At 39.1% G+C, this 71,048-nt stretch overlaps 4 protein-coding genes across 6 annotated transcripts in view; 2 read left to right on the plus strand and 2 right to left on the minus strand.

Annotated features, from left to right (window-relative positions):
- The first annotated feature begins 7,355 nt into the window (after window positions 1-7,355).
- On the plus strand, window positions 7,356-26,963 carry si:zfos-943e10.1 (GRAM domain-containing protein 2B). 3 transcript variants are annotated; one of them, XM_036586386.1, is made up of 12 exons: window positions 7,356-7,529; window positions 21,606-21,755; window positions 21,946-22,006; window positions 22,099-22,171; window positions 22,531-22,634; window positions 22,939-23,037; window positions 23,942-24,082; window positions 24,488-24,584; window positions 24,925-25,005; window positions 25,101-25,200; window positions 25,550-25,657; window positions 26,114-26,963. In XM_036586386.1, the coding sequence occupies exons 1-12, from the start codon at window positions 7,438-7,440 to the stop codon at window positions 26,127-26,129; spliced, it is 1,122 nt and encodes a 373-aa protein (XP_036442279.1). In that variant the 5' UTR covers window positions 7,356-7,437; the 3' UTR covers window positions 26,130-26,963. The 3 variants fall into 3 exon arrangements, with proteins under 3 accessions (XP_036442279.1, XP_036442280.1, XP_036442281.1); XM_036586387.1 differs by lacking the exon at window positions 7,356-7,529 and adding an exon at window positions 14,850-15,010; XM_036586388.1 differs by lacking the exon at window positions 7,356-7,529 and adding an exon at window positions 19,853-20,457.
- Window positions 26,964-31,780: 4,817 nt separating this feature from the next.
- On the minus strand, window positions 31,781-42,391 carry lim2.2 (lens intrinsic membrane protein 2.2). Its single transcript, XM_036586705.1, has 5 exons — window positions 42,117-42,391; window positions 37,438-37,672; window positions 36,822-36,962; window positions 33,831-33,965; window positions 31,781-32,083 (listed from the first exon to the last, which is right to left on the minus strand). Exons 2-5 carry the CDS (start codon window positions 37,613-37,615, stop codon window positions 32,013-32,015), a joined length of 525 nt encoding a protein of 174 aa, XP_036442598.1. The 5' UTR covers window positions 37,616-37,672; window positions 42,117-42,391; the 3' UTR covers window positions 31,781-32,012.
- Window positions 42,392-44,972: 2,581 nt separating this feature from the next.
- ftsj3 (FtsJ RNA 2'-O-methyltransferase 3) lies at window positions 44,973-60,620 on the minus strand. Its single transcript, XM_036586941.1, has 21 exons — window positions 60,470-60,620; window positions 59,505-59,610; window positions 57,978-58,024; window positions 57,786-57,865; window positions 57,595-57,694; window positions 55,699-55,893; window positions 55,505-55,620; window positions 55,288-55,392; window positions 54,364-54,464; window positions 54,183-54,269; window positions 53,924-54,103; window positions 52,407-52,542; window positions 50,547-50,725; window positions 50,259-50,376; window positions 49,951-50,041; window positions 49,719-49,866; window positions 48,195-48,289; window positions 47,910-48,012; window positions 47,641-47,824; window positions 47,429-47,523; window positions 44,973-46,149 (listed from the first exon to the last, which is right to left on the minus strand). Exons 1-21 carry the CDS (start codon window positions 60,534-60,536, stop codon window positions 45,843-45,845), a joined length of 2,640 nt encoding a protein of 879 aa, XP_036442834.1. The 5' UTR covers window positions 60,537-60,620; the 3' UTR covers window positions 44,973-45,842.
- A 1,602-nt stretch (window positions 60,621-62,222) lies between these two features.
- The window catches only part of lonp1 (lon peptidase 1, mitochondrial), a 17,625-nt gene continuing 8,799 nt past the window's right edge, over window positions 62,223-71,048 (plus strand). The window contains exons 1-6 of the mRNA XM_036586392.1: window positions 62,223-62,966; window positions 66,278-66,366; window positions 66,466-66,585; window positions 68,824-69,076; window positions 69,176-69,237; window positions 70,956-71,048. The exon at window positions 70,956-71,048 is cut by the window's right edge and continues 37 nt beyond it. Coding sequence (XP_036442285.1) covers window positions 62,448-62,966; window positions 66,278-66,366; window positions 66,466-66,585; window positions 68,824-69,076; window positions 69,176-69,237; window positions 70,956-71,048 — 1,136 coding nt within the window. The 5' untranslated portion in view covers window positions 62,223-62,447. The remainder of the gene's footprint in view (window positions 62,967-66,277; window positions 66,367-66,465; window positions 66,586-68,823; window positions 69,077-69,175; window positions 69,238-70,955) is intronic.

The following is a 71,048-nucleotide window of genomic DNA, read 5'->3' on the forward strand; positions in this document are numbered from 1 at the left end:
ATAGAACAAAGAACAACAGTTTACGGGTCATTCTATGGAAACGCTCATTTTTGTGTCCCTAGCGTTTGCAGATATATTACACTTGAACATGTTAGGGTTATAATTTATTTATATTTTAAAATAGAACAATAAGTTATTTTAACAATTACACCTTCTTGAGCCTCAATTTAGCAATGTTGGTTTTTAAATCAATTATCTAGAATTCCAAGCACCACAGAAGAGCTCGTCCCCACAGTCATGTGTAAAGGCTGAGGCCATATTTTGAGGTAAAACACATGTTGTCCCCAGGAGTCGTGTCACTGGTGTTACCGCATAACAAAAAATCTCTTATTTTGAAATAAAAGTCACACTGATGACATCACTTGACTTCCTTTTACCTGTTTTCTGAGGATCTATGAAGAAAAGCACATGGTGAGTCCACTGTGTCTTTCAGTTATCAGAGATTTTCTCATTTAGCTCATGATTTCATATGAAGCTTTTAGCTGAAGTCACTGGTGTGACCGACTCTATTCTGAGGTAATTGTGAAAAAATACAATACAAATGTATTAAATTCCATATTTTAGTGGATGTTCCATGATTGACAACATGTGGTTTGATGCTCTGTAGCAGTTATTTTGTAAAATGCATTTTTCATTAAAATGTCTCTGGTGTTCCCTTTATTATGTGTAACACCGATGACGATCAGTAACACCAGTGACTCCTATGGACAGATAAAAAGTGGACGTTTCTGCAGAATGACCCATACACATTTATGTGGTTGGAAATGGTACAGAATGAGAATGAAGACTAACCATGAACATCCACATGAGAAGCCAACCTGTCGTTTATAAGGCACACTAACCTGTAGTGAGTGATCGCTTTCATCTACATATATTTACTTTATAATATCTCGCCGATTTCTCACACAGGAGCCGCCCGATCTAATGACGGTCATGGGATCAGCGTCAGAGGGCCGATTCATAGAAATACATATTAGAGACTTTGATTACGACATTATGTACAGAGTCAGGCCACCGCATTCTCACACTCCTCTCATCAAAGTTAATGGCTGTCTATAAATACAGTGTAAACATATTTCCAAAAGCACACAGAACAAATGTCTGATTCATTGTTTTATTGACTAAGTGATCTTGTAAATGATGCTGGACTGTGCAAAAGTCATGGGCATCTGAGAAAACTGTATTTATAACACTATTTAATTAGGCAGTATGCATTTATTTTCACAGAAGCTCTAATATTACAATGATTACAGATAACACTAATATAATAAGGGTGTGTCAAGGTGCTTATTTAACCATTTCCACACCTCTCCTCAAGAAAGCCAAGTAGCTGTAGATGTCCCCTCCAAAATCTCATTTGATTAATCAATACTTCATCAAATTAAATCAAGTGCGCTGGTGATGGAACAATCCATGTGTTGGCGAGAGGCTTCGAGGAGCTGTTTTTCACAAGGTATCATGTACTTTTTTAAAACACAAGAAAAAAAACATGCTCACTGCTGAGATGAGTGGTTTTAAATGATATGTTTATAGGTGCACAGTACTGTATACACACATAGACTCACATAGTGTGTTGAACAGTGTTGGAATTACAGGTCATCAGTGTGGGAGCACTGTTTTCAGTAAAATGAAAAAGCAAATGCACTGTTGAAATGATAGCATTGTGATTCTATTTCTCTACATCTTCATATTTTTGTGTTAGATGTGTCCAGAATGACAAACAAGCTGTAGATGATTTTGAAATGACTCAGAAAACTGTACAACACTTCAAATCCACAGTGCCTCATGTTTGAGAAGTGGAGATCAAAACTCAGGCAGAAAATTTATCAAGAAATTACTGTAAATAAATAATTACAGTACATGATTTATCCAATATATCAAAAAAAACAAACTTGAAATAACATTTTGATTCATAAGTGACCTTTTTGAGCACTAGTATGTGTGTGAGATATATATATATATATATATATATATATATGTATATATATATATATATATACATATATATATATGTCAAAAATTCATGATATATATGATACATATGTATATATATATATATATATATATATATATACATGTATATATGTCAAAAATTCATGATATATATGATACATATGTATATATATATATATACATATATATATATATATATACACATATAGCTGTTGTCAGAGCTAAGCCTCATATCTCCAAAATGGTAACTTTACAGGAGAAGGAAAAACATACTTTACTTTTAGTCAATGGAACCAGAATTTTGGGTCATATGTATATATGTAACTTTTGTTACCCATTTTAGCACTTTTGTGTCATATTGTGTCACATTCTGTGTTAAAAGTAACCCAAAACATGTTATCCACTATCAGCCTACATTGTGTTGTTGTTGTATATATACACACAAACACACAAACGAGCCAAACAAACCAGGCCACAGTATATTATAGACTTTGATTGTTCTTTTAAAAGAAAAAAAAAAAACATTATATAGAGACAATCAGGTGTTGTTCTCTGAAGAAAACAAAAATAGCTTTGATTCTGTCACACTGTCACACATCCTAAAGAAAAACAGGCAAAGGCAAAGGAGAGAAAATCAATGCAAGTCAATGGGAGATGCTACCGTTCAGGCAGTATCATTACTGGAGTTGTTCAGTAGAGCGCCCTCTGTTGGCCGTCTAAGTCTAATCTATTAGTCTGTATTTTGAGGAGAACTGGGCATGCACAGCACTGTTTGGCTCCCCTACTGATCTAGAACCCAAGTCCCCTGCTATTTATGATATAAGCTGTTGAACTGGCCCTCTGAGCCACAAGAGACCCCCTGAGTATTATATTAATAATATTACCTGTCAGTCATGATACTGGCATAACACTAAACATTCTCATGATTATAATTTACAAACATTGTAATTTTTTATTAGCATTTATTTACTGTTTATATATAAGTTGTTTTTCATTTCTATTTTATGTATATATTGCTCATTATTGATTATTGTGATTGATATTGTATGTAGATAATGTTTTTGCATACATAAATATGACCTAGTGGTCCACTAGGAAGGTAGTTATGGCCCCCAAATGTTCAGAAGTGGCTTTACCAGTATGTATATATATGGGTCAATTCCAGTTCCCTTCAACCCCTTCAGCGCTTTTTTAACCATTTCAGCTGATTACCTGGAATCCGACTCATGATTGATATTCATGATACACGATTTGTGAACCTTGTGAACTGAATTTATCACTTGGTTTGACCCTGAGTTGATGGAATGGACTCCAACCCTAATGGGCTTTTCCATGAACATTGCTTGGTCTTTTGTTGTCCACTGATAATTGATTGATAACCCTCACGGTGGGGCTGTCAATCAACTGGCAGACACTTTACCATTTACAAAATTTTTTAATGCCTCCAAAAATGAAGTACTGATGCAGTTTTGTTATTTACCTTTAGTTTTCAACATGGATCATTAAATATGTAACATATATATATATATATATATGTATTTTGGCCAATGATCAACCAGTTGTGATGAGAATATTACTGTAATAACAGGTCAATATATACTGTAATAGCATGTTAATATTGCAGATGATATCCTCTTTAGCATGTATTAGTTTAAATCAAATACACAGTTAAACGAATTCTTGTTTTAAATTCTTGCTTTTTCACCTCTTCCCTTTTTTATCAAACAGTCTCAGATACTGTTGGATTATCTCAACGAATTCCCAGCTCAAGGTATGTTTGTGTAAAGCTATCAGTAACGCGAGGCTGATAATGAGAAAGAAATCCTTGAATCAGACACTTTATCGTGTGTAAAGCCTTGAACACGCCTGTAAAGGACATCCTGTTGCAATAAAGGACAGTTCTTACTGTAATGTATAACTCGGCTATTATCTTCCACTGAAGTCCAGCCTCACCTGCACTGTTAAACACGCTGCACTGATCTGAACTACAGCTCATGAGGCTTTTACTCTACATTTCAACACTGTAAACAGCAGACCTGTAAACAAAGTAAACAAATTCTAAGTGTGAAGAACCCTTTTAAAGAACCTCCACATAATGTAAAGGCTTTATGAAGAACCATGAAATTGGCTTGATGTAATGTGAGAGTTCTTTAAGCCTTTAAAAGGTTTTCACACCCTTAAATCTCTTTTTCAAACATTTTTAGGGACCCAAAAATGGTTCTTCTGTTGCATTGCTCAGAGAACCTTATGTGACTGTCAATAAAATTATAAATAGAAATTAAATTAAATAAAAAATAATAAAATAAAATAAAATAAAGTAAAATAAAATGAACATTAATAAATAAAATAAAAATTATAAAAAGAACAAATAATAATATTAAATTAAATAAAATAAATTCAAACAAAATAAAATAAATGAAAATTAATTAATTAATAACATAAAATGAAAAATTACAAAATAAAATTAAAGTAAAAAAAATCAATTTAATTACATAAATTAATAACAAGCAAATACATTTAAAAAATCAATTAAATTAAATTAAATTACAATAATAAAATAAAATAAAATAAAAGGAAATAAAAAATGAAATAGGTCTTGCTCTGAATAGTAGCTTGTAATATGTGAGACAAGCTGCCTTCCCTCTTCTAAATAAATAAATAAATAAATAAATAAAAGCCCCAGTAAAAATATACTACACTGTTCAAAGGTTTGGAATCACTTGTCATTTTAATAATTGCTGTTATTTTATTCAGTAATAACATATATACTAAACATTGGATAGCAGAATATTTTAGAATAAATTGAATTGTTTTATTCAATATTTCAAGTTTTTTGGAAACACCAAGTTGTTGAATGGTAAAGAATATACTTTATTTATGTTTTATTTATTTTAAGTATTTTCTTGATGAACGCTCCACCTGAGATTTGGTTCTGTGTGTCACTTTCTGGGTGTTAATTTTAGTAGAACTTCATTCTCTGTGTTTTACAGCTTTCTCAGCTGTTTTAGAATCACCCACTGCTCAATTCATCATCCTGAACACGTTTAACATTGCTTAACTTTGTATTTACAGCTTCTTACTCATTAGCTGAAATGTGTGGAGCTGTAGAGTCACAACAGAATCATTTCACACATTTATCTGCACCATTTTTAAAAACTGTATATTTTACTGAAAACAGTGATCCAGAACATCTGAACTGGGATTCCAGGCTTTTGAATGCTAATGTCCTTCAGATGTTTGTGAACAATCTGCAAACAAACTGCAGCTTCAGGCCATCTCAGGTGTTAAATGCTGAACATTCTCATCATTCACTGCAAAAGCTGAAGCTCACTGGACGAGTGGTTGGGCAAATCCAGTTGCTTGCACTTGCTGGGCAGTTCAGCAACCTTGATTGAAACCCTTCAGGTAAACTACACTGTAGCATTATCTGAGACACTAAACAGCCCAAAAATGCACCGTTCCTCACACTTTGGGCAGTTTTGAGGCAGAGAGAGTCAGTGGTGACCATGCGGCCTGGGTTGGTTTTGGAAAAGGCAGCTTTATGAGCTCAGGAGAGCGATGGAAACCCTGGGCCTGGCTGCACTGCGGCGCCGACAGTGCCTCCTCTGTTTGTCCTGAACCCACTGCGCTGTAAGCCGAGACGTTCCTTCAATTCAGCCTCTCCAGTATCCTCACCCGGCACACAGCACGTGTTGGACTGGCCTCAGCTGGTAGTTGCACAAGATTTGTCTGCAAGTAAAAGAAGGATTGCATCTTTTAGATGGTTCTTCAAGGGTTCTTTAGTAAAGACAGTCATTTGGTATAGAACCATGAACACTCAAAGAACAATTTGCATGCTTAAATGGTTCTTTTCATGGTGAAACAGCTCTTCAGATAGATGGAGAATGTGTTGGATATGGTTCTATACAGCACCAAAGCATATATTTTAGTGCTATATAGAACCATTTTTCAACAAAAGGTTCTATATGGAACCATACACAAAACACTCTCCATCAAACTGTAGAACCATTTCATCATGCCAAGAACCATTTAAGCATGCAAACGGTTGTATACACTCTCAAAAAAAGATGGTTCTTTAGTAAAAATGGTTCTATATAGGACCATGGATACTCCGAGAACCCTTTTGCATGATTAAAAGGTTCTCTGCATCATGAAAGGTTCTTCAGATTGATGGAGAATGTGTTGTATACGGTTCTATATAGAACCTTTTTGAAAAGAGTTTTATGTAGCCCCAAAGGGTTCTACTCTTGTTGCGATGTAAAGTTTGTAACAACAGAAGAACCTTTTTGGTGCTATATAGGACCCTTTTCAAAAAGGTTCTATATAGAACCATATACAAAACATTTTTCATCAATCTGTAGAACCATTTCACCATGCAAAGAACCATTTAAGCATGCAAACGGTTATAAACACTCTCAAAAAAGATGGTTCTTTAGTAAAAATGGTTCTATATAGGACCATGGATACTCCGAGAACCCTTTTGCATGATTAAAAGGTTCTCTGCATCATGAAAGTGTTCTTTACGTTGATGGAGAATGTGTTGTATATGGTTCTATATAGAACCTTTTGAAAAGGGTTCTATGTAGCCCCAAAAGGGTTCTGCTATTGCAACAATTGGTGCTATATAGGACACTTTTTAAAAAGGTTCTATATGGAACCATCTGCAGCACATTCTCCATCATTCTGAAGAACCATTTTACCCTGCAAAGAACCATTTGAGCACGCTTTTCATTAAATGTTTTTTTGATTAAATGGTTCTTTGCATCATGAAGGGGTTCTTCAGATTGATGGAGAATGTGCTGTAGATGGTTCTGTATAGAACCTTTTTGAAAAGTGTTCTATGTAGCCCCCAAAAGGTTCTGCTATTGTTATGATGTCAAGCTTGTAACAACAGAAGAACGCTTTGTGGTGCTGGTGTGGAGAGGAGCTTTACAGCAAGTAAAACCACTGAACGAGTCTCTTTGTCTCATATTTGAGATTAGATTATTAAAGACACTATTTATGAAAGTCATATTTGATATCACAACTATTTTCAGATAGGCTGGAGTCCCCATCTCACACCTAGAGTGACAAAATAATAAAATACACCACGTGAACCACAAGACTTGTAGATAAGAAAGCATGTGAGTGAAGAAAAAACACAAATACACCATTATTAGTCAGCAGAACTGCAATTCAGTCTTCAGTATGCAGCCTATACTGTGTTTCCCCACCCAATGCGATTTTAGCACAGCCACATGTGCCTCTTCCATAATAGGCAATGGGCGGTCCCGAATTTGAGCGCCTGCGCGCTGATTGGAGGGCGCTACTGACATGACGGTTTTTTTTAAACGTGGACGTCCTCTGATTGGTCCGAACGACTTGGTCCGATTTTGTCTCATTTTAATCAGCATACGGGGAGGAGGGGAGGAAAAGCGGTCAGATAAACCGGCAGGTTGGAAAAGGAAAAGGTGGTATTTTGAGGAGACACCGGCTGGAGGAAGAATGATTGAAAACAAGAGAGAGAGATTAAAGACGTTTTTGAGGAAAATCGACGAAAAAGCCATCTTCAGAATCAAGCATCTCATGAAAGAGAGGTGAGTGAGTTATGCTAGCCCGCTAGCTAATCGCGGCAAATCCTGCTTTCTTGTTTGGTTTCCTCGTTTATTCTGATTTAAATCGGATTAATTGTGAAGAAAAACGGTTGAAAAAGTGTCCGAATGTGTTTTAAGGCGTCCAGGTTTTTACACAAGAGGAATTAACGGTTATTAGTGTCTCCCGTTATCCGCTAACCAACGTTACATCCACCCCATCACACAGAGCCGTAGCGTTAATCTAGCTAGGTTAGCTAGTTGAAAGGGGAACTCCACCGATTTTGCAAAAATTCTGCATAAGTCAGTAGTTGAGATGTAAGCAAAGTCGTTCAGAATGTTTTTTTTTTAATGTTAAATGTGAAGATATGAAAATATAAGTTTTCTCTAGGGACTGTTGTGCCTTAGAACACCTTTTTTGTATCCCTCCACCATGAATGGATTAACATTAAATTGATTAAATACCTTTTAGACAAAAAATGAAATCACAAAACTGCTGTAAAAGTGTCTCAGACATCAGGTAGTGTATGTATAACAATTTCATGTAATAACTTTATGCGAGGGACTTTTTAGAGGCCTTAAACTTCTCAGATTTCTGGCCACTGTGAACAATTCTTAGTATTTTACAATAAACCACTCTGAATATCTTTGTTTACATGTTAACCATTTATTTATGCAGAAATTTTGTAAAAAATGTTGAAATTCCCCTTTTTTCCTGTTTGTTTTAATGGATGCATGGCTATTCATATGTCAGGATCTTCTATTATCTTTATAAAGGGACCTGAGATGATGGTTATAGATATCATGCTGGGAAATTCATCATCTGTTTCTGCTTATAGTGTTGTAGTTCTTGTGGTTGTGATTATTATGGTTCATTTGTTTCATGCTTGGCCCTCGTTGCGGATGTAATCTGGTCATGTGGGGGTTTAAGGGACTACTTTAAGCCTTGGCACGTTTCCTCTTCCTTATTTCATGCTGGAGCTTTCGGTTGGTTAAATAAATGGTGGGAAATGCTTGATTTACTAGGGCAGGTTGGAAAAGGCATCAGCTGCCCAGTCTTGCCAGTGATGACCCGTCAGTTTGAAGCATCTCAGAGATACAGAGAGTGTTTATACATATAAAAGTATTCATCAGGTTCAGTAAAATGGTATAGTGAACTCAGTTGTTGTGGGAAATCTGGCCAAAGCAGGCCATATGGTTTGACCAGAGTAATCTAAAGTCACATTAAAGGTGTGAATTCCCGAGCGTAATCAGGTGTGATCACGCATTCCTTTCCAATTGCACTTCCACTTGGTGTGAAAATGGAGATTGACATGATTGTTTACGTGCAAATTGGCCGTCTACTTAGCTGTGTTGACCAAATAGTTTTTGTTGTGCCAGTTTTACGCGTCCACGTCCCCAATCAGCGGCTGTAATCTAATTACATCACGCACTGGATTCCATTGCATAATTAATACCTTGTAAGTGGGTCGGATTGACAAGTATTCTTCCTGTTAAGGAGATGAGCCCCCGGGACAGTCAGTGCAGTTGGGTTCTGCAACGTTTGTTGTGGTTAAAGCTCTATTTTTGCCCACTCTCTGTGGGTCCAGCTGCAGCTGGTGTACCAGGTGCTGGTGTCTACACTGTCTGGGCTGAGGCTGTTTCCAAATGGAGTCACGTTACAATCCACAGTGCATGGAAAATCAGCTGACTCCACAATGGCTCCTTAATTAAAGATTTTAATGCAGTATTGCAAAAATAAAAACTTCAGAAACGGTGTATCGAAGTTCTACGACTCCTTAATCTCTTCTAAGGGTCTCTCGTTAGTGTCTTTCGTGGAAAAAAAGAACAGAAAGTTATAGGTAATTGTTAGTATCAGACTTGATATTTCAGTTTTGAGGGGTTGGAAATAAAGATAGACTAAGTAATGCTTTAGATGAGGCAGTTCGGTTAAATTCTTTGGTTTTACAGTAACATTAATGACCTGTATAAGAAATAAAACTATTAAAATGTGAAGCAAATTCAACCTCAGAATTGAAAATGATGTTGAACATGAACATATTTAGTTATTAAACTCAGAAGTTACTCACTAACTACTATGAATTATGTGGTAGCTACTATGAAATTAACATGTAAGTTATGTAGGTAATTTCAGTGGTTAAGCCAGTGGGAGTATGTGCCATTAAGTGGGTACTGATCATTAAAACGGCTCTAATTTTAAACCCAAGTCAATTTTAGGTGTGGTCGCACTGGTTCAGTCCAGAGATACCTCTAAGAAGAAAATCACAGACTTTATGCTATGCATTATATGCATTATACCAAAATTAGAGACTCGTAGGCCTGTGGGTAACTCTTGTAGTGTAGTAGTTCTCAGAAACATGCTAACGATTTCTACCCAAGCTGTGGATCTCAGAGTTGAGCAAAAGTTCACGAAGGTTTCTCTTGTTTAGTACCTTTGCTGAAGGCGATATACAGAGATGGGTGTGCTAAATTCTTCACGAGTCACTTGAAAAGCTCGTCAGTGTCGCTGACACTTTCATTTTCTCTAAAGTCATTGTGCTGGTTTTCCTGGAACTGTAAAACCTCATAGCAGAGAATCATATCCTCGTTAATGTGACCTAGTGTATCATCTGTATGGGTGATGGTGTCACACAACATTATTGATGTTCAGTTTTAGCAATATTGATAGATAACAGGAACTTAGTAGGGATCTAACAGTGCAACAGGTGTTGTATTGAAGCTTATGGCTAGAGGATTAGATTGGGACACTGTAAAGCAGAGCTTTTGTTTCAGACATACTTTATAACATTGAATACTGCATATCACTCTGCATTGACTTGAGACACCGCTGTATCATATCGAACCAAATAATGTAGTTAAATACAGATAATGCCATTTACTCTGTACTTCAGACTGTTTTGAAAGAGTTTGAAGTGCATAAAAACTAAGTTTTCTTCTAGAAATTGTTTCTGTATGATAAATATCTACAATAATACGCAAAGTATAATTTTAAAAGAAGCAGAACCAGTCAAAACAAGCTATGCCAGGCTTTAAAGACATTTCTTTAGCATAGCAGCTCTCAGGAAGAATGGACTCATTTATATTTATTAATGCAAGCTTACATAATTCAGTCATTGAGGTGTAAGAAAAGTCATTCAGAGTGGTTTGATGTTTGGAGAAACTTATCTACTCATACATTTTTACAGTGTTGGTGATCAGAACCAAGAGACGCAGTGTCTACAGCACAGTTATAGCCATTTTATTTATTATCCAGAACCGCCAGTGAACCTACACGTGTCTTCTGAGTTTTTATATGTAAGGGTGAAGATGGTAAAATAGTGGTAAATCTGGAAAAATGAATTTTCTTTTGGGACCACTTTTTGGCATGTACCTCTCCACCATGAATAAGGTTTAAAAATACGTTTTTAATCAAAATCTTCTCTTCGCTTCACACGTTTGGTTCCTGTCAGCACCACTGTGGACAATTCTGACTTGGCAAATTTCTCTAGAACAGAGAGCATTTCACATTAAACCACTCTGAATGATTTTTTACATGATAATCTTTAAAGCAAGAGAAAATGTTGAAATATTTCCTTTGAAGGTCATATGATGATCAGATTTTACCAGTACTGCCCAGGGTTTCCACCTCATGATTAAGCTCATCAGCTGTTATGGAGTGACATATAGTTCCCAATAGCTGTTTTTGTGTGAAAACAGGCTCCCAGCAGGATCATGTGAGGCTCAGGTGGGAATTCCAGGCAGCGCAGTGTTGGCCCTGTTAGCCAGTAGGAAGAAAGGCCCCCTCTGTGCAGACAGTCAGTTGGAGGAAGTCGGTGTGATGCATTGTGCCACATGACTCACACAAACGTCCCCTCTGCTGAGGGGCTGGACCCCGGCCACAAGTGGTACATTGTTGTTTGGCCTCCGCGATTGGTTTCTGGCCTGAACTGACCACTTTGCTGCTTTAAAGCACAGTCCATTACGTCCGCCCTGTTCTTTGCTCGTGGCTCCACAGTTCAGCCGAGCGGCGGTGAAGGGCGGGAGGCCTTTTTTCATGCATGACTACCATGCAAATTCAGAGCGTTCTCCTTTGGATGCCCCTTTTGCTTGCTTTCAGATTGAGGCTTTTGACCATTTGACCACTTTTGAAGATAAGCTACAACAAACAATTATGTGGTTTTGTAGATTTTAGGAATGCAGCAATTTGGGAATCTTCTTATCCAGTAATTTTTTATGTACGAATCTGCCAGTGCCAATACATAAACATTTCTAAAAAGTAAAAATTAGGACACTTAGTTTAGCATGACAGAGAAATAAGGCATAAATATTTGTAGGATTACAAATCATCACTGTCGGAACAAAATTATTGTCCGTTTTTCTCATTTTTAAATTTTTTTTGCATGATTTAAAAAAGGCCAGCTGCCTTTTATATTGTTTCATTTCTTGAATAGTGGACCAACAGAAATGGTCCAAGAGGTAGTTGGGGTAAAAATCTCATTACAATAACTTATATTAAATGTTAGACATGTGGAGATGCAAGGTTTTCTTCTGAAACTGATAAATTGCAGTAGATAAAATGCAATAAAACGCAGATATTTTAGTGCATTCTGTTCTTCCGGGAATACAATAAATATGTCGTCAAATATTGCTTTGAAATGTCGTTTTTTAAGCAATTATCTGCCAAAATTGAAATGATCCTGATATCACCGTGTATTCGCACAGAGGCACCTTTTTTTAGCTTTCTTTCAGGGTTATAAGATATAATAGAGCATCTGTTGTATCCCGTATGGTCAAAAACCAAACAAATACTTCTTTTTCCAGCATACGTCCAGCTTTCTATGCTTTTTTCTTCCTCAGTTTGCTTTTATGGCTTTCGCTGGCCTTCGTTAGCTACAGACTCTCCTTCTGTTCGACAGTCCAAGCTGTGCTTTCCTTCTGTAAACAGTCTAAACTCAAACTAAACACCAGTAGAAATTTAAACAAGCACTGCACTATACTATTTTAAAACTATGCCCACAGTGGTGAATATTGCACCGCTTTATGTTGTGTTTTGCCTGTGCTTGCACTCCTTTCAGCCCCTGCTGTAGTCGCACCTCATTCCACGTCCATGTATTTTGCTAAGGAGGAGCTTGCTCAACTTCTATAATGTGCCACCTCATCAGGAAAGGATCCTGAGAAGGATCAGTCGCTTCCTGGACCGGCCTAAGCAGAGCTGTACCTGTTACATATTCCATCCCAGCTGCTGTAGGTGTATCTAAAATTACACTCCAGTTCAAAACAAAATACTGCTACACCGATGTCCTCAGCGGCCCGTCCGGGGGTCCCAGCGGTGATGCCGTTCTATTTCAGGGGTGTAAATCTTCCAAGACTGTCCTTTGATTATGTAAAGCTGGAAATAGATCGGACATTGCTGATATCAACTTTGTGCCAGTCTAGCTTCATTAGAGTACATGCTGTCTCGGTGCAGGCTGGTAGGTTTGTAAGGTTATACGATAGAGGAGCGGCAGTAAAATCAGCAGCACATCAAACTTAAAAATAAATGTTCCCAAAAGGTTCTTGGCTTGGAGGCGCAGTCCTAGGAAAGACTTTTAATTGCTGTGGAAACTTTACATTGTCTGCATGGTCTTTAACCTTTGAAAAGGCTCTTCACACTTGCACATCACATTTAAAAAATGGTTATTTAGAGAACCTTTAGCAAAGGTTGGTTCTGCAGTGGTGTTGCACCACGGAGCACTGCTTGGCACCTGATAGGCACACCTTGAAAAGGGTACACAATAGAATGGCATTTAAAATAAGCAGCACTGCACTCTTTAAAATGAAGGGGTTCTAAAACGTTCTTTGCCTGAAGGTTCAGTTCTAGGAGAACCATTTACATTTTATGGCCATAAAAAGGTTCTTCATACTCTCATTTACAGAAATGGTTCTTTTAAAGAACCATCTATTGAAATACACATTCATATAGGCTGTAATTGCAGCCCCCATGTATATGGCCACCCAAGTATATTTGGATGGATGGATGGATAGATAAATATAATTGCACATAAATTTACATTTCATCTCCAAAATAGTAACTTCACAGGAGAGGGCAAAAATGTTATTTACTTTCAATGTAAGTTAATGGAAAGACATTTTATTCGAAGCAATTTTGAAACATTTCTATTGGTCCAATCATCATGAAATTTAGTAAATTTCATGAAAAGTAAAAATCACAAAAAATGGAGATGTATGTTTTTCATTGGACAGCAACGATAAAATAGGCAAAAATAAAAATAGACGTAAATTAGGCAGAAATAAAAAAAATACACAAGTTAAGGCACGAGAGAGTTGGAATAAAAGTGTATCTATTCGCATTAACTTTCAGAATGAACTTTTGCCTAAACTTCAGTGCAAAAACAATTGTTCATTCAGGCCTAACAGCCACAGAATTATGGTAATACCTGTTGGTATTGGCTAGATTGGATATATCAGTGGTTCACTGCAGTTTATGATGGATTAGGCAATCTGTTAACCTCCCATGGCCTACATTTTCACCATTCCACCAAATCCCCAACTCACGTCTGCTGATGTGTAAGCCCGATGGCCCACAGCCCTATTACCTGACTGGGACAGTCATGAGCTGACGTGGTTCCATTGAGGAAACAGCAAGTTAAAAGCAGCTTGAAGAGTCACGTCATCAGAGATGAGCGGTGAGGTAAGTGTTGTTAACTGGATGACTCAATCCGCCTGTTAGAGTGTCAGCTGGACATTAAGGGTCACACTGATAAGAAGGCTCAGGATCAATGGAGCGGTGACGGCCACTATGGCCCACATACAAACCTCACGAGACGGTATTGTAAGCGCGCACACCCACAGAGCGCTGCAATCAAGCGATGTGGGATCGATGGAGCAGCTGTAGTCGTAGCTCACAGCAAATCAACACTATCATTTATTTCAGGGCCTCCAATCCAGCCTAATGTCTTGTTTCAGATCCTGAGCCTATTGTAGGTCCCTCCTGCTTTCTTTCGATATTACTATGAACTCTGAGGCTTTGTTCAATATGCTTCAACAAAAGATGGACTGACATTACAAAGCCCTTTGTGAGGGCTCCTTTTGTTCCACTCTTGTATGCTTTGCATTCCTCCTCTTTGCTTTGATGGCATTTAAATAAGAAAGAGGGATGCTATTGCTTTCCTTTCCACCACCCACAGATCCTTCCACAGTGCCCTTGTTTCCAAGGAAACCCCAGCCGAGCAGTGCGAGATGGTTAAATCTTCTCGTTCACTCTTCTCTCCTTGGCTCACTCTGTTGGTTCAGCTCCGTTGGTGAGAGCAGCCGCTGTAAAAAGAGACCTTTAGACCCAGCTGCGTTCCTCCTAACTAGACGGTGAGGTAGAAGGTCGAGGGCCATTGCTTGAGTCTAGACCGCACCGGAGAGGGAGAAGCTTCGCGAGCTCCGTCCGTCATGGAGAACGAAAAGAGCCCGAGCCATTTGGAGACAGCAGATGCTGTGGAGGGTGAGGAGGTGGAGAGGTAGGGGTGTTTTCACGTCGTGGTGGTGGTGGTGGAATTTCTCAGGGACTGGGGGAGGAACAGCTGTTACGCGCCAGTGTTAGCAAGCCTCGCGTGTCGTGACTTGATGTTGGAAATGTTTGGGTGCGTTTCGCGCATCAAGGATGAACACAGCCTGCCACTCTGAATAAAATCTGAAAAATTTGAAGGTGCGTCAGATGTTAAGTAAGACTGTGTTTTTTCTGTGTGCGGCTGCTACACTTACAACGTGCCCTTTCATTGGTGCATAGACGTTGTTTGATGGGCATCTCTTGCAGATCCTTTGCATTTAGATCAGTATTTCTAGAGCTGTGGGCGACGCTGCTCACATCAGATGGAAAGTCTTGGCTCTTCTTTTTCCAGGACATTGGAAGTGTGATGAAAGTTCAAGGCCTTTGGCTGATTAACAGATAACGAAGCATTAAGCAGACTTCCCTGTTTGTGTGAGTGCCTGTTGCAGTTGTGATACCCGAGCTGCATACAGTGGTTCCAGAAGGTTTGGACACACTACATATACGGTATTAAGTTCATTGTGTTCGGAAACCAAGTGACATTCATTTTAAACAGACCATTTCAAGACTGTTTTCTTCTGCAAAGTTTTTTTTGGCTGTTGCGTTTCAGATCCATTTGAGCAGTTTCTTTGCAGTCGTCTGTACGTTTGCATCCAAAATCCCTTCGTGCACTTCTGAGTTCACGATCTCGCTGGTTGGAATTGGGGGTGGGCGAAGAAAAATGGCAAAAATATATAATCGTGATACATTTCAACGATACGTATCACAGTGTTTTCACTCACAGACACAAAACACTGGTAGTGCCACATTTAGAAACGGACATCAAATGATTTTTATTTAATATTTTACATACTGAACTGCACTAAATCTAATCAGCACCAGTGCGCTCTCTGTTTTTTCAGACATATGTAGGTGGTCAGTGTACTTCAGGTATTGACGATATCCATGATATGCTCAGAAAAGCATGTTGTTTATCATAATAACAAGATTTTTAACGATTAAGATAAAATTTCATCATATTGGCCGCCTCTAGTTGGAACTGTTCTCTACACTCTTAAAAAAGATGGTGCTTCAAAGGTTTTTTAGTAAAGAAAATGGTTCTATATGGAACCGTGAACACTCAAAGAACACTTTGCATAACTAGGATTCTTTGCATCATGAAAGGGTTCTTCAGATTGATGGAAAATGTGCTGTAGATGATTCTGTATAGTACCTTTTTTTTTTAAATGGTTCCATATCGCACTCAAAAGAGTTCTTCTATTGTTACGATGTCAAGCTTGAGAACCGTCTATAGCACATTCAATCTGGAGAACCCTTTAATGAGGTATTGGACCCTTTAATCATGCACAGGGTTCTTTGAGTGTTCATGGTTCTATATAGAACCATTTTCTTTGCTAAAAAACTGTTTAAAAACCATCTTGTTTTTCTCTGAAATAAGTCTCATTTTATTAAACCTTTTATTTGTGAACTTCATTTAAAGTTTACCAAAAGTTCAAGTATCCTTAATTAGTGATTCAGATTCGTTTACTTATTGATAAGTTTAAATTAATCATATTAATCATATTTGCTGTACTCTTTGGTTGTTTCGCTACCTTTAACCTCTAAAAAAACCTTTCCTGAACCAGCAGCAACCAGTTAGATTAATAATCCACATGTTTTCGTGTTGCCAGCTTGTTGGACTGTAATCTTGATTATGAAACGAGGGCAGTTATGAACGTTCTTTGATTTTAAAATGGCTGACTGTTCACCAGCAAAGCCCACAGGAGGAGGAAGCCGACAGTTCAAGGCGAGGTTTTTTTGTTTTCTAAGCTGACGTTTTGCTGCCTAGAACAGGATGTGGTGATGCACCTATTTCCTCATTAGCATTCCCTCAACAACATATGGCTTAATTGATTCCTGGTAATGACCTGGTTTATAAGAATGCCATTTTACAGTAGAACTGCACTGCGGTACTAGATCAGGCTAAAACTTCAGTACGTTTATTGCAGGCTTCCTTTATGCCAGCCTAGGTGCTGCTGACAAAGAGCTCAGCCTAGAGAACTCGGCCTGGCAGATTAACTCAGTTTTCATTAGACTCAAGAAGTGTTGCGGCTTCTTGTAGCCTAATGTGACGCATCGTATGACTTTAAGGAGCTTTAGGTTTTCATTACTATTGTTTTTTTCTTTTCAGAGGACAGGCTTTGTAGTTCGGACTCACTTTTAGCATGTACCCACACTCTGGGTTAACACGTCTGGTTAGCACTGTGCTATTGATGTGGTTAAGCTACAGAACTGCAAACAACCCACGGGAACTGGCTCATTTCTGATAAAGCGCACCAGCCGAGTTGTTCTCTATAAACACTTGCCAAGCTCGAACCACAACAATGCTAAGACTTGCTGAGTAGTGCAACACTAGCATCTTCTGCTGGGACATTTAGGTAATTTCCTCGATGTACATTGTGTGTCTGCATTTCTCCACTCAGCACATTGTTCAAGTTTACAGAAGTGTCCAGCATTATTCATGTTTAGTTAGTCACCACCTTTAACCTCTTTAACTCCTTGAGACCACCAGTGGTTCAAAAACACACTTCGTCATATTCTTCATAACTTTCATATTTCATAAGCTACATTCATAAGGTGGGGGTCATATGAGAGCTGTAACTGTCTTCTTTCCAGTCGAATAGATGGGTGATGTAATTTTAAACCCTTATAATAAAAGAAGCTGAACTCACTATTTTTTGTCTACTGAAAGTCGACCCATTTTTCCACAAATCTGGGCTATAAACTATAAACAGATGGCGTCTCTTCAGTGATCTGCTCTGTAAACATTATTTTTATAAAATAATACAAACAGTGTCTAAGATTTTTGGCTTTCAGCAGTAAATTGTAAGCATATAGTAATGTGTGTATGATCATAAAACATGTTCTGTTAATTTGAGGGGAGCTTTTGCAATGAATAAATAAAAAATAAATCAAAAAATAAAAGTTTACATTTATTTCATGCAGTTACTGAATAATGTGCCTCACGATTTGGTCGTGTGAATTCAGATGGACAAACCAAAATGTACCCCGGAGAATAAGAGGTTAAGTATTTCTTTGAGAGTAAACAGTCATGGCCTGATCTCACGCCCTTATGAATGCACCTATTGAAGTGGAGTGATCTGATCCCTGCTTCCCCATAAATGGCATGCGATTTGAATAAGGGATCACATTACAGCTGCAGAGAGCTTTTCATATGAGCTGTAGCTGCTCGCACTCAGAACTGGAGCTTTTTTCCTCTTTGTTAACTTTCTGGAGGTGTAGCATTTATCCTAATGAGCTAAGAGTTACTCAGACACTGTTTCAGCCCCCCGAGGCCAAAGACCTACTTTTTCTTGGGTCTCTTCATCAGTCATGACACAAGCTGTGGGGAACAGCCTGGTGCTAAAGCCAGAGACAAGCAAAGGCCTCACAGCCTTACACAAGGTCAGAAGTAGGACAGAGAGCGCACAAATTCATGAAATGATTCAGCGGATTCACACTTTATGATGACACTAGCCTTCCCCGTCTTCGCTGCCATGATTATCTGTATATAGAGCCGTAGAGCCAGCCCACGTCAGTGGAGGAGGGGTGACGCCAGCCTTTCAGTCTGCACATGCGCCCACACATTTAAATATGTGGCGTGCTGTGGGCATCGCCTGGGGAGGAGGGAAAAAAGCAATGCAGGAAGCTCTTAAAGGGAAAATTCCACTGATTTTATGTAGGAATAATAATTTGAAAATGCGCAGAAAGTTGCAGCTGTTCTGAGCAATAATGTAGTAATGTTATAACTGAAGTTTGGGGGGAGGAACATGCCTAGAACCCCTCCTTCTTCCAATCTGACAACCTAAAAAACTCACCTCCTCACCTTCTGTTCAATCTGGCTCAATCAGTCAATCAACCTTTATTTAACCTCGGAGAACATTGAGGGTGACCCTCAGTTACAATGTTGCCAGGTTGATATAGGAAAAAGGGATTGATAATGTGTAAAACGTATAAAATAATAAAAATAAATTTAATAATAAAAATGACTCAGATGAGGAAAGTATAAAAAATGAAATGTCGATAATAAAAAGACAAAATAATCGTAATTAAAAAAAATTAAAGCATAACTAAAATGTAAAAGTTAATGAAAGCAAAATAAGCTAAATAAAACAAGGAGGATAATATATATATATATATATATATATATATATATATATATATATATATATATATATATATATATATATATATATATAAGATATATAATCATAATTAAAACAAAAATTAGAATATGAGTAATAGTAAGTAAACAAACTCCCTCAATCCCTTCGTCTTCCCTCATACTACCACCACCATGTTGAAGGCATGGTCACAAATTGAGATCTACATGTGATTATTGTCTATAAATGCAGGACTTTCTTCTTCAGCAAAAAGACCAGCACGTCCATTTCTTTGAATAATGTAGGCTAGAAATTGCCGCTCTTGCGATTACCAAACTACTCTTTCGAATTGCAATTTCAATAGAAAACGCAGTAATTGTTCCGCTCTACTCAGGAAAGTGCACTTCCTCTTGGAGCTGAGTTAACAGAGCTTGTTACTGCCCCCTTCTGCTGACGCTCTTGCTCACGTCTAGTGAAGAACTTGCACCATTTTCATTCCACGACAGCGATTTCAGCCTCATATTTCAAAGAAAGAGCGATGACACTCTTTGAAGGAAAGAGATTGTGATCTGGATTGGGATTGCAGCACAAAACGGAAATCACATACTTTCAACAGTCCTCCACAGAAGTGGGGGCTTCCAAAGAGAGCAGGAAGCGAAGCACAGGAAGCTGACGTTTACTCCCACTCCCTGCTGTCTGTATCCCACTTTCTTCCTAGCTAATTCTGGGGGAGAGCGGGTCTGTCATTAGCCGTACTCCACCCAGGAGCGCCGGGTCTGTTTTCTTTTTTAAGGGCCTGTTACAGCATTCGGGTTCTTCAGGAAGTGCTGTCTGAAAATCCTGCTTTAAAAGTAAAGCATCCATTTTATCGGAAATAAAGCAGAACCAAGTGGGTGGGACTGAATTGAGCAAGTCCTCACCTGTGTGCTTGCACACGGGGCATTGTGTACATTTGTTAGAGGTGTTCCATTACATCGCGCCATGAGGTGTCACACCTTTTCGAGCCAGGCCCCACCTCTTTTAAGAATTTGCATTGTGTGGAATCCGCTTTCACTCTGCACACGCAGTACCAGGTTCACCGTCTTAGTTTTTGTTTATATTCTACCCAGAATTTTATATAATAAGGACTTATACCAAGTGGCTAGTTGGACGAATTAGCGGGAGATGGCGTGAGACCAGCTTCTTGTTTGTTTGTTTGCGACCTAAAAGGATTACGTGCTATGAATAGGTCTCTGAGTTTGAGATTATCCAGACGGTTGGAGAATCATGTGTACAGGTAAGGAGTAACACCTCCAGAAGTACTAGACCCAGTGATGCGCCTTGGGAGAGCAGCTTTTGATTTGAGATTGGACTGGGCCATCATTTTTAATTCTATTTTTTATTGTTTTAGAAGGTCTTCTTAAGCAGCCACTCTGCGGAGATTGGTAGGAAGATGATATGTGGCCTTGATGTTGAGATAAGTACGAGACCAAGGGGTTTACGGCATCGGTAAAGCAAAGTTAAACAGACAATAAAAGATGACTGGAAGTGGGTTAGTCAGCCTTTTCATAAAAAGGCATGTGACGTTGTTAGTCATTCCGGGCACACGCTCTGATTGTCCGTCACTGGAGGAAAAAATTGAACTTTTTTGAATGTCAGAGAGATAAGCAGTTCCCGGCACTCACTTCTGACTGATCTGCTTTGAAAGTGTGGGATTATGAAATGTTCTAAATAAGGCATGTAAGAATAGCGGTCATTGTCTGTGGTGGAAACTGTTATATCACCTAAATGGTCACTATTTCCAGACTGTTATTACTGTATTGATGTTAAGTAACTGGGTTTGTCACTTTTAGCCCTTAGTCTTTTTATTTGTTGTGGAAATGGAAGGGAAGACCATTGTTATTGCTTTTCTCACTGTAGATAGATAGATGGATATCTGCAGATAATTGTTAAAAATATGGATAATTTAAACCAGTATTTGATGCGTTCGTTGTGGTGGGGGAGAAAAGAATGTATCTAAGCTTAAACGCTGGGCTGTTGTACTGACATTTCTGCATTTTATTCACTTTACTGCATTTTAACTTCATACAAATCAATATTACATTAGTCTGTAATGCTAATCCGAGTATTTCTACATCTTATAAATGTAGCATCAACAGATATGTGCTTGAAAAATATCAGACATCAGAACTGAATTCCTGTATCTGTGCATACAAAATACGTAAACATGGAAAACATAAATACCTGCCTTGATAAATGTAGAACTACTAAATGATTTTAACATTCAAAACAAAGACATTTAATAGAAGAAATCATATTGGAAAACCCATCTGGAATAAAAGAGTCCCTAAAAATGTTCCTTGCAGCCTCGGATTGCCCATAGTGCCTCTCTGAAGGGAGCTTGACACATGAACTAAATGCTGATATGCCTCTTCTCTTCCGTAGCTACCAGCCAGAGACCGGCACGCTCCCTGCGAAGATGAAGAAGGGGAAGACGAAGAAGAAGCTGGAGCCCAGGAAGGCCCTCAGCCTGGAGGAAGCCCAGCTGGAGCTCCAGCACCAGAGCAAGAGCTTGAGCAGGCCGGCCCTGCCCAGGTACAGCACCTGTTATTGGAAGGCGTTTAGTCGTTTATTTTCTGTTTTGTTCTTAAACTCTCCAGGCCTGAGTCAGTGCTTAATCATCTGGAGCCACCGTAGCCAAGGTTTTAGAGGCTACGTGGCAGCTGTGAATAGAAAAGAATGTGAAGAGTCTGTTTGAAGTGTGCATTTTTTTCTTTGTCCTCAGGTCTCTGACCGTTGGAGGAGAAAGGCCTTTGGAGAGGAATGACAGCATCAACTCAAACAGTGTAAGTTTGCCTTATACTAAAGTATAACTATGGAGCTTGAAGCTGCTTTTACGGCCTAATTTTTCACGTTTGTTTCTGTTCTCTTCCTACAGAGCTTTGTCAAGCACAACAAAACGTTCCACAAACTCTTTCCCGATATCCCTGAGAGCGAAGACTTGCTACATGGTGAGAGATCATATCGATTAGATATCTATAGCACAGTTTACTTTTACCTTCAGTCCTTTCTGTCTTAATCACGTATGTAGATCTATAGCACTGATTCCCCACCTTCTAAATGCATAGCCTCTGTTTTGCTATGGTAACTAATGCTAGAAGAACTCAAAGCAGGAGGCAGTTTGTTCGGACTGACCTTTCACTTAATTGCCTCGAGCTTTTAAACAATAGTGCAGGTTAAGCAAAGGCTGAGTGGAGGTGGGGCAGCTGCAGCTGACAGAAAGGCTGTAATCGCACTGCGACGTCACACCAGCCTCAGAGTCGCTGCATCAGGCTTTTGTAACCTTGTATGTGTGCGCGTGTCTTTCCAGCCTACATCTGCGCCCTGCAGAGAGAGGTGCCTTACCACGGTCGTCTCTACATCACGGACAGTAACGTGTGCTTTCACTCCTCTGTGCTCCTCAAGGCCACCAAGGTAAATAATATAGGCCAGCTGACCTTTGGGATCATAGCACAGTCAAATTAACTGGCAAACAGCAGGTGCAGTCATGAGCAAAGGAAATGGGTCACTCATTAAAAGATGTTTTTCAGTGAGTGGAGCAGTCATTGAACTTGTAAATGTATGTTAGGGACAGTCTTGACTACCCTGGTCAAATTACAGGGAAGATACTTTAACGTGGCATATCATGCAAGTTTTAGTGCACAATTGCTGTGTATTATGAGTTTAACTGTATACTGGAAAAAGGGTATGTATAACTGAATCGGTGCGTCTCTTATAGGTGGTGATACCTGTATCCGCTATCCATGTTGTGAAGAAGCAGAACACAGCTCTGCTGGTGCCAAACGCCCTGTCCATACGCACCAGCATGGGAGAGAAGGTCAGTCTCATACACATTCTGCGCTATGATGAACAGAAAAGTCCACCTGCATAGCTAGAGCTGCAGAACATGTGCAAAACATTAGTGTTTCGATTACACTTCACATTTACCTCATATTGAGCCGTACAGTATGTTAAAAGCGCACTGGGTTAAGCAGTATTGTGACATAAAGGGCCCATATTATGGAAAACTGAATTTCTCTCTATTTTGAAAGGTGTTTGAAGTAATTTGTAAATGAAGTAAAAACGTACTGTCCACTCCCCAGTCCTGCAGTCCATATATAGAAAAGCTGCAAGAAATTGCCTGTTGGGAATTCATTGTTTATGTGATGTCACTAGAACCAACTCATTTACCTCTACTTATTCAGTTTAGTCCCGCCCCCTCATATTGAAGCTCTAAGGAGTGTTTCAGAGCTCATTTGTCTTATGTCAATCTTAACCAAAACCTGTTTAATTCTAAGGGATAGGGAGAGGTCAGCAAATGGCTATATAAAAATGAATTATGACCACTTTAAATGCTTTAATTTGTTGTGTAAATATCCTTATTCATCAACACACCCACAAAAACACTGCTCTGAAGCTGTGATTGGTCAGGATGCCTTTAGCACACAGCAAAAAAACATTCTGAATGGTTACACAGCTCTTTACCATATTGCTGCCTCCTGTATTGCAAAGGCTAATATCACAGTGCCGACTTAACAAACGACACACAGTGCAGCCCAACCTCGGTCAAACTTTAAAAAGGAAACTATGTGTAATTAGACAGCCATGAAACCACAGCGCAGAACCCACAACTGCTTATAAATAGTGTAGTTAGAAAAGAGCCTTAAGTAGATTACTATTATTATGTAGCAAAGTGCTGTGAAGGGCCTTCCTCTTGAACCGTGCTTGTGTTTGTGTTGCAGTATTTGTTTGTGTCCTTGCGGAACCGCGAGGGCTGCTACAAGCTGCTGCGGTCAGTCTGCCCCCAGCTAGAGGACGGCAGCACCAACAGCAGTCCACTCTTCTCTTCCCCCGAGAACAGCTTTGATCACAGCAAACTGGCGGTGAGTATCTTAGCCTTGTACACTCTCTATAACTGTGGTGTTCTGTAGGGATGGAAACGTGCATGAAGATAAACTGATCTTGAAATATATAATAATATTCAATAAAACGTGCGCTCACTTTGTGGTTCAAAATGACATGCTTGAGCAATTTTCAGACGTAAAAATCCTAAACGCTTGGTGTATTTATTTATTTTAAATAGTTCCTCCAGTCCCATTCAGTCTGTTTTATTGAAATAATTCTGAATCCAAATAATTGAAGGAAATCGCTGTAAAATTTGATTTGAAAAATTTCATGCACTGAGTTGTTTTTTAACTGAACTGGGTAGTCGTGAGGTCAGAGATTTACCCCCCTTAGGGTAGTACTGGATGTTCTAGCCGTGGCTAAATACCTGTGTGTGTTTGCAGAACTCCAGCCAGTCCAGTTTAACCGATGCCTATGAAGAGCTGGATGGTGCAGATTCAGGCCTCGTGCTACAGCCCCCTCCTACTCGACTTAACAGAGGTAAGAGAAAGTACATATGCACACAGATTCTCACACATCAGCCTGCCCTGGTGCCCTGTAGAGACCCAGTGGAGCATGGTGAAGACAGCTTTTTACCGCTTTATTATACCTTTTATTATAGATTAAAGATTAGAGCTGGTCATCATGGTGTGTGTGTGTAACACCTTGATACTTCAGGGCAAGTTGGAATCAATAAAAAGGCTAGATTTGTGGCAGAATCAGCAGAATCAGATTGGATTCTTTTTGTCCCCCTTCTGATGTCAGATCCATCATTTTCTACCCAGTATTAGATCTGCGTTCAGTAGCACACAGTGAATTTTTGAATGCTTGTGTCTTATAGGTACAGTATCAAATGGAAGTCCTTCCACCTTGAGAGTTCCTCACAGAGAAGAAGATGAGAGTTCCACTGAGGAGTACTCAGGTACAGCATACGCACACGTTTGAACAAAAAAAATGCATAAATATTATGAGTGATTATTGCATTGGTTGCTCATTTAGGCTTGTGTCTGTTTGTAGGGACGTCATGGGTGTGGAGTGTGACTGACAGGGCCAGATCAGTGCTCATTCAGAGAGAAGCCACCAACCTCAACACACTCCTGCTTATCTACTTAATGCTGTGAGTTCATTCACACCCATACTATATCGCTGTTGTTGGAACAAAACCTCCTATCTCCATTTTTGTTGTTTTTGCAGTTTTTGACATAATTAAAAAAAAAATATCTGTTGCCCTTTATGATGTTGGTAAATTTCATGATGAATGGACCAAATTAAATGACCCAAAATTACTTGGTAAAAATTCTGGTTCCATTGACTTACATTTAAAGTAAAGTAGTTTTTTTCCTTCTCCTGTAAAGTTACCATTTTGGAGATACAAGGTTTTGTTCTGGTTTTGTTATATATATATATATATATAATGTGTGTTTTTTAACTATGTAATAACTAATTTTTGTTGTTTGTGTTGATAGGGTGGTGCTGCTACTCTTGTCCTCTGGTTACATCGGCCTGCGTATCGTGGCTCTAGAGGAGCAGCTGACCTCTCTAGGAGCTCTGCCTGAATTCACTCTACATAGCGGGTAAGCTGCCATTTCTCACTCATATTAGGGGTGTAAAATAGATTATAATAGATAATAATATTATAGTAAAATTAAGAACAACGGACGATATAATTTGCTCGTTTACTTAATGTTACTGTTGTTTACTTGGTATAAGTCTGTGCGGTAATGTAGGTTAATGGTTGAAATTGTATTATCATAGCTACTCTTGAGTTAAGGTCGTAAAATTGCAAAAGTAGTGATTATAAGGGCTCCAATAAAGACATTAGGGGCCCCATTGTGATTGCAGCGCCACTATTGCCTGTAGTTGTATCACTGATTATAATCGATTATAACTGATAATTCCAAATCATTTTTTTTTTATATTTTCTGAATGTAAAAGTAACTTTTCCACTATAATGTAAATTGTTGGCCCAATCAGAGTTGTACCAAATTGAATTGAATCACACTGAAGTCCTCTCTCACCATCGCTTACAGGTACAAGGACACGTAACCGAGCAGATTAAAGGAGAGATGTGTTGTCTGATGACCTCGAGGAGGAAAGGTGATTCCTGCCGATGTACCAAAAAAATCAACTCTGAAGTCCGCATTTCAACATTTACGAAATCCCACTAGACCCCAAAGTGCTGTGAAAGGCAGACCTGTTTATTTGTGGACCCTCATCGTCGTCGAATTCCAAGGAGAAAACCGCAGATAACCAAAGGGCTCCAGTGAAAATTGGACCTCAGCGAGTCACCTGAGGCTGTTGCTGCTGTGCTTTTCCCACAGCTGAACGGGGAAAAGTGGAGGACAGAGCCGAGCAGTTTCCTTAAAACGAAGCTGTTCATCACTGTATTCTATTCTTGGAGTTTTGTCTTTGCAGACATGATGGAGATTATTTATTGGTTCCACTCAAGTTCTACACTTTGCTTTACACGTTTAGATTCTTCTGCCCCGTCGCCACGACCGTTTGATTCTTTTTCCGCCTTCCGTCTTGATTTCCTTAACTGATCTGAATCTTTCAGGTAGTAAAACCATCCGAAAAGCGACACAATCACTTAAGCTCCTTTTGCGAAGATGATTTTTCTCTCTTTTTTTCAAACCAAAGGGTTGCAGTATTATACCTTGCTTTGACATGATTAAAAAAAATCTTTTTTTAAGGATCATTGCTTGTTGGCAGCCCTTTAGTCTTTTTTGTATTACTGGATGCATCTATGCACAAAAAAATTACGATCAGGTTTTTGAGAAAAGTTTTATAGTCTTGTTTTTGTTCTATGTGTCTTTTATACTTTGGTCTACTTGGGTCAAAGTAGTTTGACATGATGCCTAATCAAATGAACTGTTTAAAGGAACGGCTGTGAAAGAACTGATGATGATGTCTTAGTTTCACCCAGAGGCACTGAAACGGCTCTCTATGCAGCCCAAGTGGGACATTTTTTCAGATTTACTACAAAAAAGAAAACAACTACGTTCACCATTTCTGGTGTGCTTGCATGTCGGTACCACCCGGAAAAAGCAGGTCTATTGCGGAGGTACTGAAAGACCCCCAAGCAGTCAAAAAAATGACAGATACTTGAGTCATATTTCAAGAACTGAGAAAAACATCATGGTCCAAAATATGCATGAGTAATTTGTGTGTTTGTGAGCGTGTTCGGTCCTTTTGGAGAATGTGTTGAAAACTGAGTGTCTTGTAATGCTTCAAGTGAATCAGTGCACTTTAATGTGTAAAGCAGTGGTCATTAAATCTGGTCCTGGGGGGCCGGAGTCCAGCACGGTTTCACAGTTTATGTACTCAAACCTCATCAATTAGTTAGTAGGAAAATGACCAAACTGTACAGAATCCAGTCCTCAGGACCGGAAGTGATGACCACTGGTGTAGAGACTGTACGAAGGCGTCATACTGTCCAGTGAGGAGGAGAGGGCGATCCTGGTATTGGCTTATTCAAGCTCCACCCACAAATGTGTTGTTTCGTAGCAACTGTTGCTAGGTGGGAGAAACTTTCAGGCTTTTCAGAACTTTGGCAAAAACTTGTTTCGTCTAATGACATTGTTTTTGTGAATTTCATGTTGAAATTATACATAAAATTATGTAATTTCAAAAATATATTAATTTTAAATCTGTAGGTTGGATCATGTTTAATTAGCTTAATGTAATCAAGCACGTATTGCCTATTTTTTTAGCCAACAGTCCAGTTCGGGAGCCTAGCGTTTTGAACTGAATACTTAATATTCTGTATTAATCTGATTTGAATATCTTCCTGAATAATGCATTTGTGGGCGGAGCATGGCTAGGTCAATTGTCGTTCATTCTGGAGTGTTAGATGGTGCTAAAGAGCCTTTTACTCAGGGCTGGGAGTTCATGAGCATGAGCTCCTAAAGCATCTCGCACTAAAGACCCTGTTCAGCTTTGTTTTGGTTAGCTTTGAGGGTCCGTCGACCCTCATCAGTGGTGCAGATCCTTATACCACTGCCTTCCATTCAGCAGACTGGGGTTCGGTTCCCCGCTCGAGCAGGCCTGCTACAGAGTCCTTGGGCTGGACTCCCAACTCCCCGAGATGCTTTCGGAGCTTCTGCTCTCGGCTCTTCTGCTGCTCCTTTTCTATTTCAACATTTGGGGTCTTCGAGTGCGTTGACTTGACAACATTTTTTAACTCCAGATGAGTTTATTAATAACTACCATGCCTGTGTACCACCTGGACGAATATGTATATGTTCCCAATGAAGCGGGTGCGTGTTGATTATCCCGCTGAACTGTTTCACAGTCTTCAGGCCAGATTTCCTGATGCAAAAATGATGGAATTTGTTTTTTTTTAAGCGAAGGTGCTCCGCCAGGCTTCTCTGTTGGACTATAGTGAAGTACTATTGCACATCGACAGTATCGAAAGAACATCGGACTTCAGTACCGGAGCACCTTCGTAGTCATAGTTAACTTTAAGTAACCACAATGCAAGAATCCAAACCGAGTGTATCATTTCTCTTATTTTGCACTATTCAAAGTGTTGTAAATAATATTTTGTATTGATTTTTGTCTTCAAAGAGTCCCCTTTGCTCTATTTATTGTATTCTGTGTAATTCAAAGTGGTCTCTGTGAGACTGGCTTTGACTATGAATAAATCAAATGATGGGGAAAAGTATGTACAGTGTCTTTTGTGTGATTTCATCAGTGACACACAGTTAAAGAGTAAATATGATTTGTTAGTTAAGCAGGCGTTGAGTGTTTGCTTTCACTCTATCATTTATCAGTGAGGACAGTAAATACACTCAGTGCGCCACCTGGAGGTCAAACCCAAAGCTCCCTGTGCAGAAGTTTCACTCATTCTTCAGTATGTTGGCTGGAACACTTGAGCCTGACCACGGTTTTTAATGTGAAACTGTTACAGATCAGCTGATCAGTTCATATTACAGGGCCTGCACTGCATCACTGTGCCTTTATTATTTTTATTTTCTTGTTCTCTTAACACACAACACAGCTCGAACCGCTTAACCGGCACTTCAACCCCATTTCGTAGATAATCTCAGTGAGATGTTTTCAGAGAGGTCTAGTTTTCATTTTGATAACTTTTATACTGTTTAAATATTTTAGACTAAAATAATTTCCTCACAGTCTGAATTCCAGCTGCCACAGATGATGATGTGCTTGAAGCTGATTGGCTGAGCTTGAAGTTTGAAGTTTAAACGCTTCTACTGTGCTCTGCTCTCCTTTACAGCCTTTTATGGCTTTATAAACTCATCTTAATCTCCTTTCTTTTCTTTCTTTCTTTCTTCTTTTTCTTTCTTTTTATTTTTCATTTCTTCCTTTCGTTCTTGTTTCTTTTTCTCTTTATTTTTTTCTTTTTCTTTCTTTGTTTCTTTCTTGTTTCTTTTTCTCTTAATTTTTGTTTTTTCTTTCTTTTTCTTTCTATCTTTCTTTCTTTCTTTCTTTCTTTCTAATGTCTTTTTTCTTTCTTTCATTCTTTCTTTCTAATGTCTTTTTTCTTTCTTTCATTCTTTCTTCATTCATTTCCTTCTTTCCTCCCTTCCATCCAGTCAGTGCAGACAGAGATTTTGTGTCATGAATGCTGAAGATTTTTAAAAGGAGAAAAAAAACCAGTAATTAACTTTTTCTCTTTTTATTTTTCTTTTCTTATTCTTTCTTTCATTCTTTCTTTCTTTCTTTCTTTCTTTCTTTCTTTCTTTTTCTTTCTTTCTTTCTTTCTTTCTTTTTCTTTCTTTCTTTCTCACTTTTTCTTCTATTTATCTTTTTTTCTTTTTATCTTTATCTTTCTTGTTCTTTCTCTCTTGTTTATTTTTCTTTCTTTCTTTCCTTCTTTCTTTCCCCTTGTAAGCTCTGTATTTCCTTCAGGAAATGTAAATCTAGTTTTTGTCGTCTGGTATCTTGAACACTCCTGGCTGAAAGGTATCCATAATTTATAGATCAGAACCAGCTTTGACTGGTTTCAGTTGAGTTTCACAGGGGTTTGTTCCAGTATCGTGTAGCTTCAGATCTCACTTAATGTGACGTGGGGCCAATTTGACTATTCTTATCTGCTCTGTCTCATTAGGACCAGAACAGTAAACCCACTTATTCCTCTCTGAGCTTCTAGAGCGCGCGACTGTTCTGTATCCGGCCTGCTACTCAGGAGGAACAGCAAGTAGATCATGTTCACTGTTGTTGAATGTTTCCTGAAGGAACTGCATATGAGGGATCCTTTAATTAGTATTTAGTAACTGTGGAGGGAAGAAAATAGAGGTGGGGGCTCTGCTCGGACAAGTCAGTGCAGCCAGAGAGTTTGTGTTATGAACACTGAAGCTTTTTAAATGAAGAAAAAACAGTAATGCAGTAAAAGTCATTTTCAGCGCAGCGTCCACTTACGATTTTACCTTAAAGCGCCTGAAATTCATTTACTGTTGGGTGCAAATCAGAAAGAGTACATACAGTCGGAGTGAATCAGCGCCATCTGCTGGCCTCCTTGACAAATGCTATAAGGAGTGGTTCTGTGATTTTTCACATAGTCCAGATGTACTAGATCAGCTGGGACGCATCCAAATTTTTCTTCTTTAGTTTAGTGCTGGAGCGATGAGGCTAACATTGCTAACAAACAGTATATCTTAATAGTCACCCAAATGTTTTCTGTGAATACATCCCCAAAACGTCTCTCAGCACCTGCATTAAGGTGGTTTAGGACACAATAAGACTCACTGTGAACTAAAAAAAACTTATTATATATCTCTCCCCCTTTTTCCTTCTTTTTATCTTTCCTCTCTTTCTTTTTCTCCACTTTTTCTTTCTTTCTCTCTCCACTGTGTCCTCCTTTCTTTCTTTCTTTCTTTCTGTTTCTTTCCTCCTTTCTTTCTTTCTCCCCTTTTTTTTCTTTCTCCACTGTTTCCTCCTTTCTTTCTTTCTCCTCTTTTTCTTTCTTTTGATCTTTTCTGTCTTGTTTTTTTTCTTATTTTCTTTCTCTTTCCTTTTATCTTTCCTTAATTTTTCTTTCCTTTCTTCCTTTTTCCTCTTTTCTATTTCTTTCTTGTTTCTTTTTCATTTTTCTTGTTTCTTTTTCTTTTTTATTTTTCGTTTCTTTTTCTTTCTCCTTTTTTCCTCCTTTATATCTTTCCTGATTTTTTCTTTCTTAGTTTCTTTTTTCTTTCTTTTTTTATCTTTTTCTTTCTTTCTTTCTTTCTTTCTTTCTTTCTCCCTTCTTTTTATCTTTCTTTTTCTTTCTTTCTTTCACCTTGTAAACACTGTATCTCCTTCAGGAAATGCATATCTAGTTTTTAGATGGCCAAAAGCGACTAATCTAAATATCAGAACCAGCTTTGACTGGTTTCAGTTGAGTTTCACACTCGTTGTCTTAAATGGCTGCCCGAGTTCAGCTTCGTTCATTTTATAGTTCAGTTTCCTACAGATCCACTCAGCCTTAATGAAGACCTCGCTGTGGTTTGAAGAGGCTGAGAGATGTTTTGGTGATTTATTTACAAAAAAAAGGTTTGGGTGACTCTTAACTCCTAGTGTTTGTTAACAACATCAGAATTGCAGCTCCAGTGCTAAACTAAAGAGGAAAAATTTGGACACCAAACGTGTCTCGGGTCATCGACACCGTCTGGGATATGTGGAAAATTGTTTATCCGTGCTGAGGGCCCGAAAGTGCCACCAAAGCTGCCCATAAACACAAAAAAACACCCACAGCATGAGTGATATAGCTTTGTATTAACTCAGAGCAGCTCAGTACAAATCAAAATAGTCCAAAAAATACTTTATTCAATCCAGATGCAGCGTCGCTTTTTCCAGAATACAAATACTCTAAAGAATTTTCCAGATTTTGAAGTCATTTTGCAGCAGCTGATCACTTTCATAGCCAGAGGTACGGTCCAGGAGTCTGGGCTAGTATTGCTGAAACTTCATGTGTCGCTCAGGAGAGATTTAACTGTCTGAAGCGTTTGGAGGCGCAGGCTCAGCAGCGTCCTTCTGAAAGGCACACAGCTGCAAAACACCTGGAGAAAAGCAGTGGAGAGAATATTAAGTGCACTCTTAATACATGTGTACAAAAAAATCTCAAAGACTGATCGTGCTCTGCTTGACGTAGGCCTACATGCTATTTTATATAGACAGAAACTATCTAGAACAGTGGTCTTCAATCTGTGGGCCACAGCCCCCCCTAGTGGGCCTTTTTTTTTAAATAGCTACATTTTATTGCAATTTATAGATATATAACCAAAGATCATTTTAATTATTGTTGTGACTACAATGTATAGAATTAAGAACAATTATATAAGTATAATTATATAATATATATTACATACACTCTTAAAAAAGGTGGTTCTTAAAGGGTTCTTTAGTAAAGAAAATGGTTCCATGAACACTGAAATAACCCTTTGCATGATTAAAGAGTTGTTTGCATCATGAAAGGGTACAGATTTCTGGAAAATGTACATGAATGTGCTATAGATATAGATATGTGCTATATACACACACAAACACACACACACACACACACACACACACACACACACACAATTATTGTTTTTAATTATTGTTTTGACAACAATCATTTGAATTCTGCTGCAAAACATCGACATAACCATGCCATAAACACATCACGGCAGATGTCATATGCTGTTCTGAGCTGTTATGACAGATTTTATTCCATAATGTAACATTGTCATGTTACCATTAGTGGTAACTGTCATGATGCATGACAGACATCAAACATTATGGCATCTGTTTTGACACTAAGAGTAACAGTAACATGACTGCCATTTACATTGCAGTCCAGGCCTGTTTTTTTTTGGCCATGATCATAATATCTACTTTTTCTAGCTTGGAGGCTCAAACACTGAACACTGTGTGCCAAACTGCCAGTTAGTCGTGGATGTGATGTCAACAGTATGCGGCTGATTTTGACTGGTCTACAGGCGGTTTGTGAGCTCTGTGTTATTAGCTTCAATTTTCCATTTAAACCTTAAGACAGCACTGTTGATAACGTAGACCGTATATATTTCAATACACAGCTCTTTCAAATTGTGCTTTTGATATAAAATGCTTTATCTTTCTGCCATAGCTTGATTATACAGTCAAGCTAAATTCCATAGGCTACATTGATTATTGTTATATTTGTGTTCATTTTAAAGGTCTGTGGAAAAATTACAGCACATTTCATATTTTAATGTTTCTTTTTCAATATGTAAAAAAACAGAAGCTGTACACCAAGGTTAGAGTGAAAATGCCATATTTATGTATTTATGTTTGTAGAAGATGTGCTATTTTTGATCAACAAAAAACTTGACCAGGGGTGTTCAAACTTTTAGTAAAGAAAATGGTTCTATATAGAACCATGAACACTGAAAGAACCATTTGCATGATTAAAGGGTTCTTTGCACCATGAAACGGTTCTTCAGATTTATGGAAAATGTGCAACAAAGTGCTATAGATGGTTCTATATAGAACCTTTTTAAAAATGGTTCTTTATAGTACCCAAAAAGATCTTCTATTGTTACAAGCTTGACATTGTAACAATAGAAGAACCTTTTGACGTGCTAGATAGAACCATCTATAGCACATTCTCCATCAATTGTTATATATAATATACATGTGTATATGTATAGATAGATAAATGGACAGACAGACAGACAGATAGATAGATATAAAACATTTTTTGTAGTTTTATTTTATAAATAAGACTCAGGGTTTAGAAGAAAGAGAGATAGAGAGAGAGAGATAGAGAGAGAGAGAGAGGTTTACCAGCTGCTAGAGCCAAAATGATGCCTATCCAGCCCAGGATGTAGGACCATGAGAACCTCCAGTCGATGTAGCGCTTTCCAAAGAAGTTAACAGTCACTCCAGTGTAGATTGCCAAAGCTAACAGCGCAAGAAATCCTAAACAACAAACAACGTCATTTATATATATAGACGGTATAATCAATAACTGATATTGAAGCTATGAAACTGCACTGAATCTAGGATTTATTCTCAGAATAAGCATCTTAAACTGGAATTCCTCAATTTCTTCCACATTTCTGAATGATTAAATAGTTGTAAGATGTAAACCAACTGTTCACAGTGGTGCTGATAGGAACCAGACATCCACCTCTAAAAGCTCCTTCACAGAAAGTTACTACATGAAATGGTTATGAATTCGCTGTCTGAGAAGGTTTTGACCTAAAATGTATTGGTATGTAACGCACATGCAGGGTGTTGCGAGGCAAAATAGTTCCCAAAGATTTCCCCCTATTTTACCATCACCAGCATTACATATAAAACTCAGAAGACTCGTGAAAGTTCACTGCTGGTTTTGGATAGTAAATAAAATGGCTATGTTTGAGGTGTAGATGTTGTGACCCCTGGTTCCTATCACCACCACTGTAAAGACATCAGGGTCACTATAATGAACTATTTCACATCAAACTACTCTGAATGACTTTGTTTACATCTCAACCACTGAATTACACAGAACTTTTTACGAATTGGTCTCCTTTAAGGAAGACTGACTGACTGTCTTCTAAGGGTGAGTAAACGGATAAACAAATGACTAATCTTAATTTTTCTTTCTTCATAAACTGATGGGTCTCATGAGAGGACACCCCCGGAAAAAACATTAGGATTTCAAACTGGAAATAAAGCATAAACAGTACTAAGTTAGTCATCGTCACATGACTTGAGAGGAAAATGTCACATTTGTTTATTTTTCATTTTATTTGACGAGTTTATTTGAGGGGTTTATAGACCTGAATGGAGTGAATGACTCTGATGTTCTGCAGGACTGTTTACCAAAGCTAATTCTGGACTTTCCCTGAGCTAAAGCACCTGATTCATGCGGTCAGAACAGTTTAATGATTGACCGATGAGCCGGATCAGAGTGAGTGACCAGCTTAAAAACAAATCTGTGAATATTGGGAGTTTAATTTACACGTAACTGTATAAAATTATATCCGCATGTTCAGATAAAAGTGATCAGATGCTCGTAAATGAACATGCATGTTTTAAACTTAGGTTGTATTTGTTGAACCTGTCCATGGTGTTTCCTGCCTTCCGCCCAATGAGCGCTGGGTTGGGCTCCAGCAGCCCCTGCGACCCAGGAGGATCAGCGGCTTAGATAATGTGATTGTGTGTGTGTGTGTGTGTGTGTTTGTGTGTTTATGTGTGTGTGTGTCTTTGTGTGTGTGTGTGTGTGTTTGTGTGTTTGTGTGTGTGTGTCTTTGTGTGTTTGTGTGTGTGTGTGTGTGTGTTTGTGTGTGTGTGTGTGTTTGTGTGTGTGTGTGTGTTTGTGTGTTTGTGGGTGTGTGTGTTTTTGTGTGTTTGTGTGTGTGTATGTGTGTGTGTGTGTTTGTGTGTGTGTGTGTTTGTGTGTTTGTGTGTGTTTGTGTGTGTGTGTGTGTTTGTGTGTGTGTGTGTGTTTGTGTGTGTTTGTGTGTTTGTGTGTGTGTGTGTGTTTGTGTGTTTGTGTGTGTGTGTGTGTATGTGTGTCTGTGTGTTTGTGTGTGTGTGTGTATGTGTGTCTGTGTGTTTGTGTGTGTGTATTTATTTAATGTACTGTAAATTAGCTTTAGCAATGTTATCAGTAATGTTGTTTATAAATAAACAAACTCGAGTGAGTGAGTCAGTGAGTGAGTGAATGAGTGAGTGAGTCAGTGAGAGTCAGTGAGTGAATGAGTGAGTGAGTGAATGAGTGAGTGAGTGAATGAGTGAGTGAATGAGTCAGTGAGTTTCTGAGTGAATGAGTGAGTCAGTGAGTGAATGAGTGAGTCAGTGAGTGAATGAGTGAGTCAGTGAGTGAATGAGAGTGAGTGAGTAAGTGAGTCAGTGAGTGAATGAGTGAGTGAGTCAGTGAGTCAGTGAGTAAATGAGTGAGTCAGTGAGTGAGTGAGTGAATGAGTGAGTGAGTCAGTGAGAGTCAGTAAGTGAATGAGTGAGTGAGTCAGTGAGTGAGTGAGTAAGTGAATCAGTGAGTAAATGAATGAGTGAGTCAGTGAGTGAATGAGTGAGTGAGTGAGTCAGTGAGTGAATGAGTGAGTGAATGAGTGAATGAGTCAGTGAGTGAGTGAGTGAATGAGTGAGTAAATGAGTGAGTGACTGAGTGAATGAGTGAGTGAGTCAGTGAGTAAATGAGTGAGTGAGTGAGTCAGTGAGTGAATGTGTGAGTCAGTGAATGAGTGAGTGAATGAGTCAGTGAGTCAGTGAGTGAATGAGTGAGTGGGTCAGTGAGTGAATGAGTGAGTGAGTCAGTGAGTGAATGTGTGAGTGAGTGAATGAGTCAGTGAGTGAGTCAGTGAGTGAATGAGTGAGTGAGTGAGTCAATGTGTGAGTGAGTGAATGAGTGAGTGAATGAGTCAGTGAGTGAGTCAGTGAGTGAGTCAGTGAGTGAGTCAGTGAGTGAATGAGTGAGTGAGTGAGTCAGTCAGTGAATGAGTCTGAGTCAGTGAGTGAATGAGTGAGTGAGTCAGTGAGTGAATGTGTGAGTGAGTGAATGAGTGAGTGAATGAGTCAGTGAGTGAGTGAATGAGTGAATGAGTGAGTCAGTGAGTGAGAGTCAGTGAGTGAGAGTCAGTGAGTGAGAGTCAGTGAGTGAATGAGTGAGTGAGTCAGTGAGGGAGTGAGTCAGTGAGTAAAGGAGTGAGTGAGTCAGTGAGTAAATGAGTAAGTCAGTGAGTGAGTGAGTGAATGAGTGAGTGAGTCAGTGAGTAAATGAGTGAGTGAGTCAGTGAGTGAATGTGTGAGTGAGTGAATGATGCCCACCGGACAGCAGCAGGGCGATGCCCCCGGTTCTGACCCTCCTGTTCTTGGTTCCGTTGGCGAAGGCACTGAGGCCCAGCACCACTCCAGCAAAGCAGCTCAGCACAGACAGCAGCATGAAGGCCCGCGTCGCGTCCCAAAAGGCTGCGGAGGACAACAAACAAACATCACTGAGCTCATCTCACTCAGCACGGCTACTAGATGATACTAACACTGGACGTTTAGTCCTGGGGTGGATTTACGAAAGCTTTCTAAGGGAGACTTAAAGAACACAACATCTTGAAATGAACACTAAAAAAAGTTCTTAAACTCAGATCTCTAAAAAGCTTAAAGGGGAACATCAGACGTCTGGTTCCTATCACCTCCACTGTGAGCAGTTCTGTTGTTCAGAGTGCAGAGTCGGCAAGTTTCTCTACAATGAACCATTTAAATCAAACCACTCTGAATGATTTTTTACATCCCTGCTGCTAATTCATGCAGATTGTATTTTAAAATTTGATGGAATTCCCCAGAAAGTTCGGTCTACGGAGGAGATAATAATCAAGTTGACCTGAATCAATGAATCATTAATCAGACGTTCGATTCATTCAATTCATTTTGAGCTGCACTGAGCACTCACCCACAGTCAGCGTGTGGGCATGGCACTTGCGATTGATGCAAAACCTCCAGAGGCCCTGATTGGCTGAGTTCCCAGAGTACCGATACTGCATCCAAAAGTCGGTTGCCGTGGAGACGATGAGGAGCACCAGGGCGGCCACACCACACAGTGTGCCCCCGCCGGCCAGAGTGTACAGCATCAAGGACAGGCCTGGGACTGAGTCCACCTACAGGCCGAAAAAACGCACAGGATCCTCCTACAGGCCAGAAAATACACAGCAGTTACAGAGACCTGCAGAGGTGGGCAGCCTAAACACATTCACTTCAATGAAATAATGACTCTAGTAGAAGCAAAAGTAGCCTTGGGTCAGAATATAAAGTATCAAGTCCATAAACTCCCACAGTACTGAGTTCCTTAGAGAACTGCAGTGGAACTTGTTAGCATGTCCAGAATCTATCAGCATGAGAACCTTTTTTAAGACTCTGTTCTTCTCTTTTTGGGATCTTCGTGTTCTAATACAGAACAGGTAACTCAGAATGGCTATAGTGGAACTGAGCAGATTAGAGATCACCTTCCTCACAAATATACTTGTTTGAGTAAGTAACTGAGTATAAGAGAAAGTATTATCAGTTAAAAGTCAGAGATTTAGAAACACAGACGTTTGATCTAAGCATAGAAACAGGAGCTGAGCAGTAAATGACAGGTAGAGATGCACGATAATATCAGAATCATACTGGTATTGTCGAATTATTGCTTAAAAATTACAGATGTTTAAAATTGGCCAATATTTCAAACTGATATTTGATGACGTACTTATTACATTCCAGAAGAGGAGAACATTTAGTTGGGTTACTGTGCATTTTTATCCCTGCAGAAATGAATGTTATATTTCTCTGTAATACTAATCCAGGTAGAATTAGTCCCAACTATGTTATGTTTACGTCAGCATCAGTATCAGCACAGACAGATACAGTTGTGTACTAAAGTTTGAACACCCCCCAGTCAAATTCCATGTTTTGTTTATTTAAGTGAAAATAAGTTACACCTCCTCTACAGAGAACACACTTATATATGGCAAATTTCTGCCAATTTTGATGCACAAATTCTATTTATTTTCAAAAAAAAACAACAAAAAAAAAAAACATGCAATACAAAATGTGCCATAACCTCTGCACAGGCCACATTTTATGTTTTATTTATTCCCACCACTGTAAATAAATAAATAAATTCAGCAAATAAACAGTAATTGTGTATTAAAATGTGCAGATGTGTTCACTTATTTACACAATCAGCAGAACTTGTTCTTTGAGCATGGGCGCCTTAACTTTTGCACACACCTCTATGTACAAAAAATGTCAGATATCTGTGTTGGTCCAACTTTTCCATATCGGTGCATCCCAGGTTGTTGCTATCTAATTTGAAAATGCTTAAGGTCACACTTTATTGTAAGTCATATTCATAAGGCTACATGACACCTACATAAAAACTTCACAACAACTGGCATACACCTCTATAGGCATCTATAATGGCTTTGAATGCATCAGCTGCCAGTTTTAACACTTTCTGGGGAGAAATGACACGAAAATTGAGGAAAGCAGCCCTGATGCTTGTTGGAATAAGCCTTTATTACGTTTATAATGTGAATGTGATTTATGATAGTTGTAATAAAAGGCTTACGTAGATGTCATGTTCCCTTATGAGTGGCCTTCAGTAAAGCGTCACTATCATTTATTACATAATGTCCACTGCAGTGTGAACCCTAAAGCTGCCACCTTGAACCTTGAAAAAAAGAGTGTCCTTTAACAAAAGTGAACCTTTAACAAAGAGTGTCTTTGTTAAAAAGAAGTCAAATCCATTCAGTTAAATATGATAAAGGCTGTTTTTGGTTCCTGTCATCGAACACAAAGCCAACACTGACAAGTCAAATTTGCACGGTTTCTTTGAGTCTTTCCTCAAAAAAAATCACTGGAAAGTCTTTATCAGAAGACTAACATTCACAAGAACTTCTCCACTGCAATTATATAAAAAAGATGGTTCTTCAAGGGTTCTTTACTAAAGAAAATGATTCTATATAGAACCACGAACACTCAAAAAACCCTTTTCATGATTAAAGGGTTCTTTGCATGCCGAAAGGGTTCTCCAGATTGAAGGAGAATGTACTATAGAAGGCTCTATATAGAACCTTTCAAAACGGTTTTATATAGCAACCAAAAAGGGTTCTGCTATTGTTACAATGTCAAGCTTGTTGCAATTGGAGAACCATCAACCTCCATCAATCTGAAGAACCATTTCACCGTTAATCATGCAAAGCGTTCTTTGAGTGTTCATGGTTCTATATAGAACCATTGTGCTGACTAAAGAACCCTAAAAGAACCATCTTTAAGAGTGTAATTTTTGCCTTACCCAAAAAAAGTTTTTGATTTTGACTGTCCTGAGAATCGCTGACCAGTGTTCTTTAAGCCAAATGTGGGTCAAAGTTATAAAATATTAGCATCATAAAACACTGTAGGCCACGCCCACTTAATGAACTCGGGCTTCATGAACATCCGGGGTAAGATACTGAAAAAGTAAACCCTTCTCAGAACAATGCCGGTCTTAGAACAACAGAAGCCAACCTCTCCCAGCATCTCCACAAAGCAATGCAAGTAGTTTAACTTCAGAAAAGCTTGATGTATTTGCAGTTCTTACTGTGATCCTGTAGTGTTTTAACCCTTCAAACTCAGATGAATAACTGTATAGAAAACGTGGTTGAAGGAGTTAATACAGTACTGCACAGAAGTCAGAGACCACCCTTCACTTATTTTTTGAGTCAAAACAGCCATTAAGTACAAGTTACTCATTTTCAGGAGAAGTTTCTGAAAAGATCAAATCAAATCAAATCACACTTATTCTCACATCACATTAACACAGGAAGTAAGTGAAAATCTTAAGTGCATAGCTCCCTTGCAGTACTTAAAAAATGTATGTGTGTGTGTGTATATATATATATATATATATATATATATATATATATAAAACCTTGTATCTCCAAAGTGCTAACTTTACAGGAGAAGGAAAAAACATACTTTAGTTTTAATGTAGGTCAATGGAACCAGACTTTTTTCCAAGTCGATCTGGGCCGTTTCTTTTGGTCTGTTCATCATGAAATTTACACACAAGGTAAAGAGCGACAGGCATTTTCAAATTATACCAAAAACTGAAAAACGACAAAAATGGAGATACAAAGTTTTCTTCCAACAGCAGCGATATATATTTATATATACACACACACACACACACACACACACCAATAGACTCTAATATACACCAGTATTGCACCATTCCAATGTACAGTTTGTACAGTAATGTAAGTTATGAAATATAGATAAGATAATCCACGTGCATAAAGAAGGGAACCGTCAAATTACTAAGTGGAAAAAAACAGGATTTTACAAAACTCGAGAAATAAATTATTAAAAGATTGTAATTTTTTAGGACTCCCAACAACACGTAAGAGTCAAAACTATCAGAAGCTGCAAAACTATCAGAAGCTGCGAATGATGGACTGACCACTCCAGATTCCAGACCTCAACATCATTGTGTTTAGGATTACTTGGACGGTGAGAAGCAGAAAATGTAACCAACGTCTAAGACTGAACTTTGGAGGCGTGTCTGCAGATTTTTTTCAAAAGCTGAAAGTGAGTCTCCTGAAAAGAATGGAAGCTGTAATAAAGGTGAAAAGTGGACACAATAAATGCTGAAAAATGTCATATTTAGATGTTGAGGGTTCTGTGTAATTTACTGCTATACATTATTTCTGCTTTCTTTCCTGATATAACTTGGTACTTAACTTTGGACGTTTGACTAGAAGTTAATTAAATGAAGAGTGGTCTCTCACTTCTGCACAGTACTGTAAATATCAACAAACAGTTGCCACAGTACAAACTCTCCCAGTTCACTTCAGCTGACCAGCGCTCCAGCCTTCCAAGTGAGGCACTGAGCCATTTTGGCCGAAGCTGACCTGAACACTCAGCATTTAACCCACGTCAACCGAAGCTTCCAAACGCAGGCAAATCAGCGGTTGATCTGTTTTATATGGCTAAAGTTCCAGTGAATGTGAACTGTCCACGCAGCACAGTCCAGATCAGCACATTTTTCTAATGTGCCTAAATGCTGGACTCACTGACTGATCTCTCTCTCTCTCTCTCTCTCACACACACACACACACACACATACTCATCCCTCTATTCCAGAAATAGTGGTGTTTGGCAGGCCCATTGCACTGCACATTACAATTCAACATTCATCTGTAAAATAAGAGAACTATTCATGTAGAAGCTAAGAGAAAAGACATGGGGACAGAAAGGCATTGCAAGTGGACGCAAGTGCAGAGGGAACAAACCAGGCCTTTGTCTGCCACTGACCACACTCTTACAAGACAGTGAAATGCTGCTGTTGCGGCAGCTGCCGACAAATCATGCCATTACAGCTAAGTGTCTCTATGCAGTGCATTGTTAGTCGCCACTGGCTTGTCACAGACCAAGAGAAGTGACCCCATAAAACTCCATATAAAGCAGTTCCAGGACAAATATTACAGGGAAAACTGCCAACAGCACTGTTATTATTGGTTATTACCACAGTATTAAGCCAGTATTCCCTCTGTATGCTACATAAAAATAAGATTAAAGTATTAAAGTAGTTTATATGGAAGTGTAATGTACCTCTCTGCTGGTGTCGGTCTCTCGCGGCGCTTTCCTCTGCTGTGTGCCCGTCTCGTCCTCGCCGTTTTAAGCCTTCTACGCTCGGCCGTCATTGTTTCTGCTACAATAGAGGGAATGATCCAGTGCAACATGTGAGATGTGAGGTAATCCCCCACTTTTTCTCGTTCTCTCTCTCTCCCTCGGTCACCCCCTCCCTCCCTCCGTCCCTCGCTCTCTGGGACCCTCACAATCAGGCCAGTCTTCTGCGTCTTGCGACGTAGAACGTGCCATGTCTTATCCGACACTGCCATCTCTCTCCACCCTCCATCCATCCAAGTCCTCCTCAGATAGACGTAAGTCGCTGACCTGGTCTGGGCCAGGGGCGTTCCAAAACTTTCCGGGAGACCAACCAGGAGGCAAGTCAAGCCTTGCGATGACAAGAGACTAAACAATCACCTGGGTGGTCTTTCTAGAGAGGAAAAGTCAAATCGTTCAGATACTGTAGAGGAGAAATCTGCATGACCGAGTCAGGTTTGCAATATAAGCAGAGAACAACAACTGGTCATCCAGAATCACACCGAGTCATCATGGATGACCAAGCAGTTCTCAAATTAGTTGGCAAGATCATGAGGACCTGTAGTTCCAGAGACGTACACTGTTAGGAATAAAGGTTCTGTGCAGGTACATTTTCCGTTCATTAAGGTACAAACAATGTAAATGTTCCCTCAAAGGTACAACAGTGGATTTAAGGTCTGACTGTGAACCTTAAATAAGTTTTTCCAGGTGAAAAGTTCGTATTTGTACCTTTTCCTAACCGAATGTTTTAAAACAGAACAGTAAAATAAAAGCCTGGAGACGAGACGGGGTGTGTGGAGTCAGTACAGCTTAGAACATATAATTTCAGTGGATTATGGTTCAGTTATGTTCCCTGACTAAAGGCACTGAGATGTACCCTTGAGGGTCCCACCCCAGTGACAAGAGGAGTTCTGCCCCAGCGACAGTCTCGTACCTTTTTTCTGAGAGTGTATAGCAGCTCGGTTTTGATTCAGCTTCAGGTGGTGGGATACCATTCATGAAGAGACGTCAGCCAGACATGTTGAAATGTGACTGGAGAGCTGAGTGTCAGAAAGGTTTAGTTGAGTGTCATCAGCAAAGTCATCAGGGACGTGAGTTCCACTGTTCTCCCCACATCAATAAAGTTGATTGAATTTAGTATTTGGTCCCAAATTCTTTTACATGCAGAAACTGACAAATCTGCGACCCACTGACATCACAAGACTCTTCGTAACTGCATGCTCTGTTTTCCCAAATACTTGTTTTGGGAGTGTTCAGACTTTCCTCTTCAACAGGTGGAATTCATGACTTGGCCAGTCTGTACCTTTCCACCTGTTCTATCAGATAAACTGCTTTGTTAAGTGTGCAGAATGCTTCAGGTCATTGTTGTGTTGAATTAGGAACTTCCACCCAAAAGACTTGAAGGTATTTGCTTAGACATGGGAAGACAAGATGCTTACATACACTTGTTCTGCTACCATCACCAGTGCCTTCATCAATTATCTACTGAGCCAGTTCTAGAAGCAGCCTTGCATGCCTAAGTCATGACACTGCCAGCACCATGTTTCACAGGTGAAGTGGTGTGCTTGGGATCATTTGCAGACCCTTCTCTTTCTCCACATTTCCCACCATTTCGATAAAAAAGAATTTTCACCTCATCTGTCCATAAAACCTCTCCGGACCTCTTGCAGCTTATTTTTGTAATTTTTTGTGAAGTCCAGTCTGGCTCTTTTGTTCTTGGTGCTGATGAGCGGTTTGCATCTTGTAGTGTCTTTCCCTTGTAGACTTCCCTACACGCTGTGGATTGTCTTTCAGTTCTCTGGATGTCATGTTTGGGTGTTTCCCCCCTCACAGCTCTAACATTGTTCCTGTCATCAACTGCTGTGGTCTTCCTGGAACAGCCTGATCATTGCAAATTGCTTACAACTCTAGTAGTTTCTTTCTTACTCATAATACAGGGTGTCCAAAAAAAAATTGACATCATTTCATAATCTAATAACATAGCCAATTCTCCCTCAAATGATCTCAAATTTTAATAAAATGTGTAAAAACTAACCAAGTTTAACTTTTAATGTTTTTTTTCAGGTTGAAGAATGCCGTTCACTAGAAATGAAAAGGCATTGTGTGTGTTAGAATATGCTCGAACACAGTCAAACAAGAGTGTGTAGCGTGTATTTTCGAGAAATAAAATATTAAATAAAATAAAATAAAAAATAAAATAAAAATGCACCAACTGGAAAGCAGATTTGGACATGGCACAAAATTCAAAGAGGAAGGCTGTCTGTGCAGGACAAAGGGATCTGGACGACCACCAGTATCGGAAGATATTACATTTGTGAAGCTTTGTGAAATCGGTTATAAAATCTACATCCCTCTGAATTTCTTGTTCGAATTTTGATAAATAGATCTTGTACTGTTCAACATGAAGCCTATTTAATTTCGTTTGTATAGGACCTGTAGTTACTCAGACATTCACATCTCAAATGATGTCAATTTCTTTGGGACCCCCTGCATTCCCTGCTGTTTCCGAATGAACAGTTGTTCTGCAGGGGTCCTTGTTGGTATTTGCTTTAGTCTCATGATTAAAACCGCTTGCTTTTACCCCATTCGGTCAATTGTATCATTTTCATTTTGTTTTGTATCTGTTACATCAACACAAGACCCCTAATGCAATCCATGACTACAACCAATCCTACAGACTGACAGATCCTTTATATGTTTACAATGTAAAGCAACATGAGAAGGGCTACCAATAAAGTGGCCTGGGAGGGTAAATCTAACTGATGTGTGAATTAGCACATTTAGACACATACAAATGTGAGCTGAAATTACATGAATATCACTTTTTTTATTAAACTGAAAATGTTAACACAAAACTGTGGAAACTCACAGTTCAACTGTCTCAACAATCCAAAACACATTTCTGAACATATTACACAAGAATCGAAACCCAATCGATCAGGATATTTTATCAAAGTCTGAATTTCTTCCATCCATAAGGAAAACCAAAGTACAGGGCACATCTTTTCACTCCTGTACAGAACACAACTATGATTAAACAGGCTTAGAAAAGCAAAATCAAAAAGACACAGGTACGTACTCAATAAAACCCACAGAAGCAATGGTTTTAAACAGATGCACCAGTTTCCCAGATTTATAGTATTGTATTTTCCAATACAGGTCCTGGGAATCCCTGCATTGCACACACGCAGGGCCGGACAGGGATTACTCCAACTCCTGGAACTTCCTAATGGAAATTCTCCATTGAAAGGAACATGTATCCTGGGACTAGGCTTAATCTCTGTCAAGAGAACCAACCTGTAATATACCTGTTAATCTGCTGATGACTTGAGTCATCGGAGGCAGTAAAAAAAAAATGTTAAATATGCAGAGCTGTGGTACTTCAGAACCAGGATTGTGAAACCTCTTCATAATTATAAGAGAAATGTCAAAACTGATCTCAGATCAGCGTTAAAGGCTCCCACCATCACCACAGACTTGTGGACTGTAGTCCGTGCTGAAGACCAGTCCAGATGCGAAAGGCCTTAAAAACAGGCCAAGGTGAAGTAACGGCACCCACTGAGTAGCAGTGGGTGTTGCAGTAGTCTGTGTAGGCTGGCATTTAACACAGCTCAGCTCCTTAACAGCAGTCCAAGCTGAGTGTGATGGCTTAAAGGAAAAGGAGAAATGTTCTCACTTTCTGTATGGGCGTCCCTTACCCGTCTTTACCCCCTTACCCGTCTTTACCCCCTTGCCCGTCTTTACCCCCTTGCCACCCTTCCCGCCCTTCCCTCCTTTCCTACCCCCTCTATCCCCTCTGTCCTTGCCTCTCTGCTCCTTTCTCTGTTTGCCTTTTAAGTCCTTCTTCATCCGTCTGTCCACCACGCGGAAGGCACCCTTCACCCCCGCAGGGCGGCGGATTTTGCGGCCAGCGCCCTTCTTGGCCACCACGTATGTGACGTCCCTTTTCTCTTTACCCACACCGGCCTTCTTGTAGATGCTGCGGAAGAAATACGTTTATGATATTAGTGTACGATTAAAAGAACACAGTCATTCCATACTGACTCACCTAAACTTCCCAGTTCATAACATGGATTTTCTTGGAAAATAAAAATGTTAAAAATTCTATTAAATTCATAGGAACTTGTAAAATCCTACAGCTTGACTCCAGCTTTTTTAGTTCTGAATTTTTAAGGTTTGGTCCTTTTCATAATTTTTATGTTCGTATGTGCACTCTAAGCCTCACCAACTGCTTACTTTTTACTGGATTTGGTTGAAATTTATATTGAACATCCAAGAAACCCTAAGGATAATTTGCAACATGTATTCAGGTATTCATGTAAATATTTGTTGCTATCAAACTCCATTCCTGGGAGCCACAGCTCGGTCATTTTTCACTCTTCTGACTCTTTGCATGCAACTCTTGAAGAGCTGCTGTGTTGTATGAGGTGTGTTTAATGAAAAAGAAACCTAATTTTCCAGTGGTTGGGCCCTGGCAACCAGAAGGCCTGTGTTTAAATCATCAAAATCAAATTCGCTGCTGATTTACTACCCACACTGGTAGGTAGATACAGGTAAATGTAAGGGAGATATTTTCTGTGACATTATAAAAAACAAAATAACAAAAAAAAAAAAACAAAACAGTGAACTGTTTTTGCAGCTTAGTTTTCATATATATGGCCTATATGGACTGTATAGACTGTGACATAACTGATATGTTTTGAAACATTAACAGCATACATACACATATATATATATATATATATATATATATATATATACACACACACACACACACACAAAATATATATATATATATATATATATAGCTGCTGTCGGACCAAAACCTCGTATCTCCAAAATGGTAACTTTACAGGAGAAAAAACATACTTTACTTTTAATGTAAGTCAATGGAATCAGATATTTTTCCAAGTAATTTTGAGCCATTTTTGCTGGTCCATTCATTTGTTGTGAAATTGACACACAACATAAAGCAGCAGCCATTTTCAAATAATGTCAAACACTGAAAAATGGCAAAAATGGAGATACAAGGTTTTGTTCTGACAGCAGCGAAATATTACATCAAAAGATTTTATTTCAAGTGAGGTTTTCTCCAGATATGGGAATTTTAATTCTATTACTATAAAATAATGACAAACATCACAGATGAACAATTATTTTCATAGCAAGTAGCCTAAAATGGTAAAGTGATGTGGAACGTGACTGAGCGAATGTGCCTGAAGAAGTGGGAGAGGGTCACAGCTGACGCAAAGTCTGACCTTTTGAGCTGCGCCATCTTTTCTCTTTCAGAGATGTCCACTGTGTTGACCACAGCTTCGGCCTTCTTCTTGGCCTGCTCCATCTTCTTCAGCATCTAGAACATGACAGAGAAACAATGTTATCACTCTAAATCACAGGGATATAATCATATTCCTCCCCCATGTTTCTGCTTGTTTTTACTGCACCCTCTCTCTCTTTCTCCCTCACTCACCCTCCTCTTCTTGCGAGCTTTGGCCTCTGCCAGTCTCTTGATGGGACGGTCGTTGATCTGCTTCCATTTCTCTTTGTATTCCTCCACCATCTCCCGGGTGACGGGGACGGGCTTCTTCCTGTGCTTGTTCTCGTCATCCACAAACCAAGCTGGTAGCTCAGTCATGTCCTCAGATTTGGCAAACCTAAAAGATAAACAAAATCCTCAGTCACTGTGTTACGAGAGAGGCTGAGGGCAGAAACGTGTGGCAAGCTGGCAGGGTGGCGCACCTGTGGAAGGAGTTGTCTATCAGGTCCCTGCATCTCTTTTTGGATGTGGCGATCTGAGCTCCGAGAGCCATGCCCTCAGCATCCATGATACGAGCCCGTTTACCTGTCAACATTTAAGGAACAACAATCAAACAAACCAAAACCTACATACCATTAACTTAAGGAACCCTAAGCATGATATTCAGTAATAACGAATATGAATTATTTGGGTTCTGGCTTTAATTTCATGCCCATGCAGACGACTAAGCCATAAACTCCCCACCCCACAAATGTCACTGTACATACTTATGCTCTCTACAGGAACCACTTGCAAATGGTCGTCGTCATCATCACCAGGTAATTCACCAGATCCTGAGACGCTCTTCATCCTCGCAATCTCTCTGTCGACAAATAAAATACATACATGCCACAATTTATTCACTGTTAGCCAATATAACCAGTATCCTTACAATACGCATGACCGTTTAAGAGTCTGGAATCACAGTTTCAAAGTTTGGAATCACTGTTTTCAGTAAAATAAAAAAGATGTTTTAAACCAGGGTTCGGCAACATGCAGCTCTTTTACTGCCCTGTTGCGGCTCCACAGCAGAATTAGATTTATAGATAAAAATAAAATAATCCTCCTTTACAGTAAAATAAAGCTCTGCTGATCGTTCAACACAGTTTAACAATAAATGGTCTTAAATGCTGGAGTTAATGTAGAACTGCCCTTTAACCCATAGCAACACAGACAACAATCTCACCTAGCTAGTATCTAACGAAAAGACAAAGAGAGAGATTTAAGACGAACGTCAATAATTTGGAGATGAATGGACTTCTTTGCATTTATAAATCACTCCAGCTGGTTTCCTGATATGTTTAATCTGCAATGAGAAACTGACAAACACTAAAAAGCCGCCAGGCTGAAGTCTAACGAGTTTCTCATTAGAATTTTCCACATTAAATGGTGCCGCAGTTACATTCTGCCACCTCAGGCACCATTTAAAGTGGAACAGGAAAATAAGAAGCTGGCTAATGAGAAGCGACTTCAGCCTTGTGGAATGTTGAGAGACGTTTTCAAGACACTTTCACTTCGGAAGAAAAGTTTCCTGCTGGAGATGCAAGAAAAGTGACTGAGCTAAAGCTTAAAGCAAGGTAAGTCTGCATTTTTGTCTGTGTTATCACTTTAACCTATACTAGCACATTAGTACATACAGAGACGTATTTACAGACAAAATGGTAAAATGGACATAAACTGTTGTGGCTCCCAAGGTGATTAGATTTTTTATTGAAAGGACAAAATGGCTCTTCTTAAAATTTGAGTTGCCGACCCCTGGTTTAAATACATGTATAAAATGATTCTATTATGATGCTACTACTCTGCAACTTTCAGATTATAGCTAAAGGTAGAAAGCTTTAAAAAGTTAAACGTGCCTTCCAAGATTCTAAAATGATTGAGAAAGCTGTACAACAGTGAGAATAGTTAGTTCAAAGTTATTTCAAAATGAACACTCAGACCTTGTATTTGAAAAGTGGTGATTGAATCTCAGGCAGACAGTTCATTAAGGAATTAGAGCTCATAGAGAATTACGGTATATTATTTATCATTCAATAATATGTTCCTAAAAAAAAAATGAAATTGATTAAAACATCTTATAACACCTTCTGGTTAGTATTTCAATCTACATTGTATAAATTATTATTGAATAAAATAACTGTAATTATGAGGACGGTAAGTGATTCCAAACTTTTGGTCAGTAGCGTAAGAACCCACACACCGTTATTGATAACATGGCCCAGTGATGTCACACTTATATACACAAATATTACCTCTCATCGTCACTGCTGTCCTCGTCAGAGTCGTCATCGCTGTCCTCTTCATCTCCTGCTTTCTCCTCTGTTTCCTGTGAAGGGGCGGCTGGCACCTCGTCCTCAGCAGCCTTAGCCTCCTCTTCTGCCTTCCTCTTCTGGCCTTTACCTGAAACGGACAGCAGTGAGTAAACCACCTTATTCCTGAACACACTGTGCAGCACATACAGTACACAACTCACTAATAATCTACCTGCAGCCCGCTTGCTGTGGAGCAGCTGGGTCTGTTTGAGCTCCTTCATGGCATCTACATCTCCATCCAGACCCAGTTCAGCGAAAATGTCCTGACACAAAACAGAGTCATCATTATTACCACATAACGGGACATCAGATTGCTATCATGTGCCAGAAGCCAAGTTTCTATCCATCTGTCCAATTAAATTCAAAAGCGTTCTACAAAAGAATACGAATTTCAATGTGATAAAACCTCAATAAACTTTGTTTACTTTAAGTATTATATTTTGTGGAGCTTATTAGCAACAGTCGGACACTTCCACCAACCTTACTAAACCACATGCTGGTCTCTCGCTCTCTCTTTTCATCTTTACTCTCCAGATCTACCAGCAGCTCGTTCCCACCCCCCTCCGCATCACCTTCCTCCTCCACAGTGAAGGAAACCCTGGAGAAAACAGAACCGTATGTAGACGGGTAAACACTGAGTCCTCATACAAGATTTAGGCCAAAATAAACACTAAGCAAGAAACCAGCCTTAAAAAGTGAGCCAGCGTTATGAAGAGCCTCAGTAAAAGAAGAGTGTTAGGTGTGGCTGAGGCAGTGCAGGTCACTCACTTTTTCTTGGGAAGCTTCTTCTCATTCTCCTCAATTTCCACCAGATCCTCCTCATCCAGGTCTGAGGCTAGCGAGACGAGGTCACTCTCCGAGTCCGAGACGTGGACGTCATCCTCTCCTTTCTCGTCCACCCATGCATCTGCTCCCTTCATGTCCCCCAAAGCTAACTCACTCAGACCCTGCAGGAGCAGCAAAAAGAGGAAAGTTATTTTTCTTTCTTTGCCAAATGTTTTAATTGGGTTCAAATGCAATAAATGGAAATTAACTTGGGAGGAAAACGCAAGAACAAATAAAAACAAACTACACTGTAAAAAGTGTCAGATCTACCTAAAAATGACTTCATGTGGTAACAAGTAAATTAAGTTTTATTCAACTCAAAAATTACTTTGATTGAAAGAAACATTCATTCAAAGTATTAATTTAGGTTGAATAAAACTAGTTAATTTACTTGTTACCACATGAAGCCATTTTTAGGTAGATCTGACACTTTTTACAGTATACATAAAAGCACAAAAACTAAACAAAAAACAAAACCAACACAAAACAGGATCACAGTGAGACTGTCTTCCTGTCTTCCAGGTAAAGAGGGAAAACCCTCTTCATTAAAAATTCTGATAGGTTCCATATTTATCACAGTATAAATATGTATTTTCAAATAATAATTTTAAATGTGTAAGTAAACCTTTTTAGATAAACAGTGGCTTATTACTCGGGGACGTCCATTCACCTTTTCATAATTCCATTTTTAACAATCGAAGTAAATATGAAATATTTTGTGTAAACTGATCAATATGTAAATAAACCAATGTCAGTAGTGCGGGTGTCTGTACAGGCACCTGAATGTATCTGCTGCACCATTTAAGGTGGACTGGGAAATTCAAATAGGAAGGCAATTTCAGCTTTGCTGAATTTTTCAAGTCATTTGTCTTATATGTGTGTTGAAAGCAGAGAAGTCATATAGAACGGGAGTACACAGCATCGCTACTGTCCTCTACCTTGGATTTTCATCCGTCTTCTGCCTGCACGTTTCTATTGGTTGACGTACCTCCACGTCAGAATGCGTTGCAGCAAAAGTTGAAATGGTTTGAACTTTTTCAACATTAGACAAACCTTTTCACTGCACACAGGCGCGTTTCTACAAAGTGAAAACAAAGTGCACTACTTCAAATGCAGTGAACTAGACAGTGAGAGGTGATCGATGTTCTGCATTTTCATTTAAAACGTGACAAACATCCCTGACTCAGTATCTCAGCTGAGGAATTTAGTATTAGTCTGGCTCGCACTGGACTTATCTGGACTTATTTGTGGCACACTGCTCACTACTAGCGGGAGGGGTGGGGGCTATTATCTCCAGAGGTTTGATAGTCTTTATATGTCCCTATTAGCTACTGTACTTAGGTGAGAGTACATTAGGAGACGTTGTCCCAAAAAGGACATTTATGAACGAGGAATCAAATCTCAGAGACAGAGGATGGTAAAGCGACAAGCATGAGAATTCTCTTAAGACTCATAACTCATAACGCTTACTGTGATGCATTTGAACACGGCATCACTGAGGTCTCGAGTTAGCTGAGCGTTTTCTCTCCATGATAGTTGGAGGTGGTGAAATGGGATATTATTGGTTGATATTAGTTTCCCCTGACTACTGGTGATGCATTCAAAAATCAGAGGAGCAAAAGGTCATTACATTTTGAAGGAAGATTACAGGACAAATCTTAAATCTTATGATCTTGTTAATCATGATTAATATAAGCAGGGAAATGAACTAACAAGGTAAAAAAAAAAAAACAACAAAAAAGTACATTTTGATTTTGTGTCAATTTTAAAATCAAGTATTTCTGAGTGTGTCACTGACAGTACCTTGGCTTTTTTGATGGTGCTGAGGGAAAACATGTTGGAGTCGCCAGCGTCAGCAATGGAGACTCCAGGAAGGTCCATCTTGAGCTCCGTTCGCTCTCTCTGCTTCCGCCGCTCTTTCAGGAGCTTCTTCTTTTTACTGCAAAGACAAAGAAAAAAAAATCAGCAAAAATACCATAAAAATGTAGGCTAATCTGAAACGGGTGTGACTGAACACAAACAGCACACACAGCACAAACAGCACACATACACATCTTTTTCAGTGACGTTATAGTTGGTGTTTCCATTTACAATTTAAACTGCTTAAGCAACAATACCAAAAATTCTTAATTCCTAATTCTTAATCTTTACTGTTCTAAAAGTTCATAAAAGTCATTGAGTGGCATGTAAAGTGTGGCTAGATTTCATAAAATTACAGGGATACACGATCATCATGGTATCATATCAGTATCAGCAAATATTGGCTTAAAAATGCTCTGCATCAAACAGATGTTTCTGATTTCTTAAATCGATTTTTGATTAATTTATTATACTCTGAAAGAGCAGAGGGTTCACGCAACACTGGGTTGCCGTGCTAAAATATAACGTCGTTGTCCAAAGAAAAACATGCATCTTCATTTTTATTGATTTTTACTTTTCTATTTGAAAGCTGCTGAGAAAATTTCATGATGATTGAGTATTAATGCTCCAAAATCACTTGGAATAAAATCTCTTTACATTAACTTACATTAAAAGTTAAAAGTTTTTTCCCTCTGCTGTAAAGTTACCATTTTGGAGATGCTTCTTTTTCTTTGGACAGAGATGATAAGCATTTTAATAATTTTACTGCACTTGTATTTCTATAGAAATTGGTGCTAAAATGTTTCTTCACTATTGTCGTGCCAATTTCTGCATTTTTTCTACATACATGTATCAGCATTGGCAGATATGTGCATGACAAATATCAAATATCAGCATCGGCCCAAAATTCCCACATCAGCTCATCCTTAACATGAACTTTTTTTAAACCTTGCGTGGTGTTGATGTGTTTGTTACTCGGTGGTCTGGTGGACCCACCACATTATAGTTTTTTTTTTTTTTAAATCAATACAGCCATAACAATTTATGTAAGAATACCAGATGTTTAAAATATCAGAAGTGGCCAGTGTAGCGTTCTCCTTTAGCAGCTGTAGCCAATCAGCAGCATGTCCATGTTGTCCACCCTCACACACACACACACACACACACACACACACACACTAACAGCAGGCCATGTAGGAGGAGAACGGAGTGAAGGACACAGCACCTCCACACTTTTACTCCCCGCTGGTTCACCCAACACCACATGTGTAATATAAATGTGTGGGGGGTGAACAGAGTGAAGGCACTGAAAATGGGTTATTTTATATGTTCTTCACAGAAAATGAACAAAGGCCAAGAATCTGAGGTTGAAATAATAATAAATCGCATCATTTTTTTCTTTTAAACATTGAAAATGGGTCCCACAGACCTGAACACCATTCGCTGTACAGAAAACATACCGTTTCAGCTCTGCGATCTCCTCTGCTTTTAGCTCGGCCAACTTCTGCTCCATCTCTTCCTCTTCTTCTTCTTCTTCTTCTTCTTCATCCTCCTCGTCTGTCTGCTTCTCTTGTTTCTTTTGTACTTTCTTCTTCTTGCGGTCCTTCTCTGTATCACTTTCGTCTTCGCCTGAGCTCAGGCTGAACCAAACAGAAACATACTTAACAACAGTTTGGTGCAACACTCACTTCTGTCTTTAGCTGCAAAGTCATCTCGTACCTGATTTCTTGGTCCAGCTGTTTGGCCTCTTCTTTCAGCTTTTTGGCCAAAAACCTCCTCAGTTTGGACCTCCATGACAGCAAGAGTCTGATTTCCAAACAGAGACAGAAAAGGTTTTGCTGCAATCATGGAACTGAATCTGAGAGTCAAACATAAAGCAGCACCTCTACTGAAGACTCACCGCAGCTCCTTTCGTCCTAGAACCTTGATGTCTTTGCAGCACTCTTTAATCTCAGAAGATGTGGCTGTGTGGGACTCCAGCTCTGGGTTGTCAAAGGTGATCTAGAAAAGGTTATAGAGGGTTGAATTAAAGGTGAATTAGTTTGAATTTGTTTGTGGTTGAGTTATACATCAATTAACACAGTAATAAACACTCCGTTTCATTTATTGCTCAAAAGTTGTCAAAATCTTTATTTAAAATTTTACAGTGTGATTTTAAATTTTACAAACTAATAAACACCAAAAAGGTATTTTTGGTTCTGTTATTTGATTTTTCAAAGATTCTGTGAAAAAAATGTCAAATTATTTGTGTTGAGAATTGGTCTACACTTTTAGAATATGATGAACTCTGGATATTTACTTTACTATAACTTAAGTCTCAATGCTACATAGCTTTCTCAGTTACTTTAGAACCTTGTACAGTTCATCATGTTTATCATTATAGACAGATTACTGAGAGCTTCTCAGTGTCCTACAAATTATTTGAAAGTTATGAAGTTTCACAAGACTAACAGTTTTATATTACTGAAAACAAACTTTTGAAGACTTGCGTATTTTTGCTGAGAAATATGACAATATATATCTTTATAGTAATAAAATGCACCACAATACCATATGCTTTTTTGAGCATATCATTTATGTCATCAGTATTTGTAGAAAACTGACCAACTGCATGCTTTATTATAAAGAGAACAAAATTTGTCCCATTTAGCTGGAGTTACTGCAACAACACAGTTTACCAAATATAGAATAAAAATGATTGTCTTCACAGTTTTTGCATCGCCTTTTTTAGGGCAAGCAGAATATATATGTATATATACACACACACACATATATATATATATATATATATTGTGGTGGTGAAGATATTACAAACAGTTCTTACCTCACTGGTTTTGCTCAAGAAGTCAACAGGGTTCTCTGCCTTTAAAAACTCAGTGACTGAGAAAGGGTGATGCAGCGTCAGGTCTCCTTCATTATAGCCTTCTGCCTATTAAACAAACAAAAAACAAACAAACAAACAAACAAACAAACAAACATCAATTTCAATAAAACACAATGCCATAAGCTTATGTAAGCACAGTCTTAGTGAGAGCACTTACTTTAGGCTTCTTCACTGTGACCAACTCCTTGACCGTCTTCACTTGTGTTTCCACCTCTTTAAAGGCATGTTTGGGGTCGAAGAATTTATTATCAATTTTGTCAGGAGCCAGAAAACCTAACAGGGAAGGTTAGAGGTGTTATTACAAATAAACATGCAGGTATGGAAGAGAATCGGCAAACAGAGACTCGTTACCTTGACAGATGACAAAGATTTCGGCAGACTCGTTACGGGACGCCTGGGGCTTGGTGGCCTGCACCTTCTTGAAGAACTGCTGGAAGATCCACATGAGGGGCTGGTAGTCCTTGGAACGAAAGACTTTGGTGACAAAAGTCCCTCCTTTTCCAAGAAACTCACAGGCGAGCTTGAGCGCCATGAGGGTGAGATGAGCTGAGGAGGAGAACCAGAAGGTGAAGAAAATGTTTGATTATCTCTCAGCTGGTTAATATAAGTGGTCATTACAGTGTTATAAACAGGCAGCAACGACTCTTTTCCTACAAAAGATCAGACTCATAAATAACAAGTTTCACAATCCAAAACCAGCAAATACACAGTCCATTCGAATGGGAATCAGAATGAAATTTCTTCTTTATATTAATTTGTTTTAGAAATTTAGGTGTTTAGTCACTATAAAACACAGCTTAGAGCAGAATTCCTACCTAAAACTAGCGTTTAATATGTTATGGGTCATGGAGTGTAGTACGCTGTAGTGCAGTGTTGCATTCTTCTGCCACATAGTTTGACAGAATCTGCAATTTTGTATCCTTTTTGCACTTTCATTCAAGGGTTCTCTCACTACAATACCCAGCATGCATCACGCAAATACATCATAAAACCAGTGGGAATCCTTTCCAACAGCATCAAAGAAACACACTTATGTAGAGGCTAATACACACATTCGGCACCCGTGCGCCAAGACTAGCTTTCTGGTGGGAAAAGCCGGCTAGCAGGGAAAAAAACATTTCAAAACACCCTCAAATATCCACCACCAAAGGACTTGTAGTTCACTAGAAGATCCTAAAACCTTCAAGATAAACCATCTGAAGGGTTTTACAAGTCTTCATATTTCCTAAATTAGAAAATATATTAAAGACTATTCTGACACCAATGTAGGAATCAAATAAGCAGGAATCAAATAGACATATTAAAAAAATAATAGATTTAAGCATAGCATAACCACCCCCCCAAACACTTCACTCTGACACGACACACCCAAACCCCTAGTTTTAATCACTGACTGTTGTTTTCACCGACTGTAAACGAGAGGCACAAGCGGCGTATCAGTTATGCAGTTTTAAATTTCAATACACTGTTTTTGATTTTTCTTCTGGTGCTTCTGGTTCACATATACAATACAGTGCAAAAGTTTCAAACATAAGAAAATTGGATTAAAAGGTTATTTAAATAGGCAGTAAATGTATATGTGCATAAATACAATAACATCAACATAAGTAGTTATTTTAAATAAATCAATGCGTTCATTTAATAATTTCCAAACCTCTCCTCCAAGAAGCCCAGTATTAATTGTAATTAACATCCAATACCTGCTTTGGCTGATAAATATTTAATGTAATTAAATCAGGTGTGCTTTTAATAAACCTACAGGATGGCTAAAGGCATCCAGAGGAAATCTGGAAGCAACCTACGTTCTTCAGACTAGCTTACAATATCAACTACTTTTACAAAATAAGAAACTCTTGTTACTTTTTCACTGTACATTACTTTATTTATTAAATTATAAGTGACGTTTCTACATGCATAAAAACAAACTCACTCCTGAGATAAATGGTTTTTAACAATGGGCCTCATTCATCAATCATTGCAGCACAGTTTTCACAAAGACTCTGACGTTCACCAGTGTTTTCTTATTTAGGATTTGTTGTTAGGTAAGAATAGAATCTACACACACTCGAGCACAAAGGTGTGAGCAGTTCCTGCGGATTAAGAACACGTCATGAATCTGACGTAGACTTTTTCTTAGGACCTTTCTCAAGAACAAACTTAGGAAGATACAGGTGAATGAGGCCCAGGGTGCGTAGGTGCCTGATACTTTCACAAAGTACAGTACATCAGTCCGACTACTGTGAATACCTTGAGAGAAGGCATCGTGCTGCCAGTTGGCTCCCACGTTGGGCGCTCCATCATTAAGCACCACATCAACTTTCCACGTCTGCAGCTCTTTTCTGAGAGCCTGTAGGACAGATAACAAATCAATCAAGAATGAGCACCAATAAAAAGGCTAAAGGTGTCTGGTTCTGCTAAAAAAACGACATCAGTCCTACCTGTCTGCACTTTTCAGTTGTGATGTCCTCCTGCAGGGTGACTACATTGGGGATGGGTTTGATGGGGACCAGATCCACTCCTGATCATGAGGAGAACGTAAAGAGAACATGATGGCTAAGATAGGAATAAACTTAACCACCATATTAATGGCTACAATTACAACCTTTCTTAAAAATGAAGCCTTTACTCACCAATGATGAGACTGGACACAGGCATAAACTTGGACGCCACTTGCAACCTATACAACGTCAAATATCACACAAGTTATCATATGTGGGACAACACTACCGTAGACCTCTGGAGTCATTCTGTGGTCAGTATCATGCTCATATTAGCAGATCCAGGTCTAAGCTGGATTTCTCTATGGAAAAAATCAATGGGATTTTCCACCGAGTGTCACTGAATCCTCAGAATTATGAGGTTGTTAAGGAGCCAAAATATGACTATCGTTACATCCATGCTAACAGCAAAAGTCTAAGGCCCAGTCCCATTTCTTATTTTTACCACTACCCCTTGTTTTTGAGTGTCACCTTGCCCCTTGGAGTTACAAGTTGTAGTGGTTGAAATCTTCCTCTATGAAATGCGACCCTCAAATAAAAAAAGAGCATTACTTCATTAACAGGCTACCAGCGCTGCTCTGTAGGCGACCCTGCCAGTCTGCAGTGACAGCAGAGGAGGTTAAAGTTCAGCTCCTCACTGCTGGGCTTTAGCTACATTTAGGGCATCATATGCCTTCAGAAGGGGGGAAAATTATTTATTATCACCCACCCCTAATTCTTCAGTGATATGAAGCTGAACTCAGTTATTCGCCAGCTTCTTGTTTGAATTTTCCCGTTCCACCTTAAATGGAGCAGCAGCTCTGATGCCTGAGGTTCCAGAATGTAACTGCTGCAGCATTTAAGGTGGAACGGGAAATTTACTGAGACATAATCTACTGAGACATTACCACTAGCGATCTTTTTTGGTAGTTATGAGGAAAAAGACCAAAATACATTGAAACGATATTAAACCAAGATAATAAACTGTTTATCATAATTTTTAACTGAGAAAATTCTCACATTTGTGGGTTGCTTTGGTCGCTTGCGCAGCCATCAGCTGGTTTTTCTCATAACACTGTTTGGAGTGTGCCTGTGAAAAACCTCCGTTTGGAGGGTCATGTAGCCCTAACACTTCACCCTACCCCTCTGTCTCAACTAACATATGACACCCTACCCCTAGGCACGAACACAGAAAACGGAGGGGTAAGGGCTGAGTGGTAGGGTCGATGGGTGAAATGGGATTGGGCCTTAGTCTTCTATTAAACTTCAATGCTATAACACAATAACACCAGCTACACGTAATGAACTCTATTACTGCCAAAGCAACTTAACTATCACACTTCACATGGTTTACCAGTCTTATGACGTTGATTCAGTGTGCAGCAGTTTTAGCTCGCCTGTAGCAAAATTCATATTTCATAATGACCTCGTAATACAGAGAATCCAGTGACACTCGGTGGAAAATGTACACAGAGCAAAAAGTGATGGGTTTGAAATCATTTTAAGTTCTTAACGGTGGTGATTTTCAGAAATCCCATTTATTGTTGCCATTGAGAAATCTAGCTTAGCTTCTATTACGGGCTTGACGCTGACTACTTAATGATGATGCAATTTCAGTAGTTCATTAAAACGCAGCAGTGCTGGCTTCAGCCGGGTCATTTGACAGATCTATCAACTCACCATCCACCTGGAGCAGCGCAAAGGTCCACCAGAGCCCGGGCTTTCTGAAGAAACTGGAATTTACGATTCAGCTGAATGAGCTTAAAAGATGAACGGGATCTATAGCCTGAAAAACAAAAAGACACACTAAATTATTCAGACACAGAGTATCCCTAAGAATCTATTTAAGAGGAATTCGTTCGATTTTTTAGGTTTCTGCATAATTAAACTGTTAAAATTGCTCGGAGTGGTTTGGTGTGAAATGCTCTGTTCTAGAACTGTTCACAGTGGTTTTGATAGGAACCAGACGTCTGAAGAGTTTAATGCCTCTAAAAGTTACCCCACAGAAAGTTATCACACAAATTGCCTGATCCTTTAGAACCTCTAAAGTTCTATGATAATATTTTGTATGACTTTAAGCCATTCATGGTGGAGAGAAACATGCAGGAGGGCGTAAGGCAAAAATAGCACCTATATACCTATATTTGTTTTTCAGATCATCAACATTACATATATATAAACTCAGAGACCTAAGGCCTCATTTTCAAGTGTGCTTTAATCCAGAATCCAAATCACACAAAATATCATAGAGAGGAAGGTGGGGAGAAGAAAAATCAATAATAATAATAACAACAATAATAATAACAAAAAATAAAAGATGTAATAATTGAAAGAGATACAGCAATTTAGTAAAAATATTAAAGCACAGTAAATAAACAGGTAAAATCGATCAGTTAAAATACAGATTTCCTCACATTAATCTGGAAACACTGAATCAATTTCATCTTTACAAAAAAAATAAATTAATGACTTCATTTTAAAACACGCACAAAACTACAAACATGTCCAGACTGCGCTGGTAGAAGCAGCATAGTGAGTAAAGCGGCTGCTGTTTCAGCTCTGTGGTCAAACTGCTGTCAGCTAATAGCCAGTTAGCTTTCGGGCAACAACAAAGACAGAAAATCACCTCTTTCAGACTGACTCACCCGTTTCCTTTGCCAAATGATAAAACTTGTCCTTTCTGGTCTTCCCGACCTTTAATTTCTTGCCCATGTTTACGGTTTGAAGTGTTCAGCTCGGTAAAGGTGCGGAGCTTTAAACGTGTCGGGCTTCTCGGCGAGGAGACACACGTGGGGCGCAGCGGCGCGGAGTTGTGGCGTCACACTCACTCAGGGTCTGTTCCAAACGGCGGACTTCTGCATGCTGTAACACTTGTACCCCACCTAGTGCACTCGAATAAGAACACAGACTTGTAGTGTAAACCGACGGAGCCCTGCTGGTGACATCCTGTATAAATAGATCCCTATGCGTGGCCGCGACTTAGTAAGGCGTGGGAATGAGATGATTAAGTCATGGCCATGACTCAGTAAGGTGTGGAAACGAGATCACGGCTTAATAAGTCATGGCCACGCATTAGGATCTCGTTCCCATGCTTTACTAAGTCGTGGCCACGACTAAATCATCTCATTCCCATGCCTTACTAAGTCGTGGCCATGCATTATTTTTATTCATACAGGATGTCACCAGCGGGGCGCCGTAGTACTCTAAGTAGTGAATTCTAGTAAGAAGATGTATGGAGCACTCAGCTCAGTCAGTGTAAAGCTGTTATGATGGGGACAAATGAGCTTCTGTACTTGAGTGAAAGCTGAAATGAGGAATGCATGTAGTACAAATATGACTTGAATACTTCTCCCCTGCTCAAGTAATATTTTACGAGGAGTATTTCTACTTTTACCTTGTCAGGCCTAAAGTAGTTTCAGCAATTTAAATCCAATGTGAACTGGAAATCATAATGTATCTTCATTCCGTATTGTGACATATTGTGAGTGAAACACTCAAGAAGGGTCCATAAGCTTAATATATATATATATATATATATATATATATATATATATACACAATCAGGCATAACATTATGACCTTGTTTCTACGCTCATTGTCCATTTTATCAGCTCCACTTACTATATAGGTGCACTTTGTAGTTCTACAGTTACAGACTGTAGTCCATCTGTTTCTCTGCATACTTTGTTAGCCCCCTTTTACCCTGTTCTTCAGTGGTCAGGACCCCCATGGACCCTCACAGAGCAGGTACTATTTGGGTGGTGGATCATTCTCAGCACTGCAGTAACACTGACGTGGTGGTGGTGTGTTAGTGTGTGTTGCGCTGGTCTGAGTGGATCAGACACAGCAGTGCAGCTGGAGTTTTCAAACACTGTGTCCACTCACTGTCCACTCTAATAGATACTCCTACCTTGTCAGTCCACCTTGTTGATGTAAAGTAAGAGACGACAGCTCATCTGCTGCTGCACAGTTTGTGTTGGTCATCCTCTAGTCCTTCATCAGTGGTCACAGGACGCTGCTGGCTGGATATTTTTGGTTGGTGGACTATTCTCAGTCCAGCAGCGACACTGAGGTGTTTAAAAACACACTAACACACCACCACATCAGAAGAACTACAAAGTGCACCTATATAGTAAGTGGAGCTGATAAAATGGACAAAGAGTGTAGAAACAAGGATGCCAGATCGGTGTGTATATATATATATGCCCCCCCACCCCCTCCCCCAAAAAAACTTTACATAACAATAAATTAAGATATTTTTTTCTTAAATGGATGATGAGTGACCAGAGACGTAAACTAACCAAAAGTTAAAAGGTCAGTTTTGATTTCATTCTGAGGCAACTTTAGGGCGCGATTGCGCAAGTGAGCTAGTACACCACACTCGCGCTTATTGGAGCGCGGCCGCGGGGTGTCAGCGAAATCAGCGATACATATTTCTGTATGTGTTTTGCCCACATTCAGATTGAACTCGTCTATGTTTTCTATATTATATAAAACGACACTAAGGTTCTGTTGCGTGTACAGTAAAGAAATAAGAGTAGCGCTCTCTCCGTGTTCGGTTACGGGCGGGTAAACACCGTGACGTGATCAGTCGGCGTTTCTCGTAGAAGTCTCCAGATAAACATGGCGGCGTACATGAGGCTGTGGGCTCCGTACCGACGGGCGGTCAGCAGCCACACTCACAGCTTCAGCGCGGAGATCAGAGCGCTGTTCCGGTGCCAGACACCCGGCCAGAGTGGGTGCAGCTCCAGCCGATCGTATGCGTACAGCTTGGGCAAAGAGTCGCTGCGCGGCATCGCCTCTCCTCCAGCAGCAGCGGGGATCAGGACATGGAGCCGGGTGTCCGCTGTGCTCCCCCGCGGCAGAGAGGCTCAAGGACTCGGCTGGTTTGTCAGCTGCGACCGCAGGGACTTTGTGATGGGGAACAGGGGCAGCGGAGCCGGCGGGCTGTCCGGGGAGGACGGGGCAGAGAGCGGCGGGGCTGGCGAGGATGATGCGGGCGGAGATGGAGCTGGAGGCGGCTACGGAGCTCCTCAGATGACCGCTCTAACACCCATGATGGTGCCCGAGGTTTTCCCCAACGTGCCGCTGATCGCGGTCACCAGGAACCCTGTCTTCCCTCGGTTCATCAAGATCATCGAGGTGGGCAACCAGATATCTGTGAGCTGTAGCTGCGCTCTGCTCTGCCTCTGAAAGTTTCTTAAGGTTCAATCTTATAAATCTTTCATTTGAGTTATATTACTTCATAGTTTTCAGTGATCCACACTAAAACAGCAAGTAAGGTGAACATAAACAGCCCAGTAACTCTTAATAGGTTCAGCTGAGCTGGCAGTGCTTCACTTTTTCAAATTTGACTTGGGTTAATTTCTTATTTTGTGACCTCACTCAATACACCTGTTCTTACTGCCTCACTGTCTTCACCTGAATACAAAACACCTTCATGGTGAGAGAAACAAAAACAGGTAAAACGCAACACAACTGAACATTTTACCTTGAGAATATGCTACGACACAAAAATATCGTCATTGTGTGAAGAGAACGAATGAAAAAAAAAACAAAAAACTAAGAGTTAAACCAAAAAAACACTAAGAATGCTGGGAAGCTTTTGGGGGAAAAGAATCTGTAGAACTTAACCGAATTAATTTAACGAAACTAGTTTTACTTAAGCAGCTAAGGCCTAATCCAAGAAACAGTAAAGTTTACTAGATTTCCATTAATACGTTTAAAAGAGGAGTAAAGCAAACCCCAAAATAAGTGCAGTTGTTCTATTTTACAGCGTACAGTGCTCAGCGATATATCATTGTAATGATGTATTGTGATGTTGACACCATGATATTGCTTTCCAGAGTAGGGCGATATGGCTCAGGTGTAATGAAGACACAATATGCATTGTGATATTTCATTTTCCTGAGGTTTGATAAGTTTGACTAGACAAAAATGGACCAGAACTGCCGCTTTAAAAAACTCAGAATATTTGATAATAATAAAAACTATCAAATAAACATAAAAATCATTGATAGTAATTATGGTAAACTCCTTAAATGGCCAGGGCCCGCCAGCAGGCCCAAAGTTTTATTACACACTTCTATAACCTAAGAATAGCTCCACCAGTTACACTGAGGTCCCTGTAGTTACTGAATAATAAGCATTATTATGTAATAAGCCTGGGATTTAAGGGGTTAAATGAGACTGATGTTAAGTGCACTTTCTCTGTAGTGAAACGTGCAGTTTATCAGTGTTTGTAGGTACTGGTGAAATCCACATTATCATCAGAAAAAATGTAATTTATTATAAAAACGACAAAATATTGCACAATATGCATTATGATATTTCGTTTTTCTGAGGTTTGATAAGTTGGAATAGACACAAATGGACGAGAAGTGTCACGTTTAAAAATATGACCAAAAACCTTGAATAGGATGAATTTTATGTTTCAGATACTCAAAATCTATTAAACAGGACTGATGTTTATTATGCTCTTTGTAGTAAAGCGTGCAGTTTGTTAGTGTTTGTAGGTACAAGTACTGGTGATGTCCACAGTATGATCAGAAAAGTACTAAGTTATCACAAAAACGATAAAACAGTGTCAGAATTTGACAATATTTCGGAGATATATTTGATGGATAATAAGCATTATACTGTATTTAAAACTTATTTTCTGGAGAAATGCAAGGGGATGTGAGCCACTAGTCAAAAAAAAGTCAAAATGTGAATTCTTCTGAACGTCTGATATCTGTAGAACTGCAAACGCTTGAAAAACTGAGAAAAGCATTGGGAAGATATCTACAGTACCTGGATATTAAATCGTCTTAGATATTCCAATCCTTAAAGAACCTTTAGTGTCCTTGTTAGCTGTTCCCGAGGGGTAATAGATGCCAGACCTACCTTCTCCAAATTTTATTTGCAGCAGCCATCAAGGGTACAACAGTTAACTGGCTAAAAACTACTGCCCCAACACGATTCCTGGATTCAGCGCCTATGGGAATAACATGATATGGAAGAAATAACACATAATTCGAGTCTACAGAGGCAGAGTTAACAGATGGACTCCAGCAATGTCAATAATGCTCTGAGAATATCATGTAATTGAATTTGAATAGGTAGTAAGCATCAGTCCTCTGGTTCCCTTACATCCCCTTTCCCTCAGTTTAATAGTTGTTTTAAATGAACTGTTAGTCACTAATGAGTATATGCCAACATCAGTGTGAATGTATGTATATCTGTACAAATCGCTGCTGTCGGAAAAAAAACTTATATCTCCATTTTTCAGTTTTTGCCATAATTTGAAAACGCCTGTTGTCCTTTACATTGTGTGTAAATTTCATGATGAATGGACCAAAAGAAACGGCTCAAAATGACTTGGCAAAAAGTCTGGTTCCATTGACTTACATTAAAAGTAAAGCATGTTTTTCCTTCTCCTGTAAAGTTACCGTTTTGGAGATACGAGGTTTTCTTCCGACAACAGCGATACATTCCCCACATTCTAGGGCCTGACTGCGAAGTGGGGAAACTTTTTATGATCCTGTAATAAACAACTAGTTAAAAAGAATTGCAAAAAGCTTATACTTTGCTTCATAAGCAAATGGCCACAGTCTAAGACTAGAGATATCTGTATAGTTTCACTTTCTGTGCTTAAAAAAGTTAAAAAGTAACTATGGCTACTGTCAACAAGTTGTTTGGACCCACCAACCTCCTTCAATACAATCTACAATTCAGCCAGTGATTATATCTGTGATATTACGCCCATTAAATGGATTATTTTTATAATTTGGATTAGTGCATTTTGTACATGATATCCAGAACGGGATAACTGCTGTGTATGACATTCATAAGGTGCTTCAGATTGTTTGGAAATGACAGTTTAATATCCACAGTAAGACAACATTAATATCACCTAGCACTGCGTGACAGGTGCCAGTGTAGCTGTTTCACTGCAGTAAGAATGAACGTATTCACTGTGATAGAATGGCTCATAATGGGATGTTTGCTGGCTGTTTCATCGTCCACTAACCCCGGCAACGCTGTCTAAATGGGCTCCCCCACTAATCTTTGTTGGTGAACAATGAGAAAAAGTAGAGAGTGTTTCTAAAGGGTTTTATCTGAGCTGCTTTTCACTCGTTTGCTTAGAAAGCACTCTGGGAATTCACCAATATGGATATCTGAGGAGGTGTTTATTAATATGTCACCATAACCATAAAGGCAGCACGTTTGTTAGTCTGTTTTCTAGGGTTTGATTAAAGATTTTGTCCAATATCTTTAATGTTTTTCTAGTTTTCAAGGTTTTTAAAAGTGATTTAGCGGGTTTTTTTTATAAAATGCATGCCTCTAAAGTAAGACCCAGCACAATAATGATCTCCCATAGGTTTCTGCTGGGCACAGAAAACTTAAAATATACTTATTTTATTAAAACATTGAACTGTTGACCTTTAACCAGTTCTGCACACCATCTCCAGGTGAAGAATAAGCAGCTGATGGATCTGCTGAGGAGGAAAGTACGACTCGCTCAGCCCTACGCTGGCGTCTTCCTGAAGAAGGATGATAGGTAAGGGGGTCGAGTGACATGAAGATTCATTTAAAGTGGCCTTGCATGTAGTGTAGCTGACATCCATTTGACCACTTCATCTTCCTGCTCTGTTGTCAGCGATGAGTCAGATGTGGTGGAGAGTTTGGACGCTGTCTACAACACGGGGACTTTTGTTCAGATCCATGAGATGCAAGACCTCGGTGACAAACTCCGCATGATTGTGATGGGACACAGGAGGTAACACCGGCGTTTTACTCATCGTAGTCCAAATTCATAGCTGTTTTTAAGTATCAACACATTCAAAATCAGAAGGGCTCAGACTATTTCTAAAGGGACAGTCTCTGAAATCGTGCTAAGTAAAGTGTCGTAAAGTGAAGCAGAGCAATTATGAGGACTGGCTTGTTTATTATAACCTGTTTATTATGTACTATGTTTATTAGCATATATGTTGTCGGAAGAAAACCTCGTATGTCCGTTTTTTGTTGTTTTTCTGTTTTTGACATAATTTGAAAATGTCTGTTACCCTTTACATTGTGTGTAAATTTGATGAATGGACTAAAAGAAATGACCCAAAATGACTTGGGGGGGAAAAAAGTCTGGTTCCATTGACTTCCATTAAAAGTAAAGTAGGTTTTTTCCTTCTCCTGTAAAGTTACTATTTTGGAGATACGAGGTTTTGATCTGAGAACATTGATATATTATGTTTACATGATAGTGAAATGCAATACAGCGTATTTGAACAGTAACACAATTGTTTTAATATAGTATATTTTTCATATTCTATTAAATTGTCGCCATTTTTTAAATTTTGGTGTGCATGAAGTGGGCAAGGTTTTGGATCGGTCGATATTTGTTCTTAACATGCAGTTGAACAATTTATTTTGTTTGCATTGTCACATTTTTTGCGGAGGTTGGCAATATGACAGTTTTTATCATGGATATCATCAGTACTTAAATAACACTGACCAACTTAATGTTTCATAACAAAGAGACCATAATTAGTCTTGTTGGATTTGTGCAGCACAGAATGCACATAATCATTGTATTCGTAGTATTTGCTTGTATTTTTTAAATGTGGCACTGCTGGTTCTTTTTGTCTGTTCTAGCTTATCAAAACTCAGCAAAACTAAATTTCGTGATGCATATTGTGTTACGTGAAAATGTCATGAAGTGATGTGATGTTTGTCAATTGCCCACCCCTAATTTGATGACTTAAACAACATGAATCAACAAAAGACATACTCATCTGCGCATCTGTGCATGTTTTAGGCTGAACCATCAGCGTATGAGTTTCATATCAGTCCACAGGAGCAAACCTTGGGTGAAGAGCTAATAAACTATTGAATAAAAACGAGACAAATTCATTTTCTGAAGAAAATGCTTGGTGATTATGCAGCTTAGGCTGTTTCTGGCATTGCTAAGTTGTTGGTAGGTGGTTGTTATTGTATCCCACGAAGTTGTGGGGTGTTCCTAGGTGGTTGCCATGTTACCCTAGGTGGTTGCTAGGGTGTTGCTAGGTGGTTGCCATGTTATCCTAGGTGGTTGCCATGTTATCCTAGGTGATTGCTAGGGTGTTCCTAGGTGGTTGCCATGTTATCCTAGGTGATTGCTAGGGTGTTGCTAGGTGGTTGCCATGTTATCCTAGGTGATTGCTAGGGTGTTGCTAGGTGTTTGCCATGTTATCCTAGGTAATTGCCATGTTATCCTAGGTGGTTGCTAGAGTGTTGCTAGGTGTTTGCCATGTTATCCTAGGTGGTTGCCATGTTATCCTAGGTGGTTGCCATGTTATCCTAGGTGGTTGCTAGAGTGTTGCTAGGTGTTTGCCATGTTATCCTAGGTAGTTGCTAAGTTGTTCCTAGGTGGTTGCCATGTTATCCTTGGTGGTTGCTAGGGTGCTGCTAGGTGGTTGAAATGTTATCCTAGGTGATTGCTAGGGTGGTGCTAGATGGCTGCTGGGGTATCCCAGTTGGTTGTTTGGATGTTGCTCATTGGTTGCTATGGTGTTCCAGGTTAGGTCACTTGGTTGCTAGGGTGTTACTAGGTTGTTGCTATGGCATTCCAGCTGGTTGGTAGGGTGTTGCAAGGTGGTTACTGTGGTGTTCCAGGTGGTTGGTAGGGTGTTGATGGGTGGTTCCTGTAGTATCATGGCTGGTTGCTATGGTGTTGCTTGGTAGTTTCTAAGGTGGTTACTATGGTATCCCAGCTGGTTGCTAGGGTGTTGCAGGGTGGTTACTGTGGTATTCCAGGTGGTTGGTAGGGTGTTGATGGGTGGTTGCTGTAGTATCACAGCTGGTTGCTATGGTGTTGCTTGGTAGTTTCTAAGGTGTTTGCTACGATATTCCAGGTGGTTCGTAGGGTGTTCTTAGGTGTTTGCAGTGGTTTGTTTGTTTGTTTAAAGAACTTGCGTACATTTTTAATCAATCATAGTTAATCATAATGAAACCTAAGTTAGAGCTCGTTCTCATTCTCGTTCAGGATTCGGATTACTAAGCAGCTGGACGTTGAAGTCGATGAGCAAGTGGACTCTGAGGGGGAGTCCAAGACGCCCCGGCGAAAGTCGAAGCGGAGCCGTAAGGACTCGGGCTCTTTGGCGGATGCGATGCTCGAGAGAGTACAGGACGCTGAGTTTGCGGTAGAGGCTGTTCCTCTGCCGAACACCAACGAGGTGCTCATGGTGGAGGTGGACAATGTCATACATGAAGAGTTCCAGGTCACAGAAGAGGTCAAGGTACTGCTACCTACTCCTGCTGCTGTGTGTGCTGTATTTGTTGTGCTTGTCTGTTGTGTTAGCTTTAATGTAACCGGCTCTATGTGTTTGTTCATCTAGGCTCTGACTGCAGAGATTGTTAAGACCATCCGTGACATCATTGCTTTGAACCCTCTCTACAGGTAATGTTATATCGGTAACCTAATTTTTACTTAAACAAAAATGGTGTTCAACCTGTAGTATAGACAAATTATGATTAGACTGTATTGGCTTAAATCCATATCATAGTATAATTTCTGTTTAGGAAGGAAAGAGTATGCTGTTGTGCAAAAACTTCATGCGTCCCAAAGTGAATAAATATTTTCATTTTCCATATAGGCTCACCAAAAAGAATAAAATATATATTAGATTCCTTAAAAAGCTCCTTATGGTGCTGGTTAGTTGTAACAGGAGCCATTACTTCTTCACACATTTCACACACAGCTATAGGACTGAAGAGTCATCACATTTATAGTATGTTTACAGGCTAGTAGTTCAGGATAGAGTAGATTTGGAGCTGGGCTGGGTGTACATTTTATAATTGGCAGTTTAGCTGAATGGTTAAGTTACTCCCACTTCCCACGAGAGGGAACCGTTCAAGCCCAGTGCACCGACATACTTGTTGAGCTTCTAATGCAACAGTCAGCCTTGTTATTCTGGGGGGTGCATGTAAGATAATTTGATCTATTCTGTCAGCGCAGCTCTTAACAATGTGTTTATTGCGGAAACTCCTATTGCAACGGCTAAACGGCTTACTGCAACCTACTGTCACTTACTGTAACTTCTATCTAACAAACCTATACCTGCACATATAGATTGACATCTCGTCCATCTTCTATCCATATCTTGTATGATCTGGAATATATATATATATCTCAGTGTTCTATCCCCTGTGTACCCTGCATCTCATTTATCTACCTCAGAGTCACTAATTGTATATATGGAGAAGTGTTAAACTGTACATATCATAGCTTATATTACTGTACAAAACTGTATATTTGAATGGTGCAACACTTGTGGATACTAATGTGTATATTGTGAATATGTGTATATATATAGTCTAGTGTGTGTGTGTATATATATATATATATATACATATATATGTGTGTGTGTGTGTGTGTGTGTATGTATATATATATATATATATGTGTGTGTGTGTGTGTATGTGTATATATATATATATATATATATATATATATATATATATATATATATATGTGTGTGTATATGTGTATGTGTGTGTGTGTGTGTGTATATATCGCTGTTGGAAGATAACCTTGTATCTCCAAAATGGTAACTTTACAGGAGAAGGAAAAAACATACTTTACTTTTAATGTAAGTCAATGGAACCAGACTTTTTTCCAAGTAAATGTGTGTTTCTTTTTGTCCATTCATCATGAAATTTACATGTAATGTAAAGGGCAACATGTATTTTCAAATTATGTCAAAAACTGAAATACGTCAAAAACGGGGATTCGAGGTTTTCTTCCGACAACAGCAATATATATATATATATATATATATATATATATATATATATATATATATGTATATATGTATGTGTGTGTGTATGTATGTACTCTCTCTCTCTCTATATAGTGTCTATACTTAAACATGTTTTTTGTATATTTAAGTACTACAAGGGGGCTATGCACCTAAGATTTTCACTCACCTTCACACCTGTGTAAATGTGATGTGACAAACGTGATTTGATTTGGTTTAAATATATGATTTATACATAGTATATATGTACTCTGTATATTAGCGTATATTATGTGTACATGAATCTGGAATGCAATACAGTGTATTTGGACAGTAACGTGATAGTTTTACACATTACAGTTTGTGTGTGTTTATACAGGGAATCTGTTCTGCAGATGATGCAGGCTGGACAGAGAGTAGTGGACAACCCTATCTACCTCAGTGACATGGGGGCCGCTCTAACCGGAGCAGA

Source organism: Colossoma macropomum, unplaced genomic scaffold, assembly GCF_904425465.1.
Source record: "Colossoma macropomum unplaced genomic scaffold, Colossoma_macropomum, whole genome shotgun sequence".
Lineage (NCBI taxonomy): Eukaryota > Metazoa > Chordata > Actinopteri > Characiformes > Serrasalmidae > Colossoma > Colossoma macropomum.

What these genes read in the sequence shown, in the direction of transcription:
- lim2.2 (XM_036586705.1), bottom strand. Translation starts at nt 37,615, where the DNA reads ATGCTGTACACTCTGGCCGGCGGGGGCACACTGTGTGGTGTGGCCGCC. An exon ending in CATCGCCCTGCTGCTGTCCG is followed by an intron (nt 33,966 to 36,821) that starts GTGGGCATCATT and finishes TTTGTTGTTTAG; the next exon opens with GATTTCTTGCGCTGTTAGCT. An exon ending in CATTTTGGCTCTAGCAGCTG is followed by an intron (nt 32,084 to 33,830) that starts GTAAACCTCTCT and finishes GCTTTTCTCCAG; the next exon opens with GTGTTTTGCAGCTGTGTGCC.
- si:zfos-943e10.1 (XM_036586386.1), top strand. Translation starts at nt 7,438, where the DNA reads ATGATTGAAAACAAGAGAGAGAGATTAAAGACGTTTTTGAGGAAAATC. An exon ending in AGCAGGCCGGCCCTGCCCAG is followed by an intron (nt 21,756 to 21,945) that starts GTACAGCACCTG and finishes CTTTGTCCTCAG; the next exon opens with GTCTCTGACCGTTGGAGGAG. An exon ending in TCCTACTCGACTTAACAGAG is followed by an intron (nt 24,585 to 24,924) that starts GTAAGAGAAAGT and finishes TGTGTCTTATAG; the next exon opens with GTACAGTATCAAATGGAAGT.
- ftsj3 (XM_036586941.1), bottom strand. Translation starts at nt 60,536, where the DNA reads ATGGGCAAGAAATTAAAGGTCGGGAAGACCAGAAAGGACAAGTTTTAT. An exon ending in TGTGTCCAGTCTCATCATTG is followed by an intron (nt 57,866 to 57,977) that starts GTGAGTAAAGGC and finishes CCTCATGATCAG; the next exon opens with GAGTGGATCTGGTCCCCATC. An exon ending in CCAGCATGTGGTTTAGTAAG is followed by an intron (nt 50,042 to 50,258) that starts GTTGGTGGAAGT and finishes GTTTTGTGTCAG; the next exon opens with GACATTTTCGCTGAACTGGG.